This window comes from Pelmatolapia mariae, linkage group LG10_11 (genome assembly GCF_036321145.2).
Source record: "Pelmatolapia mariae isolate MD_Pm_ZW linkage group LG10_11, Pm_UMD_F_2, whole genome shotgun sequence".
Taxonomy (NCBI): domain Eukaryota; kingdom Metazoa; phylum Chordata; class Actinopteri; order Cichliformes; family Cichlidae; genus Pelmatolapia; species Pelmatolapia mariae.
Genome location: NC_086236.1, coordinates 12,131,477 through 12,203,565, shown reverse-complemented (window position 1 = coordinate 12,203,565; position 72,089 = coordinate 12,131,477). Strand labels below are relative to the sequence as shown.

At 38.5% G+C, this 72,089-nt stretch overlaps 1 protein-coding gene across 1 annotated transcript; it reads left to right on the top strand.

Moving 5' to 3' along the window:
* The first annotated feature begins 26,936 nt into the window (after nucleotides 1-26,936).
* pdlim4 (PDZ and LIM domain 4) lies at nucleotides 26,937-70,962 on the top strand. Its single transcript, XM_063487695.1, has 7 exons — nucleotides 26,937-27,169; nucleotides 36,560-36,711; nucleotides 46,594-46,675; nucleotides 58,073-58,338; nucleotides 60,140-60,297; nucleotides 66,912-67,050; nucleotides 68,538-70,962. Exons 1-7 carry the CDS (start codon nucleotides 27,077-27,079, stop codon nucleotides 68,740-68,742), a joined length of 1,095 nt encoding a protein of 364 aa, XP_063343765.1. The 5' UTR covers nucleotides 26,937-27,076; the 3' UTR covers nucleotides 68,743-70,962.
* The last annotated feature ends 1,127 nt before the right edge of the window (nucleotides 70,963-72,089 follow it).

Sequence of the window (72,089 nt, the reverse complement as noted above, 5' to 3'; positions counted from 1 at the left end):
ATGATCAAAACTGTGATCACTGTGCAGAATGATACCGAGTAATATGGCATCCAGTAGTTAATGTCATCAATGCAAATCATTAGTTTGTGAACAGAGGATAGATCATCAGAGGAAAATAATAAGTACAACTATGTGTCATCTGCATAAGATTGGTAGGATATATTGTTATTCTTTATGACAGTACTAAGTAGGAGCATGTAAAGGTTAAACAGCAATGGAATAAGGACAGACCCTTGAGGAGCCCCTGGTTAAATTTTGAGTTGTTCAAGTTGTAAATTGCCATTTGAAACACAAAAATTTCCACCCTTTAGATAAAATGAGAGCCAATCAAGAACCTGTTCTATTAAACCAACTGTGCCATGCAGCCTTTGAATTAAAATGTCAGGATCAACAGTGTTGAAAGCAGCAGTGAGATCCAGAAAAACTAAAATTCTTTGTGAGTCACTACTGATCTTTAGGTTATTGATAACATTGATGAGAAATTCAGAGGGTATGGTTTTGGAGGGGTTAAGTAGTTTGTTAGTGGATGAAAATACAAAAGCACAATTAGACTGGTTATTGTTAATGAGCTGGAAGATGTAAGATTGTCTTGTTAATTTTATTTTACTGCAGTAAAGTGCATTTTTATGGCTAATTTATCCAGGTCATTTGTCACAATAATTCAGGGTTAAAACTATACATACTGGCTCAGATACATACACCCCCACTAATATTTGGTAAAATGACCTTTTGTAAATTACACCTCAGTGCTTTTGGTAGCCATCAACAAGCTTCTGGCATAATTCCGGCTGGATATTTGACCGCTCTCCTTAGCAGAATTGCTAGAGTTCATCTGAATTTGTTCCCAGGCACTGATCCAGCTTTTAAGTATGGTCCATATGTTTTCAATAGGGTTGACATCAAGACATTGGGAAGGCTATTCTGGAAGCTTAATGTTTGCCTGCTCTATCCATTCAAAACTACCTTTGATGTGTGTTTTGGATCATTATCTTGTTGGAGCATCCAACTGTGCTCAATCTTTATCTCATCTTATAATAAAACTTTATTTGGCTTGTCCACGTGGGTAGATGCAAACGTCAGTCCAGCTTGGAACAGGAGCTTCTTTCTTGGTTGATGTAAAGGTTCCTTCACTGGTGTTCCAGCAACAGAACTGAGAAATCATTAAAAGCCCCATATTGCCATGACATTCATGCCCATACTGTGGAAGTGTACAGTATGTGAACTTTTGACTAGCTGTAAATACAAAGGTCACCTCATCAAAAGTAACAGGGTAATGTTACACTAAAGAACTAAACACACATACTGAACATACTAAATAGCTGTGTTATACAACTGTCTCAAAATAAGAGCACCAAGATACGTCATCGACAACTGTACTTCACTTGAAAGGAGAGCAACAGTAACACCTGCATTCACAATTCAGTGGAAGCTCCCCAAGTAGGAAACTTTTTTCAATGATATATATATATCTATATATATATATAGATATATATATATGTGTATATATATATATGTATGTATATGTATATATATATATATGTATGTATATGTACATATATATATATGTATGTATATATATATATATGTATGTATATATATATATATATCTGAAGGAAAAGGAATGAAGAACATTTTTTCCAAGGAATCCTATTACAATCATCTCTTTTAGAATATTTACGGTAATGTGATCCCTGCAATTCAGCACGTTTACAGTTGGGTCTGGGTTTCCACAGCTTGTTCGCTGGGTGGACTAAAAACCATCTGGAGTATTTTAGCACATTGCTTTTCAATTACCTGCTATTCTTGAAGTCTTTGCCTGTATTTTTCATTTTTCCTCGAACATTATGTTTGTGTATTATGTGCACTTTCTCGTCCAATGGAAGAGAAATTATCCTCAATAACATTTAATAGGCCTACCTTGTAATAAAAACTTGTATAATTACAAGGCAAGAAATGGGATTGGAGAGGAATATACTGTAACACGTGGAAGACGTATGTGATGAAAGACTTGCTGAAATTGCAGCAGGCACTAGTATTGTTTCTGCAGTGAATAAGATGCTTTAATGTGCTTTGGCTGCTTGTATGAGAAAAATATAGCTTAGCTCAACTGTATCAGTGTAGCGTTTTGTATATAATATACTACACTGCAATGTGTAGATAGAAAGCAAAGCTACCTCTTTCTGCTATGTGACCTATTTTCTCCAGGTCTTCAATAAATCTTGTTCCTACAAATCATGACTCATCATTACTCATACGAAGAAGGTTTTTTTAACCGAAGGAGGACAAAACTAACGTGTTCCACATCCGTCTCTTTGTACTTTATGTAAAAAACAAAAACAAACAAACATTAAAGAGATTATTTTTAATTTCTACACAATTTCCACAGTAAAAACTACAAAGAACTGAAAAATATCCAAACTGTTAACAGTTAACTTTTTAAAGTTGTGTTTTTTAACATTTAAATGTGAAGAAAGAATTACAGAGATGCGGTCTTAAATTAATGATTGTACAGCTTACATGTTTAATGACTTTAAGAAGCAAGCATTGGATACACATGTTTGAACTCGCCAAAATCTTTTAATAATGATGCTGAAGACTCTATGATGTCTTTTAGCTTCACAAGGCCAAAGCCGATTAACTACTCGGTTGATTAGTTGATCATGATTGCATACATCTGGTTATTTTTCTTTGGCAGCATAAAAAGGATTTGTTTGCCAGCACTCATTGGATTGACCAATACTCAGAAAAATGGGAAAGTCCAGTGGATTGGGATTGAAGACTGACGACTGAAGATCTAAGAAGGAGAATTATAGCTTTACACAAGTTGGAAAGTCTTCTTGGAGGTATTTTAAACAACTGCAAATACTAAGATCATCAGTTCAATCAGTTGTATGTAAGTACAAATTATTGTGTCAACATTTTGCCAAGGACTGGAAGGAGACCCAAACTGCCACCTTCATATGAGAGGAAATTGGTTAAGATGTTTAGGAACAACTACCAAGCCTCAAGCCTAGTATGAAGTGGAAACTGCTCAAACATCAGTATAACTGTTCACAGCGAGGTGAGTTTTACATCACCAAAGACCATATGTACAGACATACACAGGAATTTGAAATTGCCATGCTCCCATGGCCCTCAGTGTACACTAAAACAATATAAAGACTTAAAAAAGGAAAATAAATAAATAAATAATACAAAATAAAAGTCTTATGTACAGCACAATACAATACTATAAAATGATTTAAACAGCAGTGTCCAACACAATCATAATGATTGTGGGCAAGTTCGTGTGCAAGTGGGAGTGGGGCAGTCAGTGAAAGGGCAATGGTGGTGGGTCAGAATTTGTATGTTTGGGAGGGGTCGAGGGTTCAGAGGGAAGAGCTGAATGCAAGTCTGGAGTTTGTGTGTGAGAGCATGGAGTGAATTCAGCATCCTGACAGCCTGATGGACGAAGCTGTCTCTCAGTCTGCTGGTTCTAGCCCGGAGGCTCTTCAGTCTCCTTCCTGATGGCAGCAAACTGAAGAAGCTGTTGGACGGATGAGTGGAGTCACCTGTAATGCAGAGGCGGGTGCAGTAGATGTCCTGGAGGGAGGGAAGAGAAGTACCCACAATCCTCTCTGTTGCTCTCACTACTGTTGTAACTTTTTTCGGCAGGACCCAGTGCAGGAGCCATACCACACAGTGATGCAGCTGGTGAGGATACTCTCAATGGTGCCTCTGTAGAAGGTGCTCCCCAATGGGGGTTGAGGCTCTTGCTCTCCTCAGTTTGCAGGGGAAGTAGAGTCGCTGTTGGGCTTTGCTGACCAGTGATGGAGTGTTTGTTTGTTTTTTTGACCAGGAGAGATCTTCTGAGATGTGCACACCCAGGAACTTGGTGCTGCTTACCCTCTCCACAGCAGCACCATTGATGGTTAGTGGGGCGTGCAGGGTGTGAGTTCTCCTAAAGTCTATGATGATCTTCTTAGTCTTCTCCACATTCAGGTACAGGGTGTTGTTGCTGCACCACTCGGCCAGATCACGGTTTTAGTAACGCATTGTGCTTACGGGAAAGTAACGGTAATCTAATTACCTGTTTTGCAATAGTAATCCCTTACTTTACTTGTTACTTGAAAAAAGTAATCGGATTACGCGTTACTGCCCATCTCTGGTTGCTGGGGAATCACCACAAACTGAGATTGGATGACCAATAAAGCCTCTGCTTCAAAATCAGCACATTCAAGCATGACTGAAATTTGCAGTCTGAGCAGACCACCTTTTGGACAAAAGTTTTAGAGTCAAATGAGACAAAGATTAAACTAACGGGCCACAGTGACAAGAGTTTGGAGGCGTAAAGGTGAGGCTTTTAAATCGAAGAATACTGTAGCAGCTTTTAAGCATGGTGATAGTAGCTTCATGATCTTGGGCTGCCAGTGGTCCTGGTATATTGCAAAGTGAGAAGAAGTAGAACTACATCCAAATTGAAGAGCTAGATGGTTGAAACTTGGACACAGTTCAAACAGGACAATGATCCCCAGCACCAGCCTCAACCCAGGTCTGTACTAGGAAACCAACTAATTTAAAGAACTTTGCCAATTCTGCCAAGAAAGTTAGTCAAATACCCAATCCTGGCTTCTTAATAGCTACCAAAAGCATCTGGATGAGGTACCACTTGCTTGACAAGTTGGATTTTTTTTTTTTAAGTCATTAAAGGTGTATGCTGTAAATCACTCCCTGGGAAGGAAAAATGAGTGTATGTAAACCAGGGGCGATTTCAGCCCATTTTGAATCAAAGCACCCCCAAAGATTTCTTACTTTTTTTTTTTTTTTACAATATTTGCTGTTTGTGTGACACACTACTAAAAATATAAAAAGCATACAGTACTTGGTTGAGACGGAACATTTTAACAACAAAAGTATAGATAACCCCTCCCCCCTCCCAAAATGGTTTGTTCCAGCTCGCCCCCACTCTGGCTCTAGGGTCGTTGCTGCCAGAGCAATGGTAGCTGAGACGCAGCGGAGCGGAGGTGGAGTGCCTGGATTAAAACAGGACATATTAGCAGCATTTAACCTTCAGTTACTCTTTATGTAGTTAGATAGGAGTCATGTTTCTTTTTAGCTGAAAAACCTTACACCCAGGTAACCTGCAGTGTTGAAAACGTGTTTTCCAATGATGTTTGCTACCCTACAATCCGTCCTACTCTGTAGTAAATTCAGCGACATTTGACCGTCCTGTTGCTCCCACTGAAATGTATACAGCCTATTTAAAATCTAAAACTTAAAATTGTCCGTAGCCTGCTGTTGTTACCACTGTCCTGTTTGAAATGGATACTAACTAGCTAACTGACTGAATGCCCATTAACCTTATAACTCCTGTTGTGTGTGTTTGTGTACAGAGAGACAGCCAGGTTCATAATGGATATAAGGAAGTTTTTTCAAAAACAGGAGCCACATTCAGGTAAAAGTGTAAGAACAAATGATCCATCAATAAAGGATAATGTTGGATCAGTGTTTCAATATTTTATATCTTTTATTAGATGTTCATGTGGTTTGGTTATTTGCCTTTTGGTTGAAAGCACACTGAGAGAGGACTTTTCGTTAGTGATCTTAATAATTTTTTTTTCATATTAATGTAATTTTTTCATCTAATTGAATCTATTTGTGTATGATTGTCAGTCCAAAGAGGGAGAGAGGAAAGAGGGGAACGTGAGGAGAAAGTACAAGGTCAGGAAGAACCAGGTAAGAAAACAGACAGGGAACAGTGACAGGCAAAACAGAAACTGTTAAACTGACAAAGAGAAAAAACCTGATTTTACTCATACAGTCTGGAAGTTGTGTCCTCCCTATATTAAAGCTGCTATACAGAATCTGCAAAACAAACTGGGTTGAAACATTTTTGACCCTCTTTAACAACATTCCAACATAACATTATAATTGATTGGGGAGATTAAAATTAATGATATATTTTTATGTGGTTCAGCCACAACTCTACTAAAACCTCAGCCAGTAATAGGTAGGCCAACTTTTGGACTGTCCAGTTGTCTGTATGACTGCCGCATACAGACTTATGCGGCAGAGAAACACTTATCAGTGTTTCTCAAACTTTTTACAGTGTGTACCACCTGAGAAAAATGTCAAGCTCTCCCAAGTACCACTATGAAAGCATGAAACTCATAAATCTTACAACACAAAATTAGTATTATTAAATTAGTATCTGCAGTAAAGATTTTTTCATACATTGTATACATTCTACCACAGGCAAAGTTGCCTCAATTTTTATAGTTTTTTATTAATATTTTGTAATAATTTATTCTGTTTTGGGAGTGTTTTTTATGTATCTGTATTATATTATACATACACATTAAAAGTGAATCTCTGTCCAAAACATGCACTCAGTTTACTTCTTACTCACTATGAGCATCATTTAAATAACCTTTATCAGATTTGATGGTTTTGTTACAGACTTCTCAAAAAAGTGTTTTGCTTTTCTTTCACAAATGTGGGGGTTGTGTTAAAATGTACAAAACGGTGATGTCATGTTTTGTGACGAGGACCCAGGCAGAGAGAGACTTGATGAATTTAAGAATCTTATGATTTAATAAAGAAATTTGCAGACTTGCACAGAGATGGTAAAATTATGATGACTGATAGCGGAGATGAAGACAACAGACGATGAGGACAGGGAGGAACAGGGGTTTAAATGCACCAAGGAGACAGTCAGAGGGAACTCGGGAACTGGAGACATTTAAGGATGCATGGACTCACAGAGACAGGGAAGAAGTCTCATCGTGACGTGTAAAGTTTATCTTGCCTGGCTGGGCAGCTCTCTGGGTGCTCAGCACCCCCAAAGCTCTGATGCTAGAATCGCCCCTGATGTAAACTTTCAACCTCAGCTTTTTAACAACATTGATGCACTGTTCACTAAGGTCCACTTGGTGTCAGCAGTGTTCAGTGGATGGAAAAACAAACCTGCTTTCACAGCCTCAGGCCCCTTCACCAAGTTATTTTCTGCCTTCATAGCAGGAATTTACTACGGAGCCCCTCTGATGACATGGTCCAAAAAATAAATAAATTGTGGCCACAAAATACTACTTCGTGGGCACGAAATGGGTATAACGTGCCCACGAAATACTATTTCGAGGGCACGAAATAGGTATAACGTGCGCACGAAATGCTAATTTGTGGGCACGAAACACTTGACCAATAACCGTGATCCTTCCCAGGCCCTTGCAGTTGGTTGACAATAAAATCTATCCCGGCGTCCAGGTCGTAGTTACATCTGTAAGGCAACTGGGCTCTCAATAATAATAATAATTGCTATATAACTTTTGCACTGTCCACTTCCTGCTGTGACAAAACAAATTTCCCACGTGTGGGACTAATAAAGGTTATCTTATCTTATCTTATCTTATCTTATCTTAAAATCCTGTTTAAATGTCTCTCCGTAATAATGGTTCCTTGCATTGCCAGGCTTTTCAAAATGCATTTGTAGCTCATTCATACTGTCTCTGTCCATGGTGTATAGGTTAAGCCTACTCTTATGCTTATGTCTCTACGCAGCTGTCCAGGAATTGTATCAATATGATGTGCGCACGTTATCTATTTCGTTGCCACAAATGCGTAATTCGTTGCCACGTTATACCCAATTCGTGCCCACAAATTAGCATTTCGTGCGCAAGTTATACCTATTTCGTGGCCACAAATAAGTATTTCGTGGGCACTTTATACTATTTCGAGGGCACGAAGTAGTATTTTGTGGCCACAATTTATTTTTTGGACCATGTCATCAGAGGGGCTCCGTAGGAATTAGTGCAGACTCACTCTGTCTCCCAGAAACCCTTTATGCAAGATTCAAGAATCAAAACTTTAATTGTTATTTTGTTTTCTTGTGCAAGCATAATAATATTGCAGTCATGCCAGCCTCACATGCTGTGCTAACAATGAAAAGCAAACAGTGGCACATTTTGAGAAAAAAAAGTGTTAGTATTAAAAAAAAAAAGTAAAAAGTATTAAATAAGAAATATAAAATATATTAGACTATCACTGCCATTAAATGACACATGAGTAGTAGAAATATCTAACCTGTGCCCAGGACTGGCTTGCTTTGTTTTTAGAAACTAACAAGATTTGTGCAACCAATAAAACTGTTTTCTTGTTGTTTGGTCAACAGGTGTTGGTCTTCACCTGCTTCACATTGTGCTGGATTTAGCACACAGAAGACGCTCTCTATTACATTTCCAATTAAAATACACATGAAACAGCTTATCTGACTGTTTACAGGATAATAATACAGATTGAAACTTGCCGATGACATAACAGGACTCTTTTATTGCTAGGAAATAATGACAGCAATTTCCCCATGCTGTCATGCTTCAGCAATGAAAAACAAACCAGTCATTTTCATACCTCAACATACAGTTTGTTCCTTAAAAAACAGACTGTGAAACTCATTCAGCAATTACATGAGAGGAAGTGAATGCTTGGCATGTCATACTGTCCAACAGAAACCCGTCTGAGAGTATGAAGATTATGTCATTCCTTTTTGATTTACGTTCTTGAAGACACTATGTGGAAACATTTCCTCAAAATATGTTTTCTAGATCGATGCCAATGCCAATATGTCACATGATGACAAAATAACCACAACAAGCCAATCATCCACTCTGATCTATTCATTTATTTGAGATCAAGGTTCATCCTCTACTAGGCTCAAGCTGGTAAGTTGTGCATCAGAAAGGCCACAAGGTGACAGAAGCTCCCTTATTGTGTATGGATGATTTAGAGAGGAAACACATTGAGAGAAAGCATAGCACTTGAGTGTGTGAGCTCTTTGTATGTGCTGTACGCCTTATCTCTGGTACGTACGTGTGTGGCAGAGTGATTGAAAGTGAACACACACAGAGCAAGTTTTGGGTTTCAGCAGCTGTAATCACTCGTCATCAGCAGAGTTCAAGAGCTCGACAGTGAACAATCCTGTAACAGCCCTGTAAGAAACAGAGAAAACAAATGTGTCTTCCTTGTCTTTTTTTCTCTACCTGGTAATGAGTTTTTTTGTTTGTTTTTTTTACAACCTATGATGTCTGGCAAATCACTACCAATTTACATTAAAAAGCAGCATTGTGTGTACTTCAGCACAAAGTAATGACTCTGGACAGGCTGCAGTACCTGAGGATTGGATTACACAAGCTGTCTATCAACACAAACAAAATGAGCCCCCTCAGGACATGAGGGGTAATGCGTAGATGTCAAATAGTATTTGGAAGTAATCCCTAACATTTGTTTTTAGGAGCTAGGATTCCCAAATGGGTGGCGTTTGACACCAGATACCCTTAAAAAAATCAGAGGAATGCGTTGCAAAGTTAGCTTGACTGGTGTGTTATTGACAGCTTCGCTGACACAATGTGGACCTTTTTCTCCTTGATACCCACTTATCTTGTCCAGGTCAGCAAAGGTCCCATGAGAGTTACACCCTGGACAGGCCTGGCTATCTGGCAGACAAACACCATTTTTACAACTATGGGTCATTTAAGGTCAAAAACAAGTCAGACCCATTACGGGTGGGTGTCATTTAACTGTGCAGACCATTCTGTCCAAGTCTGCGAATAATACCAATCAAAACAAAAAGTGGCCTCAAGATGTTTTACTGAAAAGAACAGCAATAAATCAATAAAGGTTAAAGGGAGTGCCAGACTAAATACTGTTCAGCATGAGAATCAGTGATTAGTCAATAAAATACATCAGAAGAAGCAGTTAGAAGAACTCATATTAATCCAGACAACCCTAAATTAACCAATACACTTGAAGATAACAGGAAAAACTGGAAATAACCCTAGAAATGTGGGAATGGGCAGCAATAAAGCTGCAAATAAATGAATAACTCTGGTAAATCATACAAATAAAATGAAATAAAGGAACACTTTTTATTCATTGTATAGCATGAAGTCAGTTAAACTTCTGGGGTTTTTATAAGGTCAGTTAAGTAGCAGAGGAGGTTGTTAATCAGTTGTCAATTAGCTGCTTTTGTGTTAATGAAATCAACCCCAGAAAGTTTGCTGTGTCTCCCAGCACAGTCTCAAGAGTGTGGAGGAGATTACAGGAGACAGGCAGTTACTCTAGGAGAGCTGGACGGGGCTGTAGAAGGTCCTTAACACATCAGCAGGACGGATATCTGCTCCTTTGTGCAAGGAGGAACAGGATGAGCACTGTCAAAGCATAACAAAATGATATCCTGCAGGGCACTGGTGTAAACTTCTCTATCAAATAATCAGAAACAGATGGACCTCTATAGGCTAGGCAGCAGCACCCTGACTGTCATTAAGTACTGGGATGACATCCTTGAACCCACTGTCTGGCCTTATGCTGGTGAAGTGAGTCCGGGGTTCCTCCTAGTGCATGTCCTCATGCACTATATGCAGGCAGTGAAGTGATACCATTTACTGGCCCCAATATCCAATAGAATAAACAAATCCAATAGAACACCTCTGGGACATCATGTTTCGGTCAATTTGAGGCTGCACTCATTACCCAGTCAATATCAATATAGATAACCAGCACTGAGGTCTGATGTGTTTTCAAAGAGTTTCTTTAATTTTTTTTAACAATACAAACTTAGGAAAAATCCTGAAAAACCACAGAGGTCACACGTTAAACACACACAGTTTTTCATTCCTGTATAACTTTTTGTACATTTGTGTTTCTGTCTTTCTCTGTCCTTCCCCCTCCTTTATTGTGGGTACTTGTGGGTACTGTACAAGCATGTAAGTGAGTTTGCGAGTGATTGCACTGAACCATATGCGTTAGCACACACCTCATTTGACTCCTCAAATCCTCCTGTCATGGAAGCATTATCTAACCATTCAACATATCAGTGAATTACAACTTCACTAATATTGACACAGCTCTTTCTAATGAAAGAACAGGCAGCTTAGGCAGATGCACCAACAGGTCGTAACCTATTATGGTTGTGAAATACAAGAGGAAGGGCACGTGGGTGAGGCCTTCCTCGACCTACCAGGCTCTAGTGGATAATTTATTTTAAAGAGACTCCCTTCAAGATGCATGTTATATGACTCAATATATATTGCACTGACATTAATGGGAAATTTGACTCAAACTTGTATTTTGTTGGGAAAAATAAAAAGAGACCTTTTTTAATAGCACGAATGTGCAATAAAAAACATTAGCTCTTATTTTAATTTATCTTTTTATGGCCTTAGAAACCATAGAGAACGTATGGTTATACTTTTAATATTAAAAAAAAATTAAACAATTTAAAATTTTAGCAGTTGGCCAAATGAAAAGCAAACTTTTCCAAAGGCCAGAGGATATTTGAAGAGCAAGGCAAATACTTTTTAGAAGTATTTTAGGCTATTTAGCTAATCATTTATACTCAAAAGTAAGAAGAATAATCAACATTAAAATGTAAAAAGTATTTAACGCTCTGCTGCATCTATTTTTAGTATAACTCTTTGATGTAAAGTGCCCCCCAAAACTGTTGTGTTAATTAAATTTCTGTTAATGAAAAAAAAATGATAAAAGTGAATTTTTGTTTAAAAAGTTTATGTAAAAATATCCACAAAAAAATATGGAAAATTCTTCAATCTTTTAATTTTTTAAAATTCTTTTTACTGTGTAAGTAAGTTTATTACATAAACAAAGCAGTCATCGTCTGGGGGAAGACCAAGTAAACCTTTACAAACATGACCCAAGAGGTTGTTTCTCTAGAGAGAACAACTCTTAGTCCACAGAGGGCCGTTGGTTGCACACTTAATACCGCACAAGGACTGGAAACCTCCCTTCTGTCTGCTGTTTCATAAGTTCCCACAGCAATAAAAGACACAAATGAGAAAGGCAGATTAATAGACGCTGGCTGGCTCTTTTTTTTCTTCTTTTAACTTTCCTTCTTGTACTGGTAGGTGACTGGTGTTCCATGACCCAGTTGGCTGTGTTGCCTCTCCTGTGTTTGAGTATTTGTTTCATTTGTTATTAACATGTTTATTGTCTTTATCTCATTTTTCAAGTTCCATTAACTTAAAAAATGGATACATTACACTCAGAACGTGAGTAATACACAGTCTTACGAGATCATCTTTGTGGCTCAAGACTACACAATTAAACTTGACTCACAGCTTGGCATTTAAAATGTTCCGAGTGAGCAAGGTGGTCAGATCATCTCCAATGTGTAAATTATGAGCCCACTAAATCCACAAAAGCATAGTTTTGCATGACCCTGGATTTGTAGCACTGCTGCTGGCTGTCAGGTTATACTGACATCCAGAGCACTTTGTTCTCATTTAGAAAAGGGTGCTTGACTGGTAACAGCACAGAGAATCATAGAAAAATACACTCCCTCAAACATGTGCTGAAGCAATCAAGGAGCAGAGGGAGGATGGCAACCTTTCAAAGAGTAGCTTGTGCAGAGAGTAAGACAGCAGGCCCCTAGGTGTTCTTCGGATTTCATGCAAAACCAAACTGCTCACTTGAGTCCAAAAAACTGCATGTGCCTTAAAACTACAGCCAGTTGAAGAAAGTACGGCAGATTTCTGGGAGAATGACAGCGATAGAGTCAGGCAGAAGTGAAAGAGAAAGAAAAATGTTTGAATTGTCCCAATCAGATATCTCATTCAGCCAGTTATATTTAGGTACTTTCTAGTGTTTCTCTATGAATAAACGCTTAGAAGCAGAACTGAAATTATTGTGTCTGTCTGCAGTCCTGATTTTTTTTTTCTTTCAGAGTTTTAAACCAGAGCAGACATGATGTCACCAAAATCAGCAGAACCATCTGAAAGAGCTAACCAAAACAACCCAGAGGGCAAACATTAGCGCACCTGTAAATGAGTTAGCTTTTCAACGTAGAGAGAGTGGAGATTCAGTTATATCATTACATCTCACTAGAAGCCTGCAATGGACCTAAAGTGGCCCGAGTGTTGGGGTCTAGCTACTGAGTGATTTCCAAAAATTTCCAGTCAGTGTGAGCATTTTCCATTTTTGCATATATGTATGAAGCACATTTTTTTGGGGGAAAAATCGTTTGGGAAATATATTTGACTTTACTGGAACTTACTTAAATTTGAAAAGTTTCATCCCTCCTGGGGAATGGTGCAATAAGAATGGGTTGTTACTCTTGGCAGGGGCTGATCCGCCACAATACCCAAAACTCAGCTGGCTCTTTTTACTCTAAGTGCTGACTTTGACTGACAAAATGCTGACTTACTCATCAGAAAGGAAGCAGGTTCTGTACACTCTGCATGTAAGCCGGAGAAACATCATTATAATCAGATTATAGGAAAAAAAACGAATATGTATTTGGAAAATGTGAGCACTGGAGAGTGTTTTACTCTACACAATAAGTTTTTTGAACTACGGGAGGAAGATGGGGTAAGGTTCACAAAGTAATAGTTTTTGTAATAGCACAACCTCATCTTATCTCATTTATCTATCCATTTTCTTGAGGTTTTATCTGATTCAGCGTTGCAGGCTGGCTGGAGCCTATCCCAGCTGCCATAGGGCAAAAAGCGTGGTTTGTTCCCATCTCCTGGAAAAATAAAGTTAGCTGTGTATCATCTTCAAGCATGTAGTAGAAATTAGAATATATACATGAATTCTCTGTTTTCTTGATCCACCATGAAAAGCTTTAACAATAAAATTTTCTGAATGTATCTGATGTATCTGTACGGTCTTGCTCTTTCTTTTCTAGTAAGCCAAGCAGTTTTGTCTGAGACATAAATCAGTCAAACCCCAAATCTGTGCCATAAAACGTTTGTCTCACAGAGGGATAAACTCGTTGATGGACCCTGACAGGGGTATGCAGCATAAAAGAGAAGCAACACGCGATAGTCTGGAAGTCATTATGCAAAGGAGTTTAACTCTCCCTCTTTTAGTCTTCCTAAAGCCACCGAAGTCCCTGAAGCCCCCAGAAGGCTATAAACAGGTTCTAAGAGCATTCTTCAGGGATGTCTGTTCAGCTCCCCCCTCATCTAAACAATTCACACATCCCGCAAACATGTACGGAAGCTTTAAACATACACTTTTACCTGCATAGTGAATGAAACGTTTGCTATGGTACCTTGTAAATATATAGGAAGAGCTCCCTTTCCATTCTACAGCCTGGTTCAGCACAGGTAATGGATTAAGTGCAAAGAGATGAATGCATATAAACAAGCTTTTAGGACATAAACTGAAACAAAAGCAAGATGGGTAATTTCCTGAGAGTTTGTGGGTATATGGCTTTAGATGTCTGTGCACTGTTTGGTCATCTCTTTCATGTTTCTTTCTCACTACCGCTATTTGGCATTCCTGCAAAGAGTTAGGCTAAAGTAGTCAAAAAAATGGGGAAAAACACATATAGTAGGAAGGCTAGGAGGTACATTGTTTATGCAGTCACATTTATATCAACAGTTTAGTTTCCAGGTTTTTTATCATAGACCACACAGATCCTTTCTTTTTGTTTTAGCGTGTTTTTGCCTGGATGTTTTTGGGAAGCCAGGCGGCTCATCTAAACAAGAACTCCCTCAGTGTACCACTATGGTCTGCTTGTTAGTGGGTCTTGTTATTGTGTGTTTGCGTGTAGTGTGTGGGTGATGAAGGTGGGTTTTAAAAAGCAGCTGCTGACCAGTAGCTGTAATTCATCCCACAGACAAGCATTCCTCAGAAACAGCAGCACTGACTGGGCTATTCCCCTCACTTACATGTTGAATGTATACATTTGTTAAAATATGAGTCATTAAGTGGTCTTTTGGGGGATGCTCATTTTCCACAACATGACCAGATAAGGTTTAGCTAGAGTTCAGTCACAAAAGTGCAAAAAAGGAATACTTTTATTCTGCACAACAAATTAAATACATTATATCATGTATGTTTTATTCAAGTATATATGTATGGCCAGTTGTTTAAATCAAAACAGATTTTTTGCTCTCTTTTTTGCCTTTGTAACAATTTAATTTTTATTCATTACACACTTTCTGTAGATTGTTAAGAGTCTGTAGAGGATTCTGTTTGAATTTACACTACTGCGCAAAAGCATTGAGCCACTCTCTCTTCTTTATATTTTTCTAGGAAACTGGGAAATAGGTACAAACATAAACTAACAGTAAATAAGGCAAAAACAGAGCTTAAAAAATAATATTTTGCATGGCCACCTTTATTCTTCAACACAGTCTGAACTCTCCTAAACAAATTGTAATTTCTTTGAATAGTCTTTGTGAATACTTCTCCGGGCTCCTTGAAGGACTTTCAAATCTCTTCTTTGAATATTGCCTACCTTTTGTTCTGCTTTCTGTCAAGATCATCCCACACTGCTTCATTAATGTTGAGTTGAGAGACCAGTCCATGACTGATGGTGTTCCTATGTGTGTTTTTCTTTCCAGGTATGCTTTGACTGTACTGTCATGTGTTTGGAATCACTTTCATTGCTAATCAGATGCTTTCAAGAAAAAAAATCTAACAGTACTTTTCTGCATTTACAGTTCTATCTACTCTGACAACAGGTGATAAGATGTTTGGCTGAAAGCAAACTCAAACCATGGCTGAGCCTCCATAGTGTTTTGCTCAAGCTTGACCCTCTCTCCTGACATCCTCTGTACATACTGACGATCATTTCAACCAAAATCATCACCCCATAAGACCCATTGCTACTGAATTCTAGTCCAATTTCTGTGTATTTGGCAGATCTCAATGTTTTTTCCACATTTCCCTTTACAGCCTCTTGACAGCCGCCCTTCCACTGACTCCATTTATGATAATGTTTCAGCGAAAAGTAGATGGATCACCTGAAGGCCAAGACCAGGCCCAGCATCTTTCATGTTCTGTGTCACGTCTTCGCTGGATTTTTGCCCCCAATTTCTTGTGAACACGACTTTTAGATGCTGCTGATCTGCTGCAGTTTTCTTTTTAGGTCTGTCATATCTTCTGCTATCCTCCATTTGCCCAGCATCCTCAAAGTTTTTAAGGACACACTGCACACTATCCTAAAATATAATAGCTAATAGCTCTTACAGAATCACCTTTCTGGTGCAAAATATATATATAGTTTTATCCCTGGCAGGACCAAATCATCATAACACAGTCTTAAAAGAGGTAGAACAGGAACTGCTATAAATAACTGACTGTTGGTGTCAGTGCCTCGTGGGAAAGACAAATTTTGTGTGTGTGTGTGTGTGTGTGTGTGTGTGTGTGTGTGTGTGTGTGTGTGTGCAGATCTATCCATGTGAAAGTTGCTCCGGCATCCAGGTCTTGTTGTAAAGTCTACCATATAATTGCTTATCTGATATTCATGACCATACTTGCCGAGAAAAGTGGAGGCGTGTGTGTGTGTGCAGATTTGTTTGTGTGGGTGGTCACGCACTGTTGAGTTGCACTAGTGTTGTGATGAAATCAGACCCTGGTGTTTAGAAGCGCTCTGCTTGCTGAGTGGGCTGCTAGATCATTAACATCAAAAATATCAACTCCTACATAAAACTCATCAAATGAGAATTACAGACGACGTTTGGTTTAACCTTTATAAGAAGGATGAATGTTTTAGGTGTCGAGGTTCCAGACTCATATTACAGTGTTGATCATTCATATACCACATTTCCAAGACAATTAACTGTCCAGTTTCTAAATGGAACTATAGCAGCCCTCGTGAGAAATCTTTGACAAGTGACTTCATAAAAGCTAAGCTGTATTTAGCTGCAACACAGGTGACACAGACTAAGCTCTCTCTCTATAGGAGTGTCTTCAGAGAGCTTATCTTTGGTTTACGTTTTTCCTTTTCGCCCTACTTTATAATGCTTACTCACTCAAATGTGCAATCCTATTTATCCCTATTATATATTCTGTATTTATATATGTGCATACGTGTATATATGGTATATTTATGCTTATATCCTTACTCTCATTCCCCTTATTGTATCTGTAACATGCAACTTCTGTCGGTGCTGTGCTACTGGAAACTGAATTTCCCGGAGGAACCCACCCGAGGGATTAATAAAGTTTCATGTAATCTAAAGAACATTTTCAGAATTATTACAAAACACTGTCTTAGGAATACAAGCAGCCAAACCAATATCTCTTGTGCACAGTTAAAGAGTGAGTTTGGTATCATTCCCACCCCCCACCCCCACACCAAAATTTCCAATTCACTTCCACAGCTAACCAAGTGATTAAAGAGTGAGGTTTGAGGTTGTAAAATATTTGTTTGTAAAATCTTTGGTTGTAAAATTTATTACCAGTGAACAAATAGCAGTAGAATGAAGCATATTTAAGATAAATCAGTAACTTTCTGTATTATTTCATCTTTACTATTGCACTGTTTAATGCTTAATAATACAAAGGTATATCTTTATTTTGAATTATAAAGTTATCATAAAGTAATTATAAAGATCCACAGATGTACACACACTTTGCATCAGACAACTGTATCATTATTTGATTGTACTCATTTATGTTGATTATTTAATGAGTCAAAATGTTGTATGTAGTGTTATGTTATGCATTATATGTGTGTCATATATTCATCTTAGTATGCAGTTGGTATACATGCTCATATACAACATTAGAAGTCACGCTAAATATGTACATAAACAGACGGACAGTCAAAGAGGCAGGTTTGCCAGCTGGGATCAATAGCTCACTCTGTAGTATTGTCCTACTGGAAGTACAAACAAAGCCGTGAATGTGCTGAACTCAGTTGTCAACAGCTGGCACGTGCACACATGGAAAACATGTGTTTGTCTTTCCCAGATCAGAAACATCCAGCACAGGACAAAGAATGCATTGTTAGAGTGTTGATCGGGTCTAATATCTGCATGTGGGGCATTTGCTAATGATTCATTTAGAGCGGAACCAGGATCAGATGATTTAAAAGGCTAACTAGAGGCCTGGAGCAGAGTTTCCCTTCATTTAATTTATCTTTATCTCAACCAGCAGGGGTCTAGTTCCTGGTTTTAAGTGAATTTTACTTTGTTCCGGAGAAAGCCATCTTCCACATGGAACCACAACTGCATTCAATTATTTGTGTAGTAGATAAAATCTGACATTGAGATGCAAACTGTTTATCTCTGTAGGTAGTTTGTTTTCCTCAGTGTCTTTTTAAGACTACTCAGATAAACTTTACTCATAAACTGGGGCTGGTTGTATAAACAGAACTCTGGTTTAAGTCTAAACCAGACTTCCAAACTACACACAAATATGTGTAGATTGACATTTACAGACAGCACGCATACTCCTGAAAATTTAAGTAGTGCTAGCTGAAATGTAAATTTTTTTAACTGCACAAGGGAGAAAATGACTTTTTTTTTAATTGAGCCACAGCACAAATCATTTCTATGCAATGATGTGCTGCAACATTGTGATGCCCCAATCTTGTAAAATCAAGTCAAAATGGACAAAGCTTTCAGTGTTTCCAAGTGTCAAGGACTTGAATTAGAAGTATCATCAAGAAATTCAAAGACAGCCACATGTTACAAGACAAGCTTGTCAGAGGTAGGAAGAGCAAGATTTCAAAGATGCTGATAGAAAACTAGTGAGAAATGTGCAGACGTAAAGGCCCAAGAACAAGTGGCAAGAAACCAGTAAATGACTTAGCCAAGTCATGAATTACCTGACAAATAACCCTAAACCTGCACAGGAATGCAAGGTTGCAGATGAAGCAGAACTCCACCAATGAAGATACACCTATAAGCTCTATAACACCTATAAGTTTGCAAAGGACATTTGGAGAATAAATGCATACTGAAAATAGCAGAGCTTTTTGGCCACAGAGACACTATTTATGTTTTGAAAAAGAAGGGAGAGGCATATAACCCAAAGAGCAATTTTCCCATAATGAAACACGGAGGAAGGAGTATTATGCTGTGAGGATTTTTTTAGTGCACCTGGAATTGGGAATCTTCTCAAGGTGGAAGGAATCATGAATGATATGTGAAAATTTTGAAAGAAAACCTCAAGAACCTTCTTTCTACATGACAGAGCATGCTTACTTCACTTCTGATGAAAACCTACCTCCAGAAGACTTAAATGACCATTACTGAATGGCCTGCACAAAGCCCTGACTCGAATCTCATTGAAAATGTGAGGGGTGAATTTAAGACCAAGGCCCAGCCCGGAAAACCAATACAGGTGGAGGAGCTCAAAAGATCTGCCAAAGAAGAATGGGCTGGTATTATTCAGAGGAGACACGTGTGAGACTTGTTAAAAACTACAACAACCAACAGCTAAAAGGATACAAAATTGATTATTAGCACCAGGAGCACTGATAATTTTGACTAATTTTGATTTTTGTGAAATAATTTGCTGTAGGGCTAAACTAGACCTGCGGTGCTAACTGTACACAGGAAATTATAGCACTGTCTGATGAGTAGTTTGGATTGACTCATTTAGGTACAAAGAGTCGTCTTGGTGTCAATTTGTAGTTTTTTCTTTGTGACTTTGTAGGTAAGTTATCTGAAACTCATTTCAGTGGACTGTAGTTGACTGTAAGCGTATATTCATCAGATACTCTGTATGTGAGAAAAAGGAATTCTGTGCCATCGACATTTGCAAATCATCACTGAAAAAACAAAACAGTTCAATGAGTTGCCATATGATTCATGGACAGCTCCAACCCAAATCAAACAATGATTTGGATTAAAGTTATTTATTTACTGTCGAGCTAAGTAATAACAATATGATTAAAGAAGGGGAACAAAACTGTATGGAAAAATGCAAAATGGTCTGGTGTTTGCAAATGCTTAAAAAAAGGTAACAATTTTTCCTCCTGTCTACATAAGGTAAACGTCCCAACCACCCCGTCTCATCAAACTTTTCTAATAGCCAGCTTTAGTATCATCTAAAAGCATGGTTAATGTATTTCATCCAACTAAAACTAAATAATAACATAAACTTATCCACATGTGAACACCCCATTAACACACTGCCATACTGTTAATATTTATGCTTGCTTTTGTAATAAGCTTGAAGTATCTGACTACCCACAATTAGTGGCTCAGGTCCTGATCTTCCATATTCCTTTGACTGCTTTACACCCAGCTGTTGCACCCCGCCTGTAAAGGAAAAAGCATGGAATCAGTTATCAAGAACTTTTCATTTGATTGTCAAATGCTGAGCAAGACAAATCAATGCTACAGGATTAGATATAAAGGAATCAAACTATTATACCACAATACAAATATCATAATAAATGTTACAATAAACCATTACAGAATTATAATTTATTGTTTAACTGAAAGGTCGTTTGTCAAACTTGGCCTCTCTTGCTTTCGTGCCAGCACACTGGCGGATGTACGATCCTTGTTCACTTGTAACTCATAATTTTGGACAATCCTTTCAAAGATCCATTCGCATCTGTTTGTTATTTCCAACAACAGCAATGCACCAGATCAATTATTCATTGCCAGCATCTGGTCAGTGTGCATGTGTGTGTCCAGTAAATGTAGCCAGTTTGATGATGAATTACTTTGTAACATATCCTTTAACAACTTTCTCACGAGCTTGGCAAATTAAAACCTCAATACTGAAATGCTTTTCCAAAATGAAGTTGCATGAATTTGAGTTCAATCTGATGTCCATCATATCACATTTTAGCAGCATTTTATATAAACGCAAACACCTGCTCACAATTAGCCTCTCAATCAGAACATATAGGGTTTAAAATTTTGATGTAGGAGTACACGTGGAATAGGCATGTACATCTTCAGATATAGGTAAACATAAATGTATTTTCTGTATGTTCATATCATCTTGCTAATGTTAGGTGTATAGGTCTGCAGCATTCTTTTGAGGCAGCCATGGGGCCGCGGTGGTCTTTTGTTATAGCGTCATCTGTTTTTCATTTCTGACTCAGCAATATTGTTACCACATGAATTAAGCTTCATGATTTCCTTGCAGCTTTTTGCTTTCCCATGGGGCGCTCCAGCACTGTACGTGTTACCATTGTTTCCAGCATTTGCCATTACAAAGCTCTAACCATTTTCAATGCAGGGACATACAGCTACCAAATGTGGTGTGATCTGAAAAGCAGGGTCAAACTTTTTCCCGTGAATGCGGTAAATCTGTTACCAATCAGGAGCTACGTCTGCTGCAAGATTTGCTTGCAGGAATTTTTAAAATTGTGGTTTTTCTTTTAAAGTTTGCCTCATGAGATTCTGGTATTAAAATAATACATGCAGGGTTTTTTTTTTAATGAGTGCTAAGTAACTCCTAAAAAAATAGAGAACAAATAAAAGTAATGAATGCTGAAGAATATGGGGTGAAAGTAGAGGGCAGATAGTTAAGGGTTCCCTAAACAATGCAAAGACAAAGACAAGAAAAACCACCAAACGAAAGAAAGAATACACCTCCTCCTGTAGAAAGGAAAGGATAATATGGGTAACACAAACCGTCATTCACTGACAGTGATTGCTTCTATTTTTCTAGCTCTCATTCACCTTCTCCATGGTGGGAAGGGCTGGGTGTAGGTGTACGTTTTTTGGCAATCTTGGGGGAAAAAAGAACCCTCCAGCCTTTCAGTGTATGTAATTCAAGTGGTCTAACAGGAAACTAGACTCCTGCACCTCCTCCCCTAGGCACTTTATTCAGGGTATAGAAAATCGAGGCCATGACGTAAGATTTTGGCCACTCACAGAGCGTAAGATTTTGTGGCGCAATGGTTTAAACCAAGGACTTTCCCCTTGGGAGAGCTGAGCTTGAATTCAAAGTCAGCCTCGACTTATTAGGATGTGCCCTTGCTCATCTGGGGGGGAAAGGCCTATTATTAGCTTTGATTTTCACTTTGATCCACGTCTCTAACAAAATCTAACATTTGTTTTCATGTTAGCCCTGTTTGTTGTCCATCAGCTCCTGGGGAAAACATCTGGCTCTTTAGCCGCTAATTGCTCCACTATGTCCACCAGCTACATATTAACTGTCTTTTTACTGTGTGGTGTTGGGCAGGTTATGTTCTTTTGGTTTCTCAAGCTTTTCATTGCCAAAATCAGCTCTGCTGTGGATGCTGCATTTAGGAAAATAGTGAGATTGAGCCAAAGAGGAATAAAATAGTTCCTAGATTTAAAGAAAACAACTAATTTGGTTGATGATTTGTCTTATGCATGACTTGTCTCACATTACTTAAAGTCAGATCTTAGATTGAGTTATTATAATAGCTGCTAGTTGAGGACACAATATCAGATATGATTAATCCAACCTCTGGTTTTGTTGTGTTTTAAAGTTTAAATACAATTCACAGAGTTATTTTCTTTGGACATTCAAACCAGTGAAAACATTCTAAGATGTGTTCTGTTAAAAAAACAACAATGATAATAATAACAACACCTAGGGCAAAAAAACCCTTGTTTACTAGATGTATTTATCACTTCAGAAGAACATATTTACTGGACATTTGTAGATATTTTCTGATAATAACCATAATTATTATGCTCTAACTATTTATAATGAAGGAGCTGTGTGATTGTGTAATAGCACAGATGACAAACTTTTCCCAGACTGCAGAGAAAAAAACCAGGTGGAGGAAAACAGCTCATGATTGCATCACTGCTCGTCTTACCTGCTTCCCCTCAGGTACTTCTTAGCTTTGTAAAGAAAATAAGAGAGTAAATAGATTTGCAGTGATTTGAAAAGGCTTCTTTGACTCTGCAGTGGGTATGTCAAAATGATGACCATCCAGGGAGGAAAGAACAGAGAGATGGCAGCTCTTTGTAGTTTGACTCAGATTTACTGCAGACGGGCTTTGAAGAAGATGTCAGCCTGCTGATTTGCTCAATAAATCTACAGCCGTCTCGGCCTTTCTTGGTTTTTGGTTAGTCATCCTTTGATGTGCCCTTGATAGCAAGTAAAGACCAGTCTGTGAATGCCGTTTGGTGAAACATTTCAGAACATCAGTACTCTGTTTACAAATGTATGGACATGTATTGGTGATAACCATGAATGGCTATCACCAATACATGGTTTGACTTTTTTTGTGAACCCAATGAGTACAATATCTTAGGAATACCTTGATTCAGATTTGCCACAAATGATGGATGAACTGATTCAAACTCGATGGTTCAAGGGTCAAAAATCAAGGTTGTTATCACTTCACAAAACACACAGTGGCCTTAACTCAAAAATTCATGTGCTAGTATGACAAAATTCTCTCCAATCATTATAATAAAGAAGCAGAAGGTTATTATGATCTCATATCTGCTCTTGTCTTTTGAATCTGTCATATAAGGTGAACCTGCAGGAAATACTGTCTGGCTCTAATATCCACCTGGATTCAGGAATGAACTGGTCAGAATTTTGTTAAAAGCAGAAGTATTTTGTAATTAGGTTTTGTTTTGACTCATTCTGACTTTTTGTTTCTACTTTTACTTTTTACTTTTAGTTTCCTTTTTAATTTGTTTCAGTCTGAGTTTAAGACTTTTTAAGTTTCACTGTATTTGGGGCATATGCCAGATGCAAGATTTAGGAAAATCGGTATAAATACTCCATTAAAAACACAGAAGTTCTTGAGGGCAGCTGACTCGCAGACTTGTAGACATCCAAACTCTCTGTAAACATGTGAACAAAGCCTCATCAGGCAATTTAAGATGATACATTTTTACCAAATTGCCAAATACTAAAACTATTTCCTGTATTTAATTTTTTTTGTTTTTCTTGTTTTTTCCATGTTGACAAAATCCAGACAGTTTTGACATGTTTAAATTATTTATTTATTAGTTAAGTGTAACTAAAAGTAAAGGTTCACAAAACGTGTTTATAGCTTTAACTCACAAATCCATATGTTATGCAGTTACTAGGTCACTGTGACCTTAGATCTGTGCCTCTCCTGAGAATGTCAGACATTATTGTAGGAAATTGTGTGTGGGACAAATGTCTGACGGGACTCAATAATGACGTAATTATTTTGAATTTTGACTAAGATGTTTGGCCTTAAATAATTTGCATGTTAATTATGCTCAAAAGTTTCTTAAATAATTCTTTAAATCTCAATAGAACAATATATTCAAATGTTCTGTGAAACATAATAGCAATCAATCAAAGATGCCTTCTTTTTCTCAAGGAAGTCCAATGAATGCATGTTTCTTTAACGTTCCTGCGGGGAGTCCCCTGGCTCTCACACGTTCTCCTGTTCTCTCTTGTTAAAACAATCACACACCTTGCATCATTACGATCTGCATACATTCTGGTTTTCACAACTCTGTTACATCACAGCAGCTCATTGTGCAAAGTTTACACAGGCTTGCAGAAACAGTCACAAAATACCTGATGCTGAGCTGCAGTTGTGCTGACATCAGTGCCACTTTGTTACACAGTAACCAGGATAGGCTGGTGTCTGATTCAAGGTGACTCAGATTTTCAGACAGAGCTCCACATGTCTACAGTTGTCTAAAACACACATTCCCAGGAATGTCTATGAGATCATCCCCTCTGCTGCAGAAAAATCATAGTCTAGCTCAGTGACTCACTTTGTAATTGGCTGGGCACATGAAGGAATCAGAAAGTGGGGCAGAGAGGATACTAGTATATCCACTGACAGATGGGAGAGATCTTTTCCGCTAGTGAGGCATTTAAGTTACAGCATAACATCTTTATTTCTACTCTATGACACTCAGGCTATACAGAATTTTTTGGAGGACCCAGATAAGCAAGCTGTTGACTGGCCTTAGTTTTAGGTGCACACACAGATTATCCTTCAATGACCTAAAGGCAAGGATATTTTGTGAACTTCCCCAAAGGCTATGTTTTGTTTTGGCAGCTAATATCAACAGATGCCTACCTCAAGCATATCAAATCAAACAGCTCTTGGATGGATTATCTTAAAAATCTTTTCCTTGGCATCAGATCCAAACATCAGTCTATCCAATATTTTGGTTAACATGTTACCTGTTAAAAATTAGGTTTTTAATAACTGTGAAAATTATAGTAACACTCTGATATGTTAAGCTCAAGCGTATCCTAATAGATAGCTTCTCACAGGTTTAGACATATTAGACAGAGCTTCTAGACTGACTTGGTTATTGTGTATTTTTAAGCACCTTTTTATGTTCAAAGTAACTGAAAGATTATATGCATGAAAAAGCAAATCATTTACAGTAGCAATTACTTAGAGCAATGCTAACGTTAAAGCTTGGTACAGTTATAACTATAATTTGTTGGACAAAGATACATTTTTGTTTGTTTGCGTCTCTGTGAACCAACACAGAAGATTTTAAATCAAAGATGTCTATATGTGATCAAAGAGCAGACTTTCAGCTTGAATTCGAGGGGTTTTATTTTTTAAAAAGTCCTTTAATTGTTAAGGAATTACAGCCATTTTTACACACACAGTGTCCTTTTCAAGGGCTCAAAATGAATTGGACAATTGACTGACTGCATGACAGCATGGCCAGTGAGGCTCAATCCCTTGTTATTTCAATGGCAAATGAAGAAGACATAATATCTGAAGTTTATTCAAACTGCTGAATTTGTATTTTATAGCTTTTAATTTCAAGTGATGTCAATGTAAATTAGGGAGGCCATTAAAATATTACAAAGTAAACCTATCAGAGAAACAGCAAAATATTTAGGAGTGGTCAAATGAAATGTGGTATATTCGTAAAAAGAACGATTGCAGTGACCAGCTCAGTAACACCAAAAGCCTTGAAAGGCCACAGAAGACAACCAAAGTGCATAATCCTATTCAAGTGGTTAAGAAAAACAACTTCATAACATCTAACCAAGTCATGTCGAGGAGGTAGGCGAATTGTGGTCAAGGTGAACAATCATGAGACGCCCTCGTGAATGTAAATACAGAGAGTTTACAACGAGGTAGAAACCACTGTTTACACTCAAGAATAACAACGTCAGATTAGACCAAGCCAGAAAACATCTGAAAGAGTCTGCACAGTCTCTCTCTTTGTGTAAATGAAGCCCAGACCTTGTACCAGAGTAATATAAAGGTTTGGAGGAGAGAAACAGTCTGCCAAACATGGTGGAGACAATGTTACGGGCATGCGCATGTAAGGCTGCCAGTGGAGCCGGGCCACTAGTGTTTACTTATGATTCCACTATTGATAGCAGTGAAATTAGTAAGATGAATTGTGAAGTGCACATGGCTTTCCTCTCCACTCAGATTCAGCCACATGCTGCACGACTGATCAGACAATGCTTCGCGGTGTTAAAGGATAATGATGGAAAGCGTAAACGCAACAAGAGCATGCTTTTAGTTATTAAATCCAAAACTGAATGCTGAGAGACCCACAAACAAGTAAAAGAAACAGTAAAGCCTTGGTAGGTTGTAGGATTCAGGTAGTCACAACGCAAAGACTGCAAATGAAGAAACTGTAACTAAGAATGAAAAACAATCCTCAAATTAAAAATGATGTTAGTTTGTTCAGTTAATTTGTTTGTTCAGTTAATCTGACAATTGGAGCCTGTGTATAAAAATGGCTGTAATTCCTAAACAGTTAGTGGAAAATGTTTGTTAAACCCCCTAAATTGAAGCTGAAAGTCTGCACACATATCGACTGATTTAAAATCCTCTGTGGTGGGATACAGAGGCAAATCAAAAAATAAAAAATGTGTCTTTGTCCAACAAATTATGCCTTAAACTAGTGTACTAAGAATGGCATGTATAACTGTAACTCATACAAATGGAAGAGTTCCTACTAAAGAAGCAGTTGAGAACAGAAAGTGGCATATGAATAAAGACTTACCTTTTGTTATTTTCATTGAGGTAGAGGGAGTAGAAGTGAATGAATGAGAAGTCAAACACATTTAGCTGATAATGGCATGCACACTATATTCACTCCATTAACATTTGCACAAACACTGCCTCTTATGTGACATATCACCACTGGAAGTCTCCACACGCAGCAGCCACGACACCCAGCATCGTCCCCTCCCACTCTCTCTGCTATGGACCGGGCGAAGGCGGGCACGGCAGCCCGTCGTCCTACGTCAGAAGCGGCTTTGTTATTTAAACCTGAATCAAGCGAGGAGGAAAGTTTTCAGAGCCGGGGCAGCGTTGCCTAGCAGCTAGGCATAGGACTGTGGCTAGTTCACGTTCCCTGCTTTCATCCGTATATCGAGGAACCACGGACACTTCCCCTTCTCAGCCTGCCTGTCATTTATCTGATATTCTCTCACAGTCTTTTTGGCAATCATGACCCAGACCGTGACACTCAAGGGACCCTCACCGTGGGGTTTTCGGCTGGTTGGAGGACGGGATTTCAGCACCCCGTTAACTGTCTCCAGGGTAGGTAATAACTTTGTCGTCTCTTGCGTCTGCGTGTTTATCCATTCATTGAGCTGTGGGAACAGACAGGGGATATTTGGCTGCTTTAAGTGAAGTAGGAAAATAAATAAATAAATAAATATATATAAACTGAGTCAGGTTGGAAGTTGCTCAATGAATTAATCTTAACAGGTCTCAGAGGTCTGCTATCCCTAACGCCAGTGTATAAACGGGAGCTTTACTCTCAAAGCAGACAGATGGGGGCGTCTAATTTCTGGCAGCTGAAATTGCCAGTACGGTTTAGTGAGTCATTGCAGTTGGCCGAACAACACTTATCGACGTTCAAAATCATCAGTCTCAACATAAACAGAACGACACAACACAGGGATATATTTATATAGTTTAGAAAAAGTATTTTATAATTTGAATGAAACTAAGAATAACTTAGTTGCTAGTGAACCTATCCTTCATAGTAATATAAACTCAGTGACTTAAATACTTAATACTTATAAATACTTATAAACTATTCTACATTTGGATAACCTGGCAACAACTCAACTCAACTGGTTTTAGTTTTTTTTCTTTTATTAACCTATATTTTTTTTAAGAAATGGCATTTGTATTAGTTTTAAAATATATATTATTACACTATATTAATAAATCTTAATTAATCACTATTAATATTATTTATGGTAGTACCAGAACCAGTAGATGTATTGTTGATAGTAATCACAAAGCCTCCTGAACTTTCCTGACCCTCACAATATGGGTCAGGAGTCAGTGTGCTGGCAGTGGATCTGGCAGTAGCCAAAGGTTCATCTCGGCCAGGATAAACACAGCCCGGTCCTGCTGCAGGCCTTACAGAAGGGACGGAGGGGAGGCGCTGACATTTGTTTTTCATCAGAGCTCATTGGTGTTGCTGAGGGATTCCAGGTGTTTTGCTCAGCTGTACCACCAGGCCTAAAACGACCCTTTAACTACAGACCTGCAGCTCCTCAGACAAGAGGTTCACCTTTTAGATTTATGACGGCTGATAAACAACTTTGAGAGAAGAAGATGAACTCCAGAAGGTGACCCAAAGCGCTCTTTTTAAACCTAATAAAATATTCTTTTTTTAAAAAAAGTTGTAACACAATGATGTGGCATGCTTTGACTCAAAGGGAGTCGTAAAACCTTGAGAGATTTACTTGATAACTTGACACTTTCGACACTGCAAACAACCTTAAAAGGTCTGCAGCTTTAAAAAAAATAGACATCAATCATGATATCAGCATATATATCAAATATATAATATCTTCAGGAATCATTAAGTTTACTGTAGACAGAGCACTATGTTGATCTTTATGTTTCCATTTGTCTCTTTTCAAACTAGTGTAGTGGCCAAGGCAATAATTGTTTTGGGAAGGATGAGATTTAACAAGCCTGTTGCAACCTCCTTGAGTTGTTTAGAATATTTCAATGGCATCTCAGGCTTTCCGATGCATGCCTAACTTCTTGAATAATTTGTTCAGCAAGCAAGTTGTGGTTTCAGGGTAATTAATCACACAATTTCTCACCAGATTAATCTGTGCGTGTATATGTGGGTGCCAGTGTAAAAAGCATGGCATGCATTGTGAAAGACTTTCATAACTCTGCGGTGATGGCATCAGTAAAATTAATTACAGGTTATATTTTACAGACAGAGAAGGCAATAAAAAACTGTGCTCACATGGAAGAGCTGCAGCAACAGCAATAGGGGATTTTTGAATAACTCCAAAAACTTGGCTTGATATTTAGACAAGGAAGCAGCTGCTGAGATGTAAGCATATTTAGCCAAATATGTAATATCAGAGGCCTAAATACAAAGTGATTTGGCTGAAAGTCTCGTCATTACACTGCCACTTAAAGACCTTTATTTGCTTCTTGCCGGTCATTACAAACCCCTTCAGTGTCCAATTGACACTGGCTTTAAACATAAGCAAAAAAATGTGTTTTAATAACAGAACTTGATCCTTCAAATTCAGAGTGATGTAAAAACCAGAAAATATGTGACACTGATTCTCTGGTGTGGAAGTGTGTGAAGTGATTCATTGTTGCTGAAGTGCAGGAGTATCTCGTAAACCTGCAGTTCATCGCATACTTGTTGCATTCTTGCTGGACGGTGCATGCCCAAGACAGCAATTTGAATGCACTGAATGGTGACGCAGAAAGAGTTATAGAGGAAGAGCATGTTTGTGTGTGTCAGAGAAAGATACTTCATGTAGTACAGTAACTAGAATGCCTCCTTAGAGGGTATTTAAGCACCATGTAAGCATTACACAGGCTGGACTATTCAGATAGTTCTTAGTATGTCGGCTTTCCAAGAAAAGAAGAGAAGGCCGAAGATGAGAACTAAATATTAGGAGTTTTTGAGTGTTAGATTATTTTACACAGCCCTCCCCTCATCTGATGTCTTTCAGCAAGTATAAAAGTGAATGTCATGCAACACCTGCACACTGAAAGTTGTAAATACCAGAAAGCAAGTTATGATGGCAGCAGCTGGGTCTTTGCGTAAGGTGATAATCTTCCTGGATAAGCCGATTAGTCCCCTGCCAGCCCTTTAGGACTTCAGCTTGTTAATGGGATATGTTTATTTGACTCTAGAAACATTTGCCCAGATGGCATGTGTAGGCATGGTGGGTCTGGTTGTCAAATGGCTTGGTGTGGATGAGAGACATTAAATAGCTGAAAAAACATTCCTTGATATCGCTGTAGAAGCATTTAAAGAGAACATGTTGAATGTGAAAGCTGTGATATTAGCCATTTTGTTAAAGTTACTTCCAGACAGAAGGTGACGCAGGTCACTTGTCAGATTTGCCAGCTGGAAAACAGTCACCTTCCTGGAGAGGAATTCACAACCGAGCGTTGGGTGAATAATGATCCAAGCAGTGCACAGTGTCCCTGCGTTCCTTTTTTTGCTCAACCTGCTGCCTATCCTCTGCAAGATGAAGTTTTCAGACAAGTCACAGTAGGGATTTAGTTTTTGTTTATGAATGTAAAGGCCAGTTATTCACACATCAAATTCTTCTTTTAGTTGTCACAAAAATACAGATCTCCAAGTTAAGACTCTTTAATCTTCTAATGTCTAAGCCTTTATAGGTTAAAGTTAGGCAACCATAACCCTAATCCAGCCTTGAACTCTATTTTTGGGCAAAGGCAAAGTTTGCGATCATTATTTGTTCCTGACTGGGATAATATTATAATACCAATAAAAATGACACATTCTGACTGTCAAAGATGGGTTAGAGTTGGTGTTAAACCATAGTCCACTTGCAGGAAAACTAATATGAACTGCAGCTAGTCACTTTCTGTTTTTGTGGCTGGTGTATGAAGGACTTCACAAGATAAGGGGCACAAAGAGAAAATCAGTCATACCATGCGTCATTGCTCACGTTCTGCAACACTATCACAATCCTTTAATCAGCTGTTTTTTCTGGAATATGATCGAGTACATCTTTAGTCTCAGTGGACTAAATGACTCAACCAAGTCATGTCATCCCACAATTGTTATTCTGCTTGTATTAGGGCACTGGAATTACTGAAAATGAATTAAGAGCAAATGCAATTTCGGTGCATTGAAGGTATATATCACAGAACCTCAACACCATTTGCACCCTCTGAACTTTCACTGTACATCTGTCACATAGCAGAGACAGGACATGCGACCTACAGCCACATGGGTTATTTCTCGGACACTGTTGTGTATAATAATCAGCTTCAAGCTGCTGTCTGGGAGCCTTTTTTTTCTCTCTAGGCTAGAATTACAGATGCTGCATTTCCACATCAAACTGAGCGAAATATAACAGATGGGTACCCTTGAAGAACTTCCTGTTGTCAGTGAAGCTGCTGAGCTCTTGAAACAGTATAGGGCAGAGGGAACAATGAAAGTCCTTGGGTGGTTTCTAAGTTTTTCCTGTTCATCTGGTTATCTGATGTATGAAAGTGGCTTTCAGTGATTGTTGTTATTATGATATCCATGCTGCAGTTAGACTTCAAGTGTTCTCTAGGGGGAAAGAATTGGGCGACTGCTCATATACTCAGAAAACATGTTTGTTTCAGTGTATTTGCTGCGAAAATTGCAAAAGAATCTTCTGGTGGTCTCATGATCTTGTACAACATGTTCAAGCATCACATGGTGAAAGGAAATTTCAGGGAAAGCACAGCACATGTGCATAAAACAGAAGACAAAACAGTCAGTTATTCTGCTAATCTGATTACAAATCAGATTGACTGGAACATCTCTGCCATTCTAGATGCAGTTGAAAGCATTATAAACTGTAAATACTTCAACAGGGCACTCCCATTTACTTGGGTTCTCATTTAAGTCTGACCCTGCATCTTTAATCATCAACTTCAGTGTTGCTTATTGGTCTTGGCAGATTGAGCCTCTTTGTTTGAGTGTGAATAACACAAACCAGTTGGAGCCTCACACTCCAGGCGATGTATTGGCTTTTCAAGGTCATAACCATGGTTCTTATCTCAGGTCCAACAAGAAAACAAAGGCCTGAGACATGAAAATGACAGGCTCTTCTCATTTAAGTGTCGATCTGGTGATTTGCAGGTGAGGAGACATTTAGATAGAAAGCTCTGGTTGAAACTTCCCAGAATAAACAACTGTTGCTTTAGCAGTATTTAAATAGCTGTAATTCATCGTGAGTCACATCTTAATTACACAGCTTTTTAAAAGTTGGTGGAACAATACAACAGTCTTATGTAAACTATTGTCTGTGTACTAGCTCTCTGATCAGTAATCCTGTAGGTTCCTGTAGGCCACCACACCTTATTATCTGTGAATCTTTATCCTACTTCTTTATTCTACTACCTGGTCTGAAAAGACTTGTGATTGGCCCAAGTAAGTTTTCCAAAGACTGAACTTGAATGAGAATATGATAAAAGGGTATTATTTGTGACACCCACTCACTCCAAACAGTTTTGCGTACTGCAGCTTTAAGTATCACTACAGAGCAAATAGGAACTTTTCAGGAACTAAGACAAACACCAAAGGACATTTTAAAGTCCCTGTGTTACCTTGAGAAAACAAAATACAAAAAATAACATATAACCTGTCAGATTACTTCATCGTGAAGATGATGTCACACTTGAATGAGTTTTGATGCAGCACATGCAGCGCGTAATGTGCAAACACACATAATCAAACGTTTACACATTTACTCTTTTCTTTCCTGTGTTCTCAGCCTCATTGCTTCTCTCGAGTACACGTCCACAGCGAAACCACACTCCAGCATACTCACCAAACCTCAGCGTGCCACATGATGACTCTGTGTGACATGAGGCTGTCATTTGCTAACCGCTGTATCTGTTAGCATTTAACTGTGTCACTGTTTGTGGAGTAGCTTCTTACGGGAATGGGGATGAATGTTTAGATTGCCTAATAACCAGTTGCTAAAGTTTCTTTATGCACTGTTGATGCTTCCCTGCCATCATGACTGCCTGTCTTATGCTTGAACACCTTAAGTGACCTTGCCGCAATAACAAGTGCCAAGTTTCTCTCTACTTGACATATATCTTACCACTTTTTTAGTTTAAATCTAAGTTGTTCTTTACAGATGATAAAGAAACATACTGAGGAAAAAAATACGATGACTTGATTGTGATTCAATCAAATAGCAATTTGATGTATTTCCAGTTCACTCACTACCTGGGTAGTGGGTAACCATGCATCATTAACAACCTCACGCAAGTATGACCGTGCAGGAAGGGTTTTGTTAAGATAATGCAGATTTTTGTAGACTTGGTTTCAGCACTAGCCTCATTGCAACAACATATGTCAAAGTAATCCATTGAGGTCATAACAGTTTTTTCTCAGCTCAGCTTTGCCCTTTAAGGATGATAGCATTGTAGATAACTCGTGTGACTGTGACATTACTCTCTACCAGAAAGGTTCTAACAGTTGGTTAGTGTTATGGTTTCTTTCTAAATGTAACCAAGTGGTTTTGTTGCATGTAAGTTACAAACCTGTGAAAGAAAGGGGAAAATTATAATTTAAAAAAAAGTCCTGATCATGTTATGTCAACACTGATTTTTGGTCTCACTTGCAATATAAACCTCAGTCTCCTGGGTGAATGTCCTGCATTTGATCCATATGTCAAACACTCCACTTTCTAATGGCTTCACCCAACTTTCTAAAGCCTATATGCTAGTTAATTGATGCATTTAGCATAATCTACGGAAACTAAACTCTAGCAGCTAAGAAAACAGCACGATTGCTGTTGTTTTTAATGAAATCCTTAGATATCTATGGGGCAGGAAAGTAGGTTTACTGGGTGAAAACTAGATTTGAATTCACACCAAATGATATAAAGCCTCTAAGTCAGGTCATTTTGTTTAAATGATGTCTTTTCTTCCCCTACAGATTGTACAAGAAACCCCATTTTATTGTTCACAACAAATTTGGTCACATCATTTTTAAGGAGATTGATGCTTTTCATCCTTGAGTTACATTTTTTATTGTTATTTCTGCCAACATATGGAGCAATAGGAAATGGATCACTTAACTTGTGGTATGCTGTTGTGAGTAAGAAGACCACAATGATATGACATAGATAAACAAAATATCCATTTGTTTTTTAAAAGCTGTTTCCCAATCGTGTAAACTTTAACGCTCTGTAGATCTAAGTAATTATATCACACACAGAGTTAATATAGCACATTATGTGTATGTGTGAACTGTGTAGCTCTACATCATCCTTACATTTCCTTGCAGATGGGAATCTTTTTCTGTTAGTCACTCCATAGTCATGCTATTGTGGTGCTTGACATACTACTATGTGTATTTGTTTGTAGGTGTACTAGTAAATGTATTTGAGTAATTCATTCGCTATGCTGCATGGCCTGACGCTGAGGTGACGTTACTCTGTTGCTATTGCGTGTCCTTCATTCCACTTTGACACAATCCAGACATAAAGCAAAGACACACACAAACATCTGCCATGCATTCTCACAGGGGAGGTTGTGCTAAATGACAGAGGCAAACTATAACCTCCAGTTAGTGTCTGTAAAAAAAGAGGCACTGACAAACAAGAATCCATTATGTTTCCAACTCCAAGAAAAGCTTTGTTTGTGCCTCTGCTCCTTTGAAAGGATCTATCTTGAATTTACAGAACTTAGATTACACTTGCTCAGTTGTTTATGCCAGGCTTCTACAAGAAACAGCTTATAAACAGTGCAAGCTTAGGTGGGTTTGCATTTCCCAGGGACTCACCGAAACACACAAACCTACTCATACTCCCCACAGTTTACCGGAACTGAGTCAGGGACATTGGGCGGTCAGAGGCTGTAAATTAGAAATTCCACATTTGAACCACACGACTCAGCTATTAGTGCTTTGTGGAGCGTGAACTTGTATGCCTTTGCTCTTGAAAGGCTCCTCCCAGTTAGTGAGTCTGCTTCTCTTTTACATGCAGCTCTCTTTGGATTCTGTTTATTTTTCCAGACTTTCAACCAATCATATCTTTATTTAGCTTTAATTAGATTACTGAAAAGTGCTTGTGAAAATGTGTTAGATCATGGTTTTTCAGCATCCAGAGACAGTATATCTTAAGGTTTAGCTGTCATTGCAGTAGACATTATAAGAGGATGTGGAGTTAGGCAGAGAGTAGTCTGGTATGAAGATGAATGAGCTCAAAGAGTGATGCACTTACCAGCTCGCATGATGAAACAAAGATTAGTCACAGACCCTTGATGTACAGAAGTAATAACAGGATGCTCGCCAAAACCATCAGTTTCCTTATCTTCTTATCCTGATAAATGAAAAGCAGGTTTCTGCTTTTTAGGTTGCCTCATATTTTCTTTAGGATAATAGGGCTAGCAGGCTAGTGTGCAGTCATGCACTGTAGCTTTTTTCTTTTAGTTAATTTAGAGGAAACAGACCATTTCTCCACCCCCTCCAGGGACCAATCTTCTGGTTTAAGAGAAAAAATTATTTCAGTCAACCAAGATTTTGCTTGGTTGAGTACAGCCCTTGTGATCAACTGGAAAAAGCAAGTCCAGATGATATAAAAATGTAACATATTATTGCTTAATATTCCCCCCAAAATGGTGCAACTACACAAATCATCATCATCATCATCCAGCTGCAGGAATCTCACATTTAATGGCTGGGAAAATACAGACAAACTAATAGCCATGCAGGTCACTGTTTACAGCACATTACACATGCAAAAAAGACTAGAGACATGATGACAACTGTTCACTTTGCATCATGATTTTTGTTTCACTGCTATAAAAGACTTTTTTTGCTCTGCAGCCTGCCAGATGACAGCGACTTGTTTTACTGCGGAGGAAATAAGCTGCAGTTTCTTCTTATTAATGTCAGACAAAACCATATGATCAGTCAGAGGCACATGTTTGTGTATGTGTAATAACGGAAAATTGATATCACATGTGACTGCCCTCCCCCTTACTCTCCGTTGGGGCTCAAATATCCACTGACCAGGAGAGTTTTTAGGAATGAGAGATCACAGAGAAGAACCTGCTCTCTCTAACCCTTGAAAGAAAATCTACATTAAAGAGGTAGCGACATGCTGTGCAGAAATAAAAAAGACAAAAGGAAATGTATTAATTATATAAAGAACTTATTGCACAGATGCCTGGAAAGGAGTCTAACATTACACAGATACATTGTTGTTCAAGGTTCATGTGCAAGCCTGGTTCAAAAGTAACATACTCTCCAGACTTGAAACTGTTCACTGTTTCAACTTGAGCTGATTATAAAATTACACATGCATAGCCTCAGTGAGGTATTGGAAATTTCTTTTTTTTTCTTTTTGGCAAAAGCTACAACCATTAGGTTAGTTAATGTAGCATATACCGAATTATCTGCTTATTGCCCTGCTGTTTAACCATTCTAAACATATGAAAAAAGGAAAAAAAAAAAAGGGGGAATAAAGAACCAAATCAAATACTCTTAGCCATTTTTTTCATCTTGTGCACATAGATGGGGTTATATTGCATGGATGGTGCTACATAACTGGAGTTCATTAAATTCCCCCAACCCACACACACAGCTTAGCAACTTTTCTGATGAAAACCCCTGATATGGATTTACTGAATTTCAAAAGGCCGGGTATATAAAGTGTTACCCTTCCTTCCAGGTATTTCACCACCTTTAAAAGTGAGAAGAACATTCACTTGTGTCACTGTTGAAGGCTTTTGACAGTGTAAACCTGGAGTGCTGCCCCAGGCACTGTGACATAAATCAAAGAAGGGCTTCTCTGTGTTGACACTCCCAGGCTAATTCTCTTTTTCTTTTTTTTTTCTCACCAACAATTTGAAACCACTTATAATGGCTCTTTTTTTTCTCTTTTCTTTTCTTGGGTGTGCTTGGATTGTTGTGTGTGTCTGTGAATATCCGGTATGTGTGAATATTGTTAGGTGACACCTGGCAGCAAGGCGGCCCAAGGTGACCTGTGTCCAGGTGACACCATTCTGGCTATCAACGGTGACGCGACAGAACACATGACTCACATGGAGGCTCAGAACAAGATCAAAACCTGCACTCAGCAGCTTACACTCAGCATCAGCAGGTATGGAAACATGAGACTACCCTCACTGGAAAATTGGTGTGTTTAAACCATAAATTGACCTGTAATCACACTCTTTCAGTCGGGTGAATGGTTATATTTAGGGCCGCAAAACATTGCAGAAAAGAAAAGAAAGTGAATCTTTGAAGAAACACTATGTACACAGCTGTTGTACCAGCTGAATAGTAGCTTACTATTAGCCAGCTAACTGTGTGGTATCTGTGAGTTGTGTTCATGTGACACACTGTACATTAAGCATATTTTCCATGAAGGGTGACCTCACTGGAATTTTAAGGTTCAGAATAATTGGATATCAGGAAATGCTGAGCTTTCTAAAACGTTATAAGAGGCAGCTTATGAGTTTTGCTCTGAGGCTCATTAAGAAAATTGAATTGAAAACCTTGACAGATTTTTTTTGTATGACTCAGGTCATTTATTGCCTCTCATCCAAAAAAACATGTTGGTGATTTGTCTGTTCTGCCTGGCACCGTCGAGTTACAGTGACAAGTGACGGGTTTACAAGAGTTAAAATGATCGAGTCACTTCACCTAGAAAGCGCTGTCAAAATCAATGAGGCTTGTACATACAGTGAGTCAAACTGTGACCTTTGCAAATGGTATTCTTGGGTCGATATTGTGCATTGGTGCACTTCATGAGTTGGAAAATGATCATCGTTTTCGACCTGGTATGTGAGGATGTATGAACTGACCTCAAGTGAAGGTCAGGAACAACAAGTTTCTGTCAACATAGCAGAAAAAAGATCATCCATCTAAACATTTAATGAAGGAGTGGGGTGGGAGACGGGTAGGTCAGGGGTGGTTGGAGGTTAAAACCAAGGAAAATCTGAAATGTCAGTCGCTTCCCACATTTCTGTTAGATGGTTGCTTTGGGTTGCTAGAGTACTGGAAAGTGCAGAGCGAATCTGGCAACCTCTAAATCCCATCCCCTCAGATGGAGAACACTGTGTGGTTTCAGCCTCAGTTACAAGTGACAACTGCCAACTGGTGCTTCAGCATTCTCCTTTTAGGGCAGAAGACAACGCAGTCTCTCTCCCTCTCTTTCCCTTTGTCTGGTTAGAAACATGATGGTTACTCGCAGGGAGTGTGAACAAGAATTATTTCTGAAGTAGTAAGACCCATCAGATCAGAAAAGACAGAAAGGAACTCTAAATTCAGATTCTTTTTCTGTTTCTGTACTGTATTTGTGTTTTACAGTATCCACTCTAGCATAACAACTCCTCCTCCACCCCCACAGCCTGTAGTAGGAACCATCTACCCATATATCAAGCTGAGCAACTGAGCGTTAAGTGGTTTGTCCACAAAGGGATTGTAAATTTATTTGAGGATACATGAAATAACATACTGCACAAAGACTAACAGAGATCATCTGTAGGTGTGGGAGCAAAAACAGGCCACTCTCACTGTTTTACTGGCACCCTAATGTTCCTAAATTCGGCTTAAACTTGCCCTAAAGTAACCAAACGTGTTTAATGCATTAAGAAAGTAAGAAGTAATTTAGTCATTTAGCTTGATAAACAGCAGGAGCATTTGAGAGTGATGACTGAGACCCAGCATACAGAAGAATAGATTCTATTAGTTGAATCTTTGCCTCATGCTCCTTCTTTTTTCTGTTTGTTTTACCACATTGGCCCAGCTACAGGATGCTTACAATGGCTATCAAATTTTAGGTGTCATTTTTTTGTGGCAGTACATAAATGGAAAATGTGTTTTTTGTACACATTCCCAATGTTTTGTAGAACGCATTTAGCCATAATTTAAATAGATGTAGTGCTTAAACATTGTAATGGGTTGGATTGAGGTTAAAATGATTTGAAATGAATGTGTCATATTGTCATTTTAAGAGTAGCAGAATCAATTTAACTTAAATTCAGTTTAGTTTTGTAGATCTATTATAAAAGCAAAAAGTTTGAGCTACAAGATTTTTGTTGTTTGTTGACTGTTTTTAACTAACTTACTTTTAAATTCAACCCACAGGTGAACCACAAGATACAGCCATGTTTGCTCATCATTCCTCCTTAATACCCCTTTGAACTGATAAGATAGCATTTGGACACAGAGCAATATAATAAGAGGCTGGACGAGACTAGCTGCTGGAATGTGACCTTTGTGCTGTTATTGGTTAAATAATTACAATGTAAGCTGCACTTCTGGTGAACAGGAGGAGGGCAAAGCAAGTATGAGAGATAGGCATGCACCCTTGGCTGCGGTGCACAGAGCTGAAATGAGCTGCTGGTGAAGTGGAGGCAATAGGGGTTCCGGCAGAAGAAAACAAACACTGTAAAAAATCATGTGAAAGTTTAGGATTGTGAGATAGAGACTTGATAAGAGACGAGAAGCGGTGTTAAAAGTTAAGATGGCTGGAAAAGATAGTGAGAATTTGAAAAACAGAAAGAGACGATGCAGCAATAAGCTTGGAGGTTAAAGCCAAAAAGAAGAGCAGTGAATCAGTGAGAACAAGAGAGAACTGCCTCCATGCTTCCAAGGGTGCTGTTTGACAACCAGTACTTTTTGCTTTATGTATTTCTGGTAAACACAGTTTAAACACAGTTTAACTCAGAGAACCTAAAACCAGAAATATTCTTCCTTTTTTTTCTTTTGTTCTTTTCATCTGAGAGAATGACACTGCAATCAGTTATTTAGTTGGCAATTCTTTTTTTCCTTTTCTTTATTTTTATCTTTATCTTTATCTAAAGCTGTTATTTCCCACCATGCATTTCTCTACTGGTAGGTTAAAAAGGTGGCTCTCGTGGTGGCCCACAATATCATTCAACTGCTTCATGAAACTGCAGTTTCAATACAAGATGAGGGGCTCATTGGAGAGCTAGCTGATCATTACGTTATTCATTTCCCTCAAAGTAGACCTATAATTGCATGAATTATTCATGTGTGCTGAGCTTGTGCATCACCACTGTTTCCCCGGAAAAATATTGTAAAAGGCGTCATGTTAATAAGCAGCATCTGTCACTATGACAACAAACAAAATAGAGCTGTCTTTAAAAAATAAACCCAAAAAAAAAAAAATCAACAGGCAAAAATGAGAGATTTTGCCAAAACTACTAAGAAACCAATCAAAGTAAACAATACAGAACAAATCACAAATATTGGACTGAAAAAATTCCCAGATTTAGTGAGCTATAAAAATCAGCCACATGGTAGCCTGTTCTCTGGCTGGTGAAGAAGGTTAAAGTGGTTAGTCAAAATGTATCCTTCAATGGGGGTGTAATGTTCATATGTAAAAGATGTCTGTCATTTATTGCAAGAGATTTGAAATATGGACCTTTTCTGTTTATTGGAAACACTCCTCAGTTGTGGGCTACAGAAATAACTGGGGATTATTTAATTGTAACCATTCATTTTGGAGTCAATAGCTGCAAATGGGAGTGACTCGAAGAACCCATGCTGACTCACTAGAAAATAATATTTTAGAGGACAGCAATTCTTAGCCCTCATTAAAAGACTTCTCCATAAAATACTCCAAACAGTCACGAGAAACAGGAGACCTGTAATTTTGTGCTGCTGCCGATGGACAAATATATGAGTCTACACGTCTGCTGTGAACCAAAATTACAGTACGCTGCGCGCATCTGAGCTTGAGGTCTCGTGTAACACAAGAACGTTTCTTTCTAATGTGTTCACGTTTATAACTTTCTTAACCGCCATTTATCACAATTTCTATTATGGAGCCTTTTTAAAAGCACTCAGCTTCAGGGAGTTTCTTGGTAGGTGCCTCTGGGGACTCAGAAAAGCTAAATAAGATGTAAAGGGTGATTATAGAAAAGAGATTAGAAGCTCTGGTTGTGCAGAATTTCTTTACAGTTTGTGGTAAATTAAATGTTTGAATTTGTGCTTTTATCTTGATTAATATCTACTTTTAATGCAGATAGTAATTTGTTATATATATATATTTTTTAATATTACTAAACTTATTTTCCCTTAAGTATAACTAAATGTGGTACAGGTAACCTTGGACATCTCCTGATTTCATTTAGTGTCATTATCATGTAATTCTTAATGTCAACACCTTATTTGTCCTAACGCCGACAAAACTAATGCTTTTGCATTAGGAGTGGCATTACTTCTGAGTTGAGCTAGTTAGAGTAATAAAACTCAGAAAAGCAGAAAAAAACAGGATGAGTTTTCCTCCTTGGCAAGGTAGAACCATTCATATATCACTAGCAATACAGCACAATGGGTTTTTTTGCACACAAATGTAGCATGTTCATGGCTAGAACCTGGTCAGTGCATTGCATATAGCTTGTTTAGCGAATCACAAATATGCAGTACTGGCAATACTGATGAAAAGTTTGACAGTTTTGTGATGATTTATGTTCACAGCTGCCACTTTCGATTGTTAAGACGGGATTGCTGAGGTTATTCCGACTTTCCAAGTTGGAAATCCAACTTGAAGGGGGGTTTCAGTTGAAAATCTTGACAAATAAAAGCAAACCATGCAAATTTTATAGCTTAGTTGTGTTTTAGCCTTTCAGCACTGATATATTTATCAGTTACTTTGGCCTAAATCATCAACTCTTGCATGTTAACAGGTTTAACCGTGCTTCACTGTGGTTTTACTGGCATAGTCTACATTATTTTCTCTTCATACAGCAAGTGGATGCTGCAGCTCTGTTCTCTTAGAAAGGATGTGTTCTTAAAAAAACAAAATTTTATGTAGATTTTAACATATGCGTAAAAATTAATTTCAAAAGAGTTTCACTTATGGCTGCTTGTCTGTGTATTCCAAGGGTGTCAAGTACTACAGTTTGGTCAAACTTGCTCATGCCATAAATATGCACTTGGTTCATGGTACTAGTTACTTAGTTTCTCATTCTTAAATAATTCTTGTTAGAGACTCCTTAAAATTGCTACTGGTTAAGTGTAACTTTCGAGCATACAAGATTAATGTTTTAAAGTGGCAGATTTAAACCCAGACCTTACTTTGCCTGGATGGTGGTGGAAAGCACTGGCTCAGACAAATCTCTCACTGTTGTCCAGCTGCATCAAGATGATTACCATGAAGGCTGTAGCAAGCGAATGTTTTACATCATTTTCATACTTATCAAACCTTTCATTCAGCCCCCGTATTCTGGATGTATCCACATTTATTACATCACTGCAATATTTTACTGAGATGTTTTGAGCCATCTACCCACTGAAGAAAAGAATTACACTGCAATGGAGTGTAGCCTATGATTAATGTGTGCTCTTATGTATATTTCTGGCATCATATTGGCAGAACTATCAGTTAAACAGGAGGAAAGATTATTGAGATTGAATGAAGTGGACAAAGTGGTGAGAAGAAAAAAGAACAGAGGGAAAATTAGGACTAAAAAAAGGTAACACGTGGACGAGGAAGCAAGGAAGGTAATTCGAGGTCAACACTTACACACAGCTTTCCATTTTCCAGCAGGCCTGTCAACGCTCTGCTGTGAGGCAAAACACCCTTGCAAGTTTTTCTCAGTTCCTTGTGTTCATATGGAGTCGTGTCATCTCAGGGTAGAGGAAAAATGGCTTATATCGCCTCCACAGACACGCAGTGTCCAAGTTCATGTAACGTCAGAGGACCTGGCTGACTCATGAGGCCCATTTTGGAGTTTGTCATGTCTGCTTTGACCAGACATAAATAGAATCTGCGAATACATGAACCAGCTGTGGAAGAAAGCTTCTCCTTGCTTCTCCTGGAAAAATGAGCATGAGAAAATCATGCTCATTCTTCTTTTAACCTCTCCATGTCTTACCATCCTTGTCCATGACCTCTTGTTACCATGCTGTTATCTCCCTCTCCAAACCTAAATCCCATTCAATTAATCCACTTTTCTTTTTATTTCTTCACTTTGTTTTTTCCTTCTCTGTCGCTTCCACGAAGCCTTCTCCTCCCTGCAGTTTCTCTCTTTTTGCCAGAGCTTATTGGAGAGAACACTTTTTCTTCTGATGCCTGGGAGACAGATGATGGTGGTTGGGATTTGTGTTTTCCACTATTGGTCAGGCTATTCGGAAAGAGTCGTGCTGGGATGGCAAGTTAAATGTGCTGAAAAATGAGTCATGATTCCTGGGCTGCATGTGTAATTCTGACTGTCTTGTTTTGCTATTGTAAAACATCTGAAATATATATGCCCTGTTGCACTTATTTTGAACTGTCAGTGTTAGAAATAGGTCCAGGTGCGAAGAAAAGTTGCACCACTGATGGTTTAGACCTTTAAAAGTCAGTTCTTCCAAATAACATAAAAGCAGCATTTCCAAATGTGTATATAGTTTCAGCTCGTTCATCTCTGGGGTTTGGCTTCCACTTCCAACAATTGTGGTCAATTCAGTTTCACTTGTGACAGAAAAGTTGCGGCAGCAGCTGAAAGAAAAATATCCTGGTTACTGAGAAAATACTTTATACAGAGAATCATAAATACATTCTGTTGATCTTCTTTTTATTGACATAGCTGCAGAAAATTCCAGGGCCAAGTTACAAAGGTTTTTTTAATCTTGTGTTTCAATACTTAGGTTCGCATACACTTGTCAGAAAAAGAGTTGTAGCGAGTGATGATTGATTAAATAGGTCCAGGATTCACTTACTGGGTTTTTAAAAGCTTACAGGCACACTAGACATGCACCATCAATGACTTCCACTCATGCTTTGATGCTTTTGGGTGTGGTTAGACATGCAATGGTGTCATATAAGGCTATGATTAGGGGAATAAGATGGGTAACGCATGTAGTATGAGTGCATATCTCAGCCCTACAGATGCAATTAGATGTATATATGTATATATATGTAATTCTGATCATGATCTGAAGAGTAAAACCAAAACAAGAAATAGGATTTGAATTCAAACAGAGAAATCAGGCAGAGAAAAGACAGAGAGTGAGGTCCCTTTGGTGTAGAATTTGCCCCTTCCTTCTCACTTTGACTTAATGACCCGTGATTCACAGATGAAGAATTATGCACAAGGCTGCATGGGACCAAAGGAGCACAGGACTCCAGCAGGGACAAAAACAAAAAGAAACCTCCAAAGGAACCAACTTGTCTACACCCCTCCACTACCAGGGCTGTTTTCTCCTGTTTCTTCATCTCATCATTCCTCTCACACTCTCCAAAGGTCTCCTTTTTTGTGGTTACAACTGTAACATCAGTGGAGTTCGGGAGACTGTGTTGCACAAGAGGTCGAAGGGACGATTGTTCCTCCCTTTCCCTCTCTTCCATTGATCTTGTCGGCGCACAGATGGAGATTTTTTTTGAAGTGTCCCTTTGAGATCTGCCAATGAGACCTCTAAAGCTGCACTTTAGAGAGTTAGTGCCTCGTCTTAGATGCTACAGAAACAACCCCCACTTAAGTCCTTGCACAGAAAAAGGACATACGGGCAGGTCCAGTGATGACCAAAACAACTTAAAATTGTCCTTTTTCAGATGGCTTTGATAATGGAGTAAGACTCTAAGTGAACCCTGAAATGATCAGTTATCAGCCCCGTCTTAATTTGAGGGTTTTCAGCCGTCTGCCCCATGCTCCTTTTTGAACATTGTGGTCATGTGCAGCCAAAGTAAACTCATCTGCTGTTCCAAGATCCAGATCTCTCCAATCAGGAAATTAAACCTGGCAGGGGGAGGTCAGGCAAGGGAAAATATGATCATAGGAAAGAATAGGAAAATCATTGTGATGACTTTTCTTTTGATGTTCTGGTTTCTATGTGTTTCCATTTCCGCCTTTCTTTCATTTTTTTCTCTTTCACTTTTATCTCTTTTTATCATGAATTTTTATCTAACATCTAACTCTTCATTTTAGTGGGATTTTGTGTTTCATGCTTTCTTTTTTAATTCTAATCCTATGAAAATAAATCCATGGGATCTAAAAATTCTTTGCCTTTGTATTGAAGTTGATATATTAGAGGTAAGAATATTCACCCCTATCCTTTGACATCATGGTGCTGTTGTGACGATGAGTTTATTTCAAAGAATATTTCCAGACAGATTTTACTATCCAGCCCTGGATCAGACAGACGCATGCGCACAATCAAGTGGAAAGTTAGAGTTAGAGAGACAATCGACTAATTAATGAATGTTTAGCAGAAGTTTTTTGGATGTAGGATCCTCATGGCCCTGGGTAATCTGGGTGTCCTCATCACATCACACTTGTTTGCAACAGATTGTTTGTGTGGCTATTTTTTATATTACATAACATACATTATGTTACATTTGACATTGCCAAAATAGTTTCCAGAAGACAAAACGACAGCTGTGGCACAGTTTTGTTTCAAGTGCAGTGCATATTTTTTAACTAGATGGTTACATGATTTTGACATCCCTCTTCAGAGTGACCTCTAGTATAATGACCACTGTCTGCCTCTCATACTTTCCACTTACGCCTCTGCATTCAAAACCCTGTTAAGATGGATGTACGGTGAATTCCTTGTCTTTGGTTTTCACAAAATACCAATTCAAATAGGCCACTTCAGACTGAACTCCTTTCAATAGGGTGTTTGTATGGTAGCCATCGCAACCAAACATTCTGGATACATGAAGGCTTTCAATTTCTGAAACGTGGAAGAATTGGTGGAGGAGGGGGGGTGCAGGGTTCATCCTACGCAGTAGCGCTTGTCCATCTGCAGACACTCGGCGCCTCATAAGAGCGTCCTTGATAGCAACACCTCCATGGTTCATATCTGAAGCATTGGCTCAGCTCATGCAATGATGTGCCAGCTGCCAGCCCAATGACCTCACCTCTTTAGACGTCAACCCTCCCCCCTGTGGGGGTCAACAATGCATTCATGCACTCGCACTACTTCTGTTAATGTTTTTTATGTCTTTGTAGATGAATAGGAAAGTGAAGAAAAGCACACACACACACAGAGACACACACACTGCTGTCCTTCAGCGTCATGTCCGGGTGTTAGTGCTTTGGAGGTGGGATGTTTTCCCACTTGACGGCCAACACTATAGCAACAAAAGCCAGATGAACCAAAGAATTCCCCTTGATTCTTTTATGTGACCGGAAAACCTGTTTTCTAGTGAATGTGAAACTTGAAAGTTAAATAGCATTCCTAGTGAACCATTAGTAATGCAGTTGGAAATGAATAGCACCAGTTTATCAGCTGGAAAGATAAGTTGCACACCCTTAGTTTCACCAGAGTATTTTATTTTGGGTCTTTCAAAAAAAGAAAAATTGCTGTGTGCCCCTGGTTACCGTGTGCTTTCATAGAGGCTCATTCAGCAGTGCTATAAGTAATGTGTTTTATCATTGCTGTCAGACAGTAAGTCCTTTTACTTTTATGTAAGAATATGCAACTGGAGTCAATTACTGATAATCTAAACAGGAGAGGGGTAAGCCTCAGATTCCAGTAATTCAGCTATCGCTACTTATGACAAATCCACGGCCCAACATACAATGTGCTCTTCCAGTGATAGTTCAAACAGTGGATTTATGATATAATGATGATGACATTATCTTGGTATCAGTGGGAGGAAAGTAGCTTCATCCCATTAAAAATGTGAAGCCTGCCAACTATACATAGAAATCCACATAAACATGCATGTTCATGCTCAGACTTTACCTTGAGTACTGTGAGTGTTTTGGCACAGAGGCATCTTGCACTGCTAATATTCAGTAACAGTTATGGGATTTTGCGTGATCCTGAAGCTGTCATCTTTCCCATCTTACATCAATTCTAAAACGATTAGAGCACACAGACTACTTTCATTTTTCCTGGTTTGTTTTCAGACATTCACAAATACTTTATAGGTTCCTTGGGGAAAAAAATAAAAAGATGTCAGCAAAGAAAAATCCATACTCTCAGCAGAAATCATTGCTTCAGCTTGGGTGTCAGATGGCATTGGATTTATCTGAGACTCTCTTTTTTTCTCTCTCTCATGGGTATTGTCTTTCAGATCAGGATCGGGAGACAGAGTGTGGTCACCAACAGTTAGTGAAGATGGCAAGACAAGCCCTTACATGGAGCCCGACTCACAGGTAACCACTGTTTACAGTGGATTTCCCCAAGCACAAGTCACATGCATTTCTTAAGATTTGAATTCACATGAGGTGGGATGCAGTCAGAATTCTCGTTGAATTTGTCATGCTGCCAACCAGAGCGATGGCTGTAACTGCATCATGACTTTGAAGTACAGTTTCCTGGGTGTGAGACCCAATTCTCCTCAGTGACAGAATCCATGGAAACAGGCATAACACTCAATCTTGAAATTGCATGTGTGCTATCATTCACATGATTATAAATGAGATAATGCATCCCACTGTTCACTGGAATAGTTTTGAAATAGTATCTTGATTGTTCTCCAAATGTATGAGCTGCCAAAAGGACATTCAAGGCATGATGAACTCTAGCAGATGATCTTTTCCAAGTTTTCCATTGCTGGCAGGCTAGCAGGTTTCTGAGCATGGAGGAAACAGGAGGTGTGTGAGTGTGTGCACACATAAGCTGTGAGTATGGATATTGTGTGACTGAGACAGACAGACAATGGGAATATTGTGCTTAAGATATGTGAGAGATATCCATTCGTCAAGTATTGTGTTGTTGTAGTTATGGAGTTGCGATTGATCTGTCTCAGCCCTCGTTGTGGCAGCATATCCGTGCTTAAAAGGGTGGGACAGGCATACAGAGAGCCGAAGTGAAATCTATCTGTCCACTCATGACGGAGTGTCTCGTATATTACAAAAAAGTATTGTTTTCGGGGTAAGAGCCAGTAGTTACGGATGTAATTTATCAGCTTGGATTTTGGTTCTATTCTAATTTCTTTATCTAGGATTTTGATAGTTTATTGGAAATAGATTTTCCAAAAGGTTGGGTTGCTTGGTAAATCTAACCTAAAACCTAATTAAATAATTTCTCAGTTACATTTCCTAATGCGTTAAATATTTTCGGTGAGTGACAGGTCTGGACTGCAGACAGGCCAATGAAACGCCCAGACTGTTTTACTAATGAGCCACATTGTTGGAATACACCCAGAATTTGGTTTGGCATTCTCTTGCTCAAATCAGCAGTCTTTCCTTGAAGATGTTGCCTGAATGGCAGCTCATGTTGAAGAATTATGGCAAATTGCCTCATTTCATGTGTGATCATGCACCTCCATACCATCATGAATGAGGCTTTAGAACTCTGCACTGATACGCTGATTTTTCTAACATTTTAATTGTTGATTCTAATTTGTCACCAAAGAACAATTTTCCACTTTAATTCCTTCCATCTTGAAAGATCTGAGATAAGGCAACTCAGAAGGTTTTATATGTATGGTGTTAGTCAGAGCCTCCCTGACATCACGTTGGAGCGCACCCTCCTGCTCAAAGTGTCATAGCTTTTAATCCAAACCATTATATTCAACTGAAGCAAGTAGTTTAAGTAGTTTTAATGCCTTAATCTAACCAAATAAAAACTCAATACTGAATCAAGCACTCCCATGCAGGATACAAAAGTTCAAAAAGAAAACTCCCACATGGAAAAATGATGCCACAATGCTTGATACTGCAAAGGAAAGAAGTCATCCAGCTGAATCAGAGCAAGTCATACTGGCTTCAGAAAAAGTTGGCTGATGTTTGAAAGCACAGCCTAATATGGTGTCTTTGGTTAGTGACCATAGAAGTGTGATGATAGGCTTTAAGATATCTTAGAAAAGCATTAGGTCCATATTGTCCTTGTGTCTACATTCTATTATTTTGTATATCCGAATAACTAACCAGAGATCGTTGCTTGTTGTACATTTAAATTCATAGACAGATCAAATTTAATGTTTCATCACTACAGGTTATAAGGCAGAACTCTGTGGCAACCTTTTAACAGTGTGGCTACCAGCTCAGGCCTTGCTTTGACTAAAATAAGAAAATACAAAGTTGGAGTGAGAGGAACCAACAGCTACAGGAATTTCTACAAACACAGACATGCATGACAGGAGGGCTTTGCGTGAGGGTAATATGAGAGCGGCAAATCTGTCTTCCTCATGCTTTTTTCTCTCTGTTTATCTCTTCTCTCCATCTCTCTTTACATCGTTTCCAGTCCTTCTTTTCTTTCTTACTGAAGTCTAAAAATGTTCTCTGGCATCTCATTTTATGAAGTAAACGCGGACAGCTGGAAACCTCCAAGTCAGGGCCACGTTATTGTCACGCTCAGGTGGAACCTTCTGTGCTTTACAAGAGGAAACATCCACTCCCTAGAGTCACATAAAGAACTCACTCTTTCTTTGTTTCCTTCTTTCTGTATTCTGATTCAGTTTGCCCACGTGACATTGCTGATTGTTCATGAGATACTTTAGAAACAGTGTATATACCACGATTTCTGTCCTGACAGATCCAGTTTGTGTGACGTGATGCTTGAGCTAGTGGACAGCAAAGCTGAAGGGCACTGTTTCAGATTGTGTTGCTTAAGGCTCGAAGCAGTGAATCCATCATTCAAAACCTACCTTACAGCATGACACTTAACTTGCAGCATATTTTATGCTGAAGCAGTATGTTTTGGGGTGAGAAATGAAACCAAAGAAGAACACTTAAGCTCACATATTGTAATAAAAAAAAGAAAAATCGCCACATACCTCAGTTAACTAAGAATGTTTCAAAAGAAGGGCTATAACTTTAATCCAGTTAAGTTCACCAAATCCAGTGATGGCATCCTTCAGGCCTTTTGAAATGGAACATTTTCCTTTTTATTCATGAACTCCTTGACCAACTGGCTTTGTTGGAAATTCCAGTCTCACTGGTGGGAATTTTCTACTGAGCAGGAAGTGACACATGGAAGGAATGAAGTGTTTCCTTTCACCTTGGGAACACGGGAGATTGTCATAAAAGTCGGTGTGCAAATGATGTATTTTCGGATATGCGCTAAGCAAGCATATGACTTAATACTGTTGTATGATGGGGCTGTTTTGGGAATTTTGGAGGGTTTCTTTTACTAGTTTCAATGGGACAAGGGAGTGTTTCCAGGGAGTGCTCATGTCTACAAGAGTGTCTACAAACTACCGGATAACATACACCACTTCCTGAAATAGAAATGATTGTGATAAAGAGTGGAGAGAGAGATAAAGCAGTGATGAGGTAACTGTCATAACAGAAGAAATAACATGAGTAACTATGACAACCAGTTTTTACCTAAGCTTTTACTGTACAGTTCTGGGAAGGTTAGTGAACTATAATCAGATATTTGGCACAACTTTCAAATTTCATGCAAAACAAAATGATTAATATAATAATCTGGATACAAATCAAGCTCCATACTTGGAAAAATTAATAAAAAATACCTTTTTAATTCATCTTCAAGGTGCCAGAAGAATCTCAGTCATCCATGTCAAGGTAGTCTTAAGTGCTTTACAATATTTCACTTCTCATCCAAGAGGCTTCTTCAATTCTAAAAGCTAACTAAGTGCCAGATATTTTATACCCTATACCCTCACTATCAAAAGCCTAACAACACTTTAGCCAAGATGTCTTATAGCATCTTTTTTTCTTGTCAGAAACCCATAAATCTCTAATTAACATTATTTCCTGCCCCAGATCTTGATAGCCCAGAACCACTTTGATTATTTCTTCTTCATGTACAATATTGAGTACAAAAGTACTCAGGTACAGGGCACCAATTTAGCTCACTGTTTGAGCAGGCACCCATATGCCCTGTGGCTAAAACGGAGCACTTAGGTTTGAGTCCAGCCTCCTGTCTAGTCTTCACTGCTGAACTATTAAATAAAGACAAAAAACCCCACTATAAATCTAAAATAAATATTGCGACACATTGCACCCACAGGAGGTGCTCGACCATGGAAACCTGTACCATGAAGCTCCTGGAGCATGGTGTTGGTGCTGATGTTAATGCCAGAGGAGATTTTGAGCTCTGCAGTTATTGAGTCAGCGGAAAGTTGGCGACTTTTATGTCTCAGCACTTGGCAACCACGCTCTGTAACTTTATGTGGTCTGCCATTTCATGGCTGAGTTGCTGTGGTTGCTAAATGCTTCCACTTTGCAATGGTACCATTTACAGCTGATCGTGAAATATCTAGGAGAGAAGAAATTTCACAAACTGGTTGCAATGATGGCATCTGCTTAAAATCAGCAACCTCTTAAGAACGACCCATATTTCACATGTGTTTGTAAAGGCAGACTGCGTAGCTGGAGACTATATTTCATCCACCTGTAGCAATAGGACTGAAAACACCTGAATTCAAAGATTAAGAGTGGCCCAGATGATGTAGCTTCATCAACCCCCCCCCCCCCCCCCCCAGAGTAAACAGTCCATCCAATATCCAATGTATCTTCAGTAGTGCAGGTATTTATTATCCGGCTCAAACTGTAAGCCCAGCCTTACTTTTAATCCAGCTGAACTGAAGACAATTTGATTTGAGGCCCAAGTAAGATAATTAATGAAGCCAAATGTGATGTAAAAGCAATATAATAACAGATTTGCATACAATAATTCAATCACCTTTTCCAAAAGAAAAAATGCCTCTTGTAAATGGTTATCTAATCTTACATCTGAATTTTAGCACTTGATTGTCAGTTTTACTGTTGGAACGGTTTAGTGGAGGAGTAATGCAATACCATGGGTTACTGACATTTTGGGTTTTCAAAATTCCATTCCTTAAATTACACAGTGGCAGCTTCAAGTAGGTGGGAATGGCTCGCACTCAATGTTCGTCTAACAGTATTATTTGGCAGGGCAGTATGTAAATGCCATTCATGGCAACTGGCCTATTATTATAGCGATAGCTATTGTGGCTGAGTGCTGTGGCCCTGTGGAAAGAATGAGGCTCCACAATGCGGAAGCTGAGAGGTCTGGATCACACGTCACTCGAGCTTCCAGTCTCATACCAGGAGCTGGCAGCTGAAACTGAAGTCTCCAAGTTAACATTAACAGTGGCTGACAGATAGAGACCTTGCATGACTAATTCCTTCTTGGTTTGGATATGATTTTACTCTTAAAACAAAAGTATATGAATATTTTTTTCTAATGAATGGCACAAGGCTACTGTTCTCCAATTAAGATGTATTAAGAACAATTTGCCTTTTTAAAAACCCAAATATAGTTTAAATGTTAAACTCTTCACATTTGTACTCAGGTAAAACAGATGGTGAGCTACTAGATTGATATATTTTGTTAACACAAAGAAGATTGCCATTTACTGCATAAACATTCTGATTGTGTTTTAACAACATGGTTGTTATTACTTGATTTCAGCTATTCTCATGAGTTAAAAAAAGCATGTTGAATGGGTCAGGTTTTACTTGATCCCCTGTCGGGAAAACTCAGATCAGCAGACCAGTAAAGCATTAAGAGAAAGTCATTTTAGCAGCTCCACAGGCATTTTAGATGTCAGGCCTGTGACCCCACCTATTTGGTTGTTTGTGTTCACTAATCAACCAGTCATCCCCAGAAATGTCAAATCAGTCTCCAGGTTTTCTTAATGGAGCCTTTCCTGCCCCGCTTGGCTGCCATCATATTGAGGGAGTGAAGTCATTAAGCCCTCTTTGCTTATGGTCCAGAGAGACTGCAGGAGTCTGGGCTCATTCATATTTAGAAAATTGAAACTGTATCAACTTTGTCAGGGAATAGAGCAACGTCCCTGTGTGTGTTTATTTTTATTTTATTTTTATTTTTTTAATTGTCTGCTGCTTTTTCAAGGTCTCATACTGATATCAGGATAAGTACGTAGCTTTTATATTGAGGTCATTTGATGAACTTTGATCTGTAATTAGTTAGCCATGAAAAGTACTAAACTCAAAATGGCAATCAAAATGAGCAAAACAATCAACAGTGATAAACCTGTTGGTCCTTTTTTAAATTAATTTGATCATGTGATCATATGAAGTCCAAAAATAACATCTTTTAAAATAACATCAACTGTTTTAATGATTAAAAAAAAGAAAAACAAAACAAAACAAGTATATCTTCTGTAAAGCATTTTGTTGTATGGAACAAGTCTCTTACAGCTTACTGCCTTCACTGCTGCCTGCGCTTTACGCAACAAAGTTAGTTTCCTTACTTAAATCATTTGACTTTCTCTACGAGATAAACTTATTCCAAACCAAATAGTAATGTTCCCTTAAATGCTCACATTTGAAATAAGCTGGATTCACCTGATATTCCTGTCATGCATTACAATGCTAAAGATAGCTACTTCATAACAAATTTAATTTCAACCCAGTGTGCACTGCACAGAAGTTAACGTGGACATGACATTATCTCAATAGTTTAATTTAATAGCACAAAATTGGTAAAAAAAAAAAAAAAATCACATTTTTGTGATTAGAGCCTTACATTCCACCATCTTTTAAAATCTTTCTCCAAGCTCTCCCACTCACCTCCTGCTCCCTGATACCTCCTCTCAGGCATGCCTTCCTCCCCTCCCAGTGAGGCACCCACGACCAGGACAAGGGAGCCATTAAAGGGCTGGTTTGTGTCTGACTAGTGGTGCAGAGCGCCATGTGAAAAGCTTAATTTTAAATGTCCAGGGGGATTAAACCTTGCAGGAGGGAAGCAGTATGCCTGTGTGTGTGTATTATCAGGAATTTGAGCATGTGTGACTGGCCTCGGCCCTCAGTTAAAGACATATGATTTCAATTAAGGCCCACAACCTTTTTCTCTTCCTCGACCCATCCCCCTCTCGTGTGTCTACCACTTTCTAAATAATATATAGTTTGGACAGGAGATAAAACCTCTATCATCTCCCATTCAGTTTCTTATTAATCACAGTAACTTTTAATAACAGTAACAAATAACAGAACCCAGCAGTGTTCTATCTTTATGCTTTCTTTACTTTTTTGGCACATGTGCTCTTACATGGCCGGCCTTCCTGAATCATTAGCCATGCTTGGTTACCACTGAAAAACAGGTCAGTAAAATCAGATGGCAGCCTAAATTTATGAGCATACAGTGATAGATGATATTGGTTCTTACAAATAGTTACTGCTATTGGTTCCTTATCTGCATTCTGTGTTCCTGTGATTTCTCTTCCTCTTAGGCAAGAGGAATGTAGTCAAGCCTTAGGAGAAAGTGTGGCTACTCTCAAGAGAGAAAATTTTCATTCAGTAAATGTATTTTGTTGAGGTCTAAAGATGAAGAAGAAAGTTGCTCATGTTAATTTTAAACTGTTATGACTAGATTTGAAAAGCAAGAATGGAGAATGAGCAGAACTGGGGTGATTAGGCATTCAAAAGATTAATGCAGCTATCACTTTAAGGCAAAATCTCCATTAAACCTCTAGTACACCTTTGAAATAGAAGAATAAATCGCTGTAATGGGGAAGTTGGCTTAAATCTGATATTTGTAATAAAAAGAAAATCAAGGCACTATACTTTTAGAGGAACATGAAAGCACTAAAAGGTTCTGAATGTTACCAAACTGGCATTTTTATAAGGCAAGTCCCAGATGTGCAGCCTTATAAATCTACCATCCATCCAAAGGAAATATCTGTGGAACAGACGTGCACAACCAGAGAGGAAAGAGTGTTATGAGGAGAACAAAAAAAGACTAAAGGAATGGCTGGAGTATGTGGTTCAGTTCCCTTTGAAACAAAAGGAAGCAGACCATATCAGACAGGGTGTTAGGGTGAAAATGGGTAAATCTGTACTTGCTTCTGACAAGAGAGAAATCTAACTAAACACGACTTTTTAAGAACTTTGGCATTGGTTTTACTCATTTCTTTTCACCACGGAAATGTTATGACCCATGTGGGACTGGTTTTAAGTTTCTGATCCCCTTTTTCACAAGAGATAGTATTCTTTTGGAAATTATACATCTTAGCTTGACACTGAGATGGACAAAACCAGCTCATTTTACATCCACACATTTGCATGATGTGAAGAGTTTTGGGCATCTGTTAAGATGTCTCCTGGGCACCTCCCTTTGGAGTTTTTCTGGGCACACCCAACTGGGAGGAGACCCCAGGGTAGAGTCACAACCTGCTAGAGAGATTATATATCTCATCTGTCCTATTTATTAATGTTTGGAATGGATTATACACACCTTCTGGCCTATTACTAGGTGTGCTGTGCTTAATTTGAAGATAATTATAGGGTTGGCGATGACTGACAATGGGTATTTAATGGGCTGATACCATTTGAAGAAGGTGATTCTTTTAATCTCCAGTATTGTTATTTTGTGTCAAAATGCAGTGCACGAAGCACGCACCATGCAACTCGACTGCTGATGATTTCTGATCATTAAAAGATATTTGCTAACTCCATATTCACATTTTTTCGGGACATTAGATCTGCCGACTTTGACTCAGTTGGCTTTATCAGAATTTGCAGTCGTACTTCCCAAAACCTGTTACGTTCTCAGATGTGAAAAATCAGTTGAGTATTTCTTGTCTTTAGGCCAGAGGGTGTTTTGTGCTGCACAGATTACTTATCTGTGACAAGATTGATATTTGAAGTCAGTTAAAAAAAAAGAAAGAAGATTTGTTATCATTCTGATAGAAAAGATAACGTTATACATTAACATGTGGTTACCTGTCCCTCGCATCTCACTTGTACACATTAGTGTCATAACTGTAATGCCTTTACTGTCATTCTACTGCAGGGGCATGTAACGTAATACACTCTCAGGGATTTTCCTTTACGTGTTTTTTTTTTTTTTTTTTAATTTCCTGAATCACCTACATGAATGAGCTTGCTTGTTGAAAGTTATTGTTCTGATTTTTATCTGCAGATTTAACCCCTGAATAAATATGAGAAATGAATAATGAGTGCTAAAAAAGACATGTAGCAACAGTGACTTCTGAAGAACTTCACCCTTCTAGCACTTGGTATGTTCTTAAGAAACAGTAAGTTCTCAAAGGGTTGAAATAAAAAGAAAACCGGCAGTAAATCAGCGTATTCGAAATTAAAAAGAAAACCTGTCAAAGTGGAAGGAGGGAAGCGATTCGAGCAGCCGTGTGATACTGTAAACCATTAAACAATAATTACAGTCATCGAAACCAGTGTTATGACTATATTTTTAGCTGACCTCTTGCCGTACTGTAAATAGAACTAAGAACTGAGTGTAAGTACTGCAAATAGTAAATTTCTTTCCAAGGGAGTCTTCATTTTTGTCAGAAATACAGAACCTTTGGAGAAAGTGTGTTACTGTACCCCCCCACCCCCATTCCTTTTGGATGACGATGGGGCTTGTAGCACTGCACATTTCTGATTGGTTGAGTGTCAACAAGGGTTTATCTATATCATGGTCATTCCTCAGATGACCTTGTAAAAATAGTTTGCTCACCATAAGTTTAGCCTTTTTTATGTTTTGAAATCACTTTGCTTTCAGTTGACTGTTTACCAGTAACCACATTATTTAAGTAATAAAGTATGGTAAAGAGCACAAGTGTAGGACTCTTCTCCATGCTTACTTGCACTGCCGCCTGTCCGTTGACAGTCATCTCTACCTACTGGATTGGACTGGTCTACGGTTAGGGTTAGGGTTAGGGTATGAGCGCTTCAAAAATGATGTGGAGTTTGCCTCCTCTTCGCAGTTCTTTAGACCACTGTGGATAGACAGACAACCAACGATCTGAAGGAACCTTTTAGTTTGAGCTAAGGCGAATGAGGGTAACTTTGATTAAATTCCCATGAAGTCCCCCATCTGTACAAACAGGGCTAAAGATAACGACTGGAATCTGGTTTGGCTATTCCACTGAGTGGTAAGAATCAGGCTTCGGCTTGTCTCGTTTGCTTGGAGAGAGAGCCGCAGAGAACTGGGTGTTTCTGACATCCTGACCAAAGAGGGTTTGGCTCTTGGTTTCTAAGAGTGCTGAATCTCCTGTCTGCTTGTCTCAACTTTACCATGAATGGCTATCTGCTAGCACTTTGCCCAGAGAGTTACTGTAAGAGTTATATTTGTCTTTATTGTCCATGGTTGTTGGGAGAGTCAGATGAGATGTTTTAAATTTCTTGAAAGTCATCAGTCTTGACTGCAGGAGGGAATGACGAAGTGTTTTCCCAAGACCAGGGTGTGGGGTTGTTGGTGTCGAAGAGGCACTGTGAAGTAGTAATTAAAAACTCTGTGTGTGTGTGTGTGTGTGTGTGTGCGTGTGTGTGTGTCTGTGTGTGTGTGTGTGTGTCTGTGTGTGTGTGTGTCTGTGTGTGTGTGTGTGTGTGTGTGTGTGTGTGTGTGTGTGTGTGTGTGTGTGTGTGTGTGTGTGGTCCAGGCGAGGGCAGAGAACAGGATGACATCCAGCAGGACCCTTCTGTTGAAATGACAGGTGTCCTGTCTGCAGAGGCGGTGAACCTCCACCACCTGTGGCTAAGGCCCTTTAAACTAGCCCCAGACATAGCCACACATACACTTGCACACATGCACGCACTCAAACTCATTCTAGTGTCTCACAGTCAACAACAATCTGTCTCCCTCACTGGTGCATGGCTTAACTTGTAAACAAGTCATTTTATTCTTAGCTGAAATATGTATAGTCTAAATTCATGCGTATGCGTGGGCCTCGTCTTTAGTAATTCAAGCTTGCTATTTAGCTCTCATATTCAAAGCACTAAAACACCATGAGAAGTGGTGACATCATTGCAAATGTTGAAATAAAACCTTATCTGTAAAGTTCACTGTCTGATACGGATGAGCCAAGCTGGCAGTGGGTGTTATCACTGAAGCGTGCTGATAAACACAGAGTGTCTCACTGTTGTCAGTGTTGTGTTGGTGCAAATTCATGATAAGGGCGTTGACCCAGCCATAAACACACTTACTGCGTATACAGTGGTGTAATTGTAGATTGTAATTGTCTCTGCATCTGCCCTGCATTAGTCCGGCACATTCTTCCAAACACGTTGAACACAGAAATTATATGGCAAGAGTCTAGAAAGTCTGCTGCAGCATGTCAGAAAGATAATAATTTAATCTTCTGCAGTATCTCAGCTCTGTCATCAACCATGAAGGCTTCAGCTCACAGAAGTAGCCAAAAAGCAGTACTTAAAATACACAAGTTAATCTGTTTTGACAGAAACATCTGCAGGAAATCTAATGCGAGCTCCTTCTTAATAAGCCTTGGTATTAAACAGGGAACAACACAAATGAAGTGGAAAAAGTTTTTCATTTAAACCTCATTGCTGCAAAGCCTCATTCGCAAACAACTGTTCATTTTCTCTCTGACGACTTGTGGTTTTCTAGTCAGGACGCCACCGGGTTTGTTTTCTCTTTCATGTTCTCTTTTTATTCTCATTTCCTGAACCAGAACATAATGTTGCATGAGCTATAATAGCTCATTATCCTTTTTTCCTTCCTTATTACATTAGCAATTCTCCCTTAATGTAGGAAACTTACCAAAGAATCAAAGTTTCTCTGTAACTGCATACATTTTCAACCATAAAATTGTGATGTTTTCCTGTGATGCTGGCATCTGCTCTTCCTGTTTGGTAAACGTGTCTCCTCTTTTCTTTCCTTGGTTTTAGAATTTTCGTCCGATCACTAGCGGATATGCCAGTTACACCCGTAAACCTTCATATACCGCTGAACCCCAGTCACCTCAGGTTCCTCAGCCCGCTAACCTGAATAACGGACACTCCAGACCCAACAACGGACACAGCTATGGGTATGGCAATGGAACCGGGCACTCTCAGTACAACAACCCTGCAGGACTATATGCTCACAATGGAAGCAATGGGGACAGATCACTGCCGAGCAAGATGGGAGGTCTCAGCATCAGTGCCACACACAGGTGAGACAGCAAAACCGTGTGCTTTCCAGGACTGTAAATCATAAGCATCCAGCCACACCTTACTTGCACTTTTGACAGGATAATCTACAGTTACTGTAGCGCTTGTTATTTTCAAATATTTACCCTCCTCTTTAAAAAAAATGCAGAAGCAACACCAGTTTTTATTCTGAATGTTCTAAAATCCATTAAGTATAAGTAAATAAGTATAAAAAATCTTCAAATATAGTTTAAAGTCTATTATTATAATGCAACAACATTTTCTTTTACTTATCTTGTGCACTTATTCCAAGTTTCTGGTTACTTTGCTAGTTAGAAATCCAATTTGTTGTTGTGTTTACCTTAACAAAAAAAAAAGAAATCAATGAACCACGTGTATATAATAGCTGTTTATATCAGATTTCAAAATATCCCCCTCATGAGTTTTCATGGACCTTTTTACACACATTATATCTGTGGGAAAATGACACAAGGAAATAGCTTTACCTTTCCCTCCACTGCTTCTAAAAACAATCATCCTATCTATTATTAAAGCCTCACCAGTTTCCTCGCAGGTCCTGTGCAGACACTTAACACAGAGACACAGAAACAAACACACTCTGGATGTCTTTTGATACAACTGCACAGATAGCCTTGTGGACTGTAAAAGGCATTTGCTGTCTTGTATCCCCTCAAGCGGGCAATAAATGTGCATGTTCAGTCTCCCGGTGAAGATGCTTTTGAGCACTCCCAGACACAGCACCCACATACGCACACAAAGATGCACTCAAGCGTTTTAACACTATCTCTGTTGCCTGCTGTCAGTCAGTTTCTCTTACACACGTATTACACAATTCTGTCTGCTCTCGCTTTCTCTCAATCACTCTCACTTTCATGACAGCTCAGGCTTTTTCTCTCAGACACACAGTCAGACTCCTGAAAGGGCATCTGGAGACAGACTTGTATTTAAGTGTGTCTGGACTTGCACACATCTGTCAGCAGTCCTAGTCATCTTCCAGAAGTTAGAATGTTTAAACTTTTCCAAATGAAGGGAAGCACTGGGAATAATTTGATAGATGACATAAGGAACAGAAGTATAATACAAAGCTGTTTTGATTAAGACTTCATGCCCTGAGACAGAAATACAAAAAAATGATGCACCGATGCGCTCTATATATGCAGTTTTAATTAGAAAAGAGAAATACTGTAGTTCTTCCTTACTCTTTCTCCTTACCTCATATGGCTACAGCCATCTGATACTTTTATTCCTCCCTTGGTCCCAAAACACATTTTGACATCACAAAAATATGAAGTGGCTATATTTGACATCTGCTTAAAAACAAAAATAGATTTTCCCAGGATTCACAACTTTATCCTTTAGGGAATACTTATTGTTTTGTTTTTGTTTTTTTATCCTAGTATTTAGAAGATGGAATCTCTAAATATCTGTAAAGTTAAGCCAAAGCAGTAGTGGCCTGGGGAAAATCAAGAAAAATCAAATTGCAAAAAAAAATATTAGGGTATAATTTCATTATTGGATAACTTATAAATAAATTATAAGTGTGTAGTATCCTTGTTTTTTTCATCCGATTCCTTACCTCACTCATTATGTTTGGTTTCAAAGAGAAATAATGCTAATACGCCAAGCAGAAGGCTTCAAAACAAAAGCCAACAAAACAGTAGGTGACGTCATGGTGGCGGTGTCCTACTCTTTTGTATAGTCTACAGTCTTGATTGATCACTAAAATAAATTTATGTTTCATGTCTTGTCACGGTTGAATTTAAAATGGGTTATACTGAATATTGGTTTCGTTGAATCTTTCAGCCCAGAGCCTCCCATACAGTCTCCTGTGAGCCGTAACGGATTTGACACGGAGTCAGACGTCTACAAGATGCTGCAGGACTACGAGGAACCTGTCTCAGAACCCAAACAGTCCGGCTCCTTCAAATACCTCCAGGGAATCCTGGAGGCTGAGGATGGAGGTATGGATTCATGTGTTTGCATATTCGTGTGTCTGCTTGTCATGTGTGCAAAAATGAGGCAGAAAAAAGCATGTGAGTGTTCACTCACTGAACCTTTTAAACTTTATTTGGAGAGATCACCCATTGCTGCTAATGATTCTTGTTGACATTATTACACCAATTAACTTTATTGTGAAAATAATGTCTTTTTATCTTGCTCATTAACCATTTTTCCCACTAAATTTCCAAAAATAGCCCAAGCAATTCAGTTAGACTTGTTGTCCGACACTTCAAAGCAAAAAAATATACATATATATTGCATGAAAATGAGTAGATAATTTTATTTTAGAGAAAAAATTCAGCTTTGAACTGCCAGTTAAAAAAAAAAATTCCATCCAATATTTGCATAAAAAAAGACTTGTGTATATTTTCTCTATTTATGACAAGCTGTTATGCAAGAAACCAAACAAACAACATTATATTTATACTTTACAGCGATGATAATATCAGCTGTCAGAATACTTGTCTGTGCCACATACCAAACAGGTAAAATGCACAAAGTATCTGCACATGCCCATCTGCATTGGTGCATGACTGTTATGTAATATAAAATAAGTATAAATGTAAACGGTGGAAATTTCTGAGTAACTATTTCCTCTAATGCAGATGAGTCTTGTGATTCCAGTTAAAGGGACTTCTTGCACAGGCATTCGTTCACTGACTGTTATGAACTCCTCTGTCTAAGTAGCATAGTTTTCCTTTTATAGAAATACACAGACAGCAAGGTTAGGGGACAGATAGGAAGACATAGGGAGTAAAACAAGATAGAAAGTAAAAAAAACAAAACAAACCCAAGACAAAGGAAGCAGGAGAAAGATTAAGTGCTTTAACTAGCTTGCATGCAGATTGACAGGGGGAGTTTTGGTAGGGCAATTTACTGCAAAAACAACTTTACAAAGGACAATAAAGTGAGAAATATGGTTTTCCTGTCTGCCTTCTGACCGCCTGGAATTCCGGCATTTGAGAAGGGAGTCATATGATGCTGACAGCAGCAGGGAAAAGCTAATCCCTGGAACTAAAACCTTCTCTTCACGTTCCATGTTTACTGTTAACGCAGCGCAAGCCTGTTGGTATGTTCAAACACAAATAGCATGGGCCTCAGAGAAAAAGATCTGTCACCAGTGACTAAGGATTGTCTAAACCTCAGATACTAACACTGACACATCTTTAAAAAAAAGTCATTTAACCCTAATTACATGTAAAAAAACACTATATAAACTTCTCCACTGCTATAAAAAGGCTGTAATGTGTAAATACGTCATCTTTATAATGCTAATTCTTACTCAAATATCCGTCCCCCATCCAAAGAGGGTATACAAACTGACTATACATATACTACATACTGACTATACCTACCATTACATCAGCTTTTGATATACGCCAGTTATCCAAGATTTGGGAAATTTATTTGTTATCACAGTTAATATATTATTATTAGTAGTATTAGTATTAGTATTATTAGTATTGTTGTTGTTATTGTTGTTGTTATAGTAAATATATACATACATAAATAAATAATTGTATTTTTTCAGGATCTGCAAATCAAAACCGAATTTAAAATGCAAATAAAATGTTAAAATAAAAGAATAAACAATTCTTTGCTAATCAGATGTGCTGGGTTGTAGAGAGTTATTGCTTGAGGTAAGTATGGAGTATTATTTAATTGTAATTTTAATATTTTTATTCAACAAATTAAAAAGAAAATTCAGTATGGATGTAGATTTCAATTCATTTGTACCATGAAAATGTCTTCTTTTTGTTTCTTTGTTTTGTGTTTTTCATCAAATGCAAGTCCATGTTTACTAGATAAGGTTATATAACTCACAACTGCTGCCTTTAATGTGCAGGGTAAATGATGTTGAGGGCTGTGTTCTAACCAAAACAGGATCATTTCCACCTAAGTAGTTTTTGGTGCCTGAATTTACACAGGAAGTGTAATCAAATAAGAATGAAAAAGTAAACTATTGAGCAAAACACAAAACTCCTGAATGAGCACAAACCTCTTTTAGCTGGCGGGCAAACTCGTGACTTATTCTTTTGCCACCCCTCCAACCTCCAAATGTGGACGTTTTTAATCTTTAAAAGAAGATTATCTCACCTAAATGCCAGGGCTAGCGCAAAAGGGCACCAAATCTAAAGGAAGACTAATCAGGACAGCAGTATGCACTGGATATTTACTACAAATAAAACACAAAATAGTTTTTTTAAAAATCAACTTGTCTCTGAACTGGCATTATATAATGTTTAAGAGTTTCAGATAATTTAGAGTAGCATGATTTAAAGGTTTTCTTTCCCTGTAGAATACTCCGTTGTCTGGTTATTACATCTCTGGATCAGCCTTTGATGTGAGAGCTGACAGGATAATTAACAGCACAGGGAACAATGTAAACTTCTTCTGTGGGGAGACCTGGATCAGGGCCAAACCAGACTGTTTTCATAATTTGTCACTTCTTATAGCAGTCAAAGCAATAAGATGCTAACGACAGATGAAAGAGGTTGGATGAAAATGCAGATTTTAGGACTGGTGGATTAAAGAGATTAACTCTTTTGTCTGCTGTCATCTGCCTTTCAGCTTGAGTGACTGACAGGTTGATTGACAGACTAAATCCTCGATGAAACAGAGACTCTAAGTTTCATCAAGCTATCTGTGCCTTTCTTGATTCAAAAGCTACCTGTGTCTTTGTTCCTATTCTGTGTTAGAGTATTAAATCCTTCTCCAGATGCTGCTTGTTTCCTTTTCTTTTTTATTGTGAAACAAGTAAAAAAATACTGCATTTGAATGAATGTCTTAAATTGCTGGAGTTGGTTCCTTTTTGGAGGCTAAAGCCAGTGTAGAGGTCGTGTTGACTTTTAAGGGCTTTTAAAGTTAAAGCAAACAAAAGTGTCAGTTTACCCAGAATTCCACAGAGTCTTCCGTGGTTTGGTTGCAATGTGGATGGAGCGGTGGTGTGACTGTTAAATAGGAAAGTTGGGGTGTTTTAGGAAATACTGCAACAACATTACACTTGAGTACATATCCTGTTTTCCACAAGAGGACATTGTTTTAGCAGCAAGGACACATACAAACACAAAGATGTGAAATGCGGAAAGATAAAAGCAAGGAAAACAGCAACATGAAGAATTAAAGATAAGAACACTCAAATGCTAAGCTGTGCCACAAACCAAAATTCAATCTGCACTGTTGCAGATTGAATTTTATAATTTTCACCTTTACTGCTGATCATTTGAGGCAAATTTTGAAGGAACACAGACCGGGGAGTGTTTTGTTTCTTTAACAGTTGGAAAAAGAAATAAACACAGTGCCAGTGACCCCTGAAAAATACTCCAGACTCAAATGTTGTTTGTTTAAAGAAATTTCCAAGACGGGTTCAGGCTGTGTCCTTTCTCAGAAAAGACCTCTCAAGAGCACATCAATCAGCAGGACTGTTTTACTTTCAAAGTATAACGTTCATCACATTTCTGATTGCCTCTTGGGTTACACCACTAATACTTTTACTTAACATGTGGGATATTTAAAGGATCTCTCCAAAATGACCACAACTGAAAAGGGTAAAATGATGAAAATGAACATAACACTATTTGGGGTTCCAATTAACCAGGCAATGTCAAAAAAGAGGGGGTGGGGGGGGGGGGGGGGGGGGGGTGAAAGAGAAGCAAAATGCATCTAAAAAAGAGGGTTTCTAGTCCTCTGTGGCTAAACATGTGATTCTAGCAGTGTGAAGCGATTTCACGGTGATGTGACATGAAAAAAGACGTAATTGATATTTGGTGTTAACAGCCCGTTGTAATTTATTACGCTTCTGTCAGTTGGCTTACATTTAAATATACTTTTTTTTTCATCTGCATGTGTGGCCCCATATAAAAACAGCAAATCTTTCTAAAACATTTCATCTGATCTTTCTCGTTATATTTTTCTTGGCATTATTTTTGACAGATTATTTTTGACAGAATCCTTCGTTTTAAACATCTTGGATGAATTCAAACCTACACAACACATGTTTCAGGAACAAATCAAGATGTCCTTGAAGAGTTGTAGAAACAGTACCTCTCAGTAGCTGTCGAAAACGACACTGATTCCCACTGCCTTAAATTCTGTGAAGCTTCGCACTCTGCGTTTGACATGGATGGTGGGCACAAGTGTGCCTGTCTGTTTTACAGTGCGTCTGCTTGACATTAGTCACAGATTATAGGACACACACACTGCAGTGTGAATGTTACATGGGGTGAGATATGTGCTGCAAATGGCCAACTTGTCACTGTCGATCAAACGATACATTCGTGTGTTTGGCAACAAAATATAGCAGGCCTGTGTGGAAAAGCCCCCTTTTGCACTTATTTATGACTGTGGTACAAAAAATGTATTAGCCTTTCTAACAATGCCTTTGTTAGAAAGTCATGGTTCCATTAGAGTGCCTTAATGGGCAATTGAGGCATTCATCCCAGAATTAACATGGTCTGATAATATCATCTCTTAAACACACTATGGAGCAGTCAGAGGCTAACTGACACTGAGGGACAGAAATCACTTTGAGGAAGGTGCCAGATGTACGGTAATTACACTGTGGTTAGTGGTAGTCATAGGTGGCCTTTTTGGCTGAACGGCCCCTGCTGGCACATCATCAGCAAAGGGAAGTCATGTAGTGGCTGTGCTCCACTGATTTACTCTGCTGTGCTTGGAAGCATTGTACTGGCTCCAGATACCCACTATAAAATATCCCCTCTCATGCGTTCCAGTCAGGCATGACTAAATACCTGATTGTCTTAGAATTCACTACTAATAAGAAATGACAACCATGGGAAGGTAGTAACACGCGTCTACCACAGTACCACCATTTAAACAACCTCAAATCTGTTTTAAAAAATCATAACATAAATTAGCATTAAGCTTTATCTTGAAAGAAGACAATTCAAAGCATGCATCCATGGAAGGATTCTGAATCTCAGTATTTTTTTAATATCAATACCAATAATGCCAGAGCTGCCCTAAATGACTGTATTGTTAATTAACAAAAAAAAATTTTTTATGTTTCTTTACTTATCCACCAGTGTGCAAATGCTCTTTGATCAAAATAATATTTTTTTAATGCTAAAATATAATTATTGTGATTGTCCATGATTCTTAAAATTCACTGTTTTACAGTATTTACTTGCACTCCTGAACAGGAAAAGTAGTTTTAGTAGTTAAAAATGTTGTTCTTAAATAACTTCTTCTTCACAGTCCATTTTATGTATCAAAACACAAATTCAGTTTGTTATAAAAAAACGGTAATTAAAAAAAAAAATTTGACAGTTTTTTTAAAAAGATTTGCAGTTTTTTTTCTATAACAGATGGCTTGATAAATTTGTTGAGCCGTTTGTAAGCAGTATGATGAATCTCTTTACAAACCACTTTGCGTCTTTCACATGCGCCGTGTGATTGTAGCATATCGATGTGAGGTTCCATGAGGTACTTTCCTTGCTTGGTGACGAGCCAGGCTGACTGATGAATTCCTCCCAGGAAAGGCACTACAGAATGTGACACTTGAATAGGGCTCACGGGAAGGTGCCAGAGACACAGAAGAGGCACACAAAATGGAAAGAAAAGAAGGAATTCTGTGAATGTGATGTACGGAGAACAGACAAGCAGAGCCCATATTAGGGGAAAAAAAACATAGAAAAACTGGCAGATGTTTATATCAGTATGTCTTGCAGGATTACTGTGTACATTGGTGCTACAGTTTTTGCAGTTTCAATAGAACGAGGCTGAAGAAGAGCAAGAATGTTTTTTGGTTTTTTATTAAAGCTTTACCATGAGTTGTCCCCTGGTTCCTACAACCATGAACCAGGGGTTCAGGGCAGTTGCTGGGTCTTTGCTGTGTGGTTAATGCAGTGAATGTTGTTCATTTCAGTGTTAAAGTGTAATAATGTTAGTTGGATGTTTTGCTTGAGGTCCTCACTTGCATGCACTTTCTTTACCAAAAGCTGTTGGTCAAACCAGCAGAAACATCTTCATATCCAACAGACACTATGTGTATTTCATATGTGTTGCTAATAATATAATAACACAACCATTGATTAGTAACAGTGTGCTTGTTGTGCTAACAACTGACAAAAGAAACTATCTCAGTTACACTTCTTCCAAGTATATCTCACAAAGGCGCTTGAGAGTCACACAAAGTGAAAAATGGTTGAGTGGTGAACAGAAACTACAGACAACTCATGTAGCATTCCCTTTCAGGAACCTATGTGATTTTTCACCTTCATTTAACAGAGTAGCGCTAACGTAACTTTAACTGAAAGAAAGCCAGAAAAATATGGAGACATACAGTCTGAAGAGATAAAAAAACTGGAAAAAAAAAACTGGACTCTCTTAAACTTTAACTTAAAGAAGTTCAATCACTTTCTTTTTCAAGCTCCCAAAACTACCATGACCTGAATGAGTGAGAACCTACAAACACATGGAGACATATATAAAATACGCTTACCAGAGGGATACAGAGGAAGCGTTGTGATATCTCAGTGTCTAGAATCCCTGGAGCATGATGTACTTGCTTATTTTTCAAGTATGTCTCTTAACGACATATCGTTTTTCATAGGTGTGTCACCAACGGAGAGAATGAGAAGCTTAAAGTCTCCAGTCAGATCTCCAATCCCCAAGTTGGGAAGCCCCATCCCCAGCCCTATGTCTGGTCTTCAGAAACTACCCCAGTGCACACGGTGCTGTAACGGTATTGTGTAAGTATTGTGCAAATTCTGACTTGTATATCCTAAGATGACAATAATATGTAAATAATGGGGTCATATTGGCGAGGGACTCTTTGGGCTGTGTGTAATATAAAAACATGTGCATAAAATATAAAAAAAATGTACTTTTACATTTCAAGAAGCCATAAAAGTGATTAACTTGAAAATTTGCTGCGGTACAGTACAGACAAAATAAACATGACATTGGAGATATAATCGATTTTCTGTTGAAATGCTTCTGAGGTTCAGCAGGAAGTTATGCATCTCCCACTTATTTTATCATTCTCTCTGCTGCCATAAAGTTTAAGAGTATGCGAGGTGAGTCAAGGTTCTTCCCCGATTTTAAAAAACAAAGAAGTGATCTTTCACTGGTCGACATGCACCGACAGGCCTTTCAATAAGTCCTCAGAAAGCTCTGCTCCCATTTATCATTTTAATGATTAAACCAAGCCATCCTCCACACCCTTTCCCATGCACACATTCTTCATACGCGTATTGTGAATTGAACACACCTTTTGACAAAGTAACCACATACACCGGTAATCCCCTCTTTAAAAAAGCAGCTGAGGTCAAAAAAATGTTAAAAAATGATGTCATAAGCTTATTTTCAGTGTTAACAAGAGAACATTGTGGAAGCTTGTGCAGTATAATACGGCTGCTGTGACCTAAGCGCTTTTTACAGTCTTTAAAGATGTATTGAACACTGTGTTAGGAGTTTATCCTGCGAGTCATGCGGCTACTTTGGAAAAGCAAAGCACCAAGTTTATGATTTAATGGTCGTTGGCCCAATCTCAAGGCCAGACAGGAAAATCTAATTGGAAACTGTGAATGAACAACGTCCCTAACACTCCTGTCACCGTGCAGCTGACCAAAGTTCTTCTAAATTCACTGGTGCCAATAAGTAGCCATGCAGCGGAATAAATGTGTACTGTTTAACAGCGTGTAACCTTTCTGCCACCTGAAGCTGACACACGGCATGTGATGAGCTGTATTCAAATGCTTGCATAGGTACAGTGGCTATAAAGTATAATTCCTGATTTGCATAGATAATGCAACATTTGATGAACAACTGTGGGTCATTCATTTTTGCTTAACCTCTTCTGTGATGAGGATATCTTTTTTAAACTCGCCTTCAAAAAGTCAGACAGCCTTTAAAGGAAAACTGCATTTTGCAATTTGCTTATCTGTCTAGTTTCCAATCATTCATTTATGCATTCATATCTTCCTCTATAGTTAAAAAGGTGAAATATAAGCCTTCAACACAGTCTGCACTCTTATTTAGGACATTAATAAATGTTAAAGGGCAGGACTGAATAACAGGCTTAACCAAACTACCTAATCAGTGTTTATCATGATCCAGTAGAAGCTGCAGTAATATTTGCAGTAATTCACTTCTGCAGCTGCAGGATTTTATAACTTGTTACATTTATTTACAGTATAGTAAACTCTTTTTTGTCGTCTTTTGTCTCTACATGTAGTGGCACCATCGTGAAGGCCCGGGACAAGCTCTACCATCCTGACTGCTTCATTTGCGACGACTGCGGCATCAACCTAAAGCAGAGAGGCTACTTCTTTATCGAAGACAATCTGTACTGCGAGACCCACGCAAAGGCCCGCGTCCAGCCTCCCGAGGGCTACGATGTTGTTGCTGTGTACCCCAACTCCAAGGTGGAGCTGGTCTGAGATAATAGAGGGGGGGCTATACTGTAATACAACTGGTAAACCAAAATATTGTAGAATGCGGCTACTGAGTTTACTCGCCTACACTAATCAGGGTCTGTCAAGCAGGAATGCTTATCTTGGGTCAGTTCTGACTTTAGGAGAGTGAAATTTGCAATTGAGTGATCCCAGATCAGTGCTTCCACACTGACAGACTTGATGAATGCTTTTTATATTGAGCATATCGAAATCTGTTGACAGAATACAGCTTTGGTAAGATAAGCATCGCAAATCTCCAGACTATTAAAAGGTTAGCGTTGTATGTTATAGTATTTAATAAACTGGCAGCCCTTAGCTCGAAACCAGTGTTTTACAGGAAAAATGCATATGCACATTCACATTGGACTCACAGTAGCAGAATATTCAATGCAATACTGTTGGCAATGAGATACGTACACATGGCAAAACTCATAAGAAAACAGATATGACTACTCTTACTTTTTTACTGATCAGGTTATTACAAACGTAATGTCCCACTTAAGCCTTACACTAACTTTAAGACACCATGTGCATTATCACAAAATATTTTTGAGCTGATTTGCTGGGATGTGATGTGATGAGCTGTGCCGAGGATGTGGTTATTAGCTTTGAGGACTAATTTTCACAGATCTCTTCTCACCACATAATATTCCAAGCCCTGTTAGGTATTCTGATATATTGTTCAAGTCCTGGTTATGGGTTAAAAGGCTTTTTTTTCCTTCGCTATAATTCAATAATATACTTATTTTTGGATGGATTTTAGCATTTCTAACTCACATTTATGCAATTTACCTTTTCTGTTGCAAAACCGGGGAACATTTCTGTTTAGTTTCCACTTTTTTCTTCTGCTCACTTGTCAGTTATGCAAACAAAATAAGCAATAGTTCACTTGAAGCATATCTCTAACAATGTCTGGAATGTGTCAGTATGTTTTGGTGACTGGGTTTGCTGAACCTCTGCTTGTAATAAATGCCTCCGTTTGCAGCTATGCAAGCACCACCTTCTGAAAGGTAAACAAATCCCTGCTGGAAACATCCTGAAAACTCTGTGAGAAACTCTAGAACTTGTTGGGAGTCAACTTCAAAAAATGATTCCCCCCAGATGTGAAGAAATGCGACTTAAATGCTAAAGTAAATTAGTTGAATGCAGTGCATGCATTTGGACATTTTAAGCTGGTGTGATGCACATCTGCGAATACAGTGTAGGTAGGTGGTGCTTCTGGCTTATGCACCTGACTGCGAGAGGAATTTCACTTCTCACACTGAAGAATTCCTGTTCACAAGAGCACAGAGTTCACTGGGCGCTGAGCCTTCAGGTTGACATCAGAATTCTCTCCACCTCTCATGACAGCTTTTAAAAACGACTGTGTGCATTTGAGACTGGAGACATAGCCACAGAAATCTGTTAGGACCGTGTAAACTGGGACTTCACAACCTACAACATGTGGGAGCAATACTCACTTTGTTTCTTTCTTCTTTTTTTTGTGACCCCACTACATACTGTAAATTCATACAGTTACTTTTTGGAGGAGAGCAAAAGACAGAAGTTCCCGCAGTGGATTCAGATTTCTACAGCCAAGCCCTTAAGGCTAATGAAATATATTTCTACATTTCCTCAGAGAGAAGGGGGGAAATAAATTTAGGGACTGAGGTAGGGTGAGAAAGAGAAATGAGGGGACGACATGTATTTTGTTTTCTTGACAGAAAAACTTTCTGTAAGAAACATGTAGCAATCAGTCTTAGCTTATTGTGAAATAATGTAATGTGTGGTAGAGTCAACGTTGTGCAGAGGAGCGATGATGTCCTTAATTTTAGAAATATTGCTAACAAAAATACTTCTGTAATTTGAAATGGGAATAAATTTTTGCATCGCTGATTTCCATTCTGTTTTCCCAGATAGTAGCAGTGATGTTTAACCGCTGGTATATCCAAGCTAGTTACGTGTAAATTATTTGAAAAATATATTGCTACCACATTGTGTCTTTGGTATTGTACATATTTGTTTCATTGTGATTGCTTTAACATACAGTATAGATCATGTCACTTGCGTGCCTTCGCAAACCCTGTGTCTAGTCTTTAAATAATTTCTGAGACACGAATCCTCTCCTTGTATTTAACTTATTGTTCTACCAACACATGTTTTTGTTCTGGATCTTCTTATTTGCTCTTTTTTTTCTAGGTTCTAAATAAAATGAAAAGTGCTTTATGATGGCATGATCTTTCACATTCTTTCCTGGGCTTAACTGCTGGATTTTACCACAAAAGTGTACAAAAACACAAGGGACTCAATTTGTCTTAATTTTACACCCTAGCTCTGGCATGGTCCTTTCTTCATATTGCATGTTAGACCACAAGGCTGCAATATGTATGCTTTCTAACCAAGACCACATTACAAAACCCTTAAATGGAATATAAAAAAGAAGAAAGTCTTGATTTAGAAAGGCACTTTTACTTTTGTGTGACTTTCTGAGAAATTTGGAAAGAGAAGCAGCTTCTTAATTATCGATTTTAGTTTTAATATAATTTCAAATGGATATTTTGTCACGTCAGTAATGCAAGGATGAACTTCACTCGCTGACTGGATACACCTAAGAGGATATTTCCTGTGGTTATATGCCTAGTTTGTTGCTTTAGTAAGCCTCCATCATTAACAGCTAATGTGAATAGCATTGGTCATTTCATTACAGTGCTGATACTGCAGAGAAACTTTGGCTGCTAGCATTCATGTGTAAAATACTTTCTCAAAACCCTCCTAAATCCCCAACCAGTGCCTTCTATGTAACAATGTACTTGTTTAGAGAAAACACACCCAACAAAGTGACACACAAAAATATACCCAGAGGACATGCTCATAGACAGAAGACCACTTCCCATGTCACGTGACTGTGTCCTGTGTCCATACCTCAATGGTCTATTTTGGTGTCATAAGGGAGACCTACAGAATGTAAGGCAGGTGGTTCTAATGTTGTGGCTGATCAGTGTACTAAAGGCAGCATAAGCATGTAGCTAAACAGATTTAATTAAGCCCCTTTATATGTATACATAATGGTTCCCAGAGTGCCTCAAGCAGCTGAAGACAGACAGTGATGAGGAACGGGAAGCAGAACTATCATGGAAGACCAACCCCTCATGGGGTATACCATAAACAAATAGGGGGAGTGATGGACATCAAGAGATCCTATCACTGGGTAGAAAAAGGACAGTAGAGCGGATCTGATCATGTCACAAAAACAGACCTTAACCAGCAGATCCATACAGGCAGAGATCTACCACAGCCAGCAGGACCCCAGTTGCAAACTGTGCAAAGGTGCCCAGAGACTGTCAACACATAGC

Coding starts and splice junctions, on each gene's coding strand:
- pdlim4 (XM_063487695.1), top strand. CDS start 27,077: ATGACCCAGACCGTGACACTCAAGGGACCCTCACCGTGGGGTTTTCGG. Junction 36,712..46,593: donor CTTACACTCAGCATCAGCAG/GTATGGAAACAT, acceptor ATTGTCTTTCAG/ATCAGGATCGGGAGACAGAG. Junction 60,298..66,911: donor CCTGGAGGCTGAGGATGGAG/GTATGGATTCAT, acceptor CGTTTTTCATAG/GTGTGTCACCAACGGAGAGA.